This window comes from Triturus cristatus, chromosome 6 (assembly GCF_964204655.1).
Source record: "Triturus cristatus chromosome 6, aTriCri1.1, whole genome shotgun sequence".
Classification (NCBI taxonomy): domain Eukaryota; kingdom Metazoa; phylum Chordata; class Amphibia; order Caudata; family Salamandridae; genus Triturus; species Triturus cristatus.
In genome coordinates, this window is record NC_140589.1 from 1,921,803,938 (window position 1) to 1,921,876,026 (window position 72,089).

A 72,089-nucleotide genomic window follows, 5' to 3' on the forward strand; every position below is an offset into this window, starting at 1 on the left:
GCCTTGGGAATCGCTGGGGCTTCACTGCTGTAGTGTTTTCAGGTAAGTAACTAGCCCACAGGAGGCGCGTGCAGTGTCTAAACACGCACGCGAGTTTCTCATAGACTTCAATGCAAAAATGTCGCGATTTGTATTTTAAAGTTCTAGGGCACTTCTGAGTAGACAACAAGCACACAACATACAGGGTAAGTATTTCGATAGCCAATGCACACTTGGGCACCGTAATGCCAGAGTTACCTCACCCAGGGAGTCCGAGTGCACAGGTGTCCTTTGGTGTCGGGTCGCGATGCTGATTTCAATGGGAATCGAGGTGTTCTTGCTGCATGTGTCGTCGAGAGAGGTGTCCGTTCGGTTCCAACGATGGATTGGAGTTACAGGCGACCTGGAAATTGAGGGGACAGAGTTCAGAGTCACTTGCCAGTGACCGGTGGCCTTCAGGATAGATGACCACAACTGTCGCGTCGCTTTCGTCGCTGATGGTGTTTTGTCTCTTCGCCCACGCCGTCCAGGAGGGATCGATGACGACCAGCAGCTGGAGTTGGAGGGTCCCACGACGTCTGCAGCTGTTGGCGGTGTCGGCACTCGGATTGGAGCAAACAAACCTTGGCAACTGCAAGTCTCGGGGAGAGTGAAGATGGTGGATGGCTCAGACCAGCAAGGTCCGAGGGACTTACCCAGCAAGGGTAAGTGAGGGTAGGCCCAGAGCAACCAGGCCAGCCCTTGGAATAGTCGAGGATGTCTTCAGGAGGGCTACTAGCCAACGGGCAAGCAACCGCGAAGACGCCTTTGCAGGAAAACTTCAGCAACAGCCCACGGTCACTCGGGACGGGGTAGGCCGCTGATCTTTGGTTCAGTACCTGCTCAGGACTTGGATATTAAGTGGTCCAAAGCACAGGTTTGTAGTTCGTCGTTCAGGGCTTGCACTTGAAATCAGTGCACGGTTCCCTGGTATTGTCGTTCCTCGTCACTCGTGGAGTCCAGACGCCACAGCTTCGCTGGGGACTCAAAATGGCCGTAGAGAGGTCAGGAAATCGACTTCAGGGGATGCAGGGACTCCGGGCTCCGGCGGGAGCGGGAAAGTTTGCAACCGTTGTTCAGTCCTTAAGGTGCCTGTAAAGCAGGGGAGCCACTCCTTGGCTCCAAGGGAGATCCTTCGGTCTTCTAAAGGTAGTAGAACGTTGAAGGGACCGGATTCTTCTTCGTAGAGCGTCGTCCAGGTGTAATCTGAATTGCATTGGCAATATGTGGTATCTTATACTGTAAAGATGGGAGGGACTAGCTCTATGGCCACTCCTCTAGGAGGGCCAGGGTAGGGGTGGTTACACCCACTTCCCTTTGTCCAGTTTCTCGCCAGGACAGGGGCAGAGGCCCCTGAACCGGTTTGAGCTGGCATATGCACAGAGGAGCCTACTGCTCCCCCAGTGCAGGACTTCAAAGGCACTCTAAGAGTGCACCCACCCAGCTCCAATACACTAAATCCTGTCTGGAAGGTTGTGACACCTCCCTGTGACAGGAAACCCTTTGTTGAGCTCCCTCCACTGCGAGTTTCGGTCAGCAGCAGGAGGGCAGCCCGGTGTCTGTGCTGGTGGCATCCATTTTGTGATGCCAGGGCTCTAGAAGATTTCTACCGTTTGGTACAGTGGGTACATGTCGTCCCCTCTAGTAGGGTGGGATCATACTCCCACACCAGTTACTGGTGTGGGGGTATGATTCCAAAACGTTTGACACCAAACACGACATGTTTTGATGCAGTCATTCCAAAGTTAGCATTAACCGGGAGGTTATAATGCACTTAAGAGTATATGGTTTAACCGCATCCACAAACAGCAGCAGAGAATAGACTCTGCCAGCTGCAGAGGGGTCCTGCTCAGGCAGAAGCACCCCCTCACATAGTAAACCACGCACCCTGCCCTTGGGATTGATAGGGCCTACCATAGGGGTGACTGATAGGTTCATATGTGTGTGTATGGTGAGATATAGGAACCTATACCTCAGTGAGGAGTGCTAACACTACCTCACACAGGCTGCAGTAGCAGGCCTGTGGTGTCAGATTGAGAATGCTTCCCAGGGGTGGCATAATACATGCTGCAGCCCCTGGTAGGCCTGTGAAGTACCAATGCCCTAGGTACCTAAGGTACCATATACTAGGGGCTCACAAGGTACCACAGTATCCAATCACTAGTGCATCTAGTATGCACATCAAGTTGTTTAGAGAGATCAGGTAGACTGGGGCCCTGATTAGCAGGGACCCAGCCAGACTATAGCCAGAAACCAGTGTATACATCAGAAAAAAAGTGGGGGCAACACAAGTGCAGATCCTACTCTCGTACAATTACTGGCCATCTTTGCAAAGGCACACGGCGGGGACATTGCCTACGGTACCTCCGCCCTGGACAGTCAAGTTTCTTTTGTGGCAGGATGCTGGTGCTGCAGCTCAGCATACTGCGCGCCCCTCTAGGAAGTGCATCCAGCTAGGCCTGGAGCCTTGAGCGTGGCGCTTCTGGGGGCAGAGTGGGTGCAACATTAGTAAGGAGGCCAGGGGATGGCCATCATCAGTTCTGGTTCAATTAACAGGCGCGGGGGGGTCTGTGCTAATGCTTGCTGGTTTTCCCTTCCACACTTATTGGTGACTGGATAGACGACGACGCCCAGACACCAAGCCTGCGCAAGGCCAAAGATCAGGTACATGGTTAAGGGGCACACAGTGCACTCCGGACAGGGAAGCTGGGTCCCAGGAGACAGGAATGCCTGGAAGGAGTTCAACGTGTTTTTCAATACAGGACACACAGGAGCAAGAATTGCGCACTACACAAGGAGGGCATTACAGGAAACAGGAGCAGGTATGGACAGGGCACACATTAGGGGGAGGCGTGCAGGCATACCAAAAGATTATGTGGGTTTTTAAATGGTACGCAGGGTGCAGGCCACCTGGGGGAGAGAACTCGGGTCCGCCCAGGGGCAGCCTAGTGGAATCGCGATAGTGAGGGGAAAGCTGTCGCATTCGGGACGGTGTTATATGACCCAACAATGGGTCGGGCGCAGGTTTAGGCGTGTGGACTACGGAAATTGAATTCATGCACATTGACATGCTAACGGGCACCGGCACTTAGGACAGCTGCTCATTTAAAATGAGCAGAAAATTAGTTGTTTATAATCCAACACATGTTCTAAACAACTAATACCTGCCAGCCGAACAATTCTTAAAGCTTGGGGGGCTCGACCTGTCTTAATTGTCACACAGGCATACAGACCTGGTGTCGGTTGACTTAGGGGACAACGCAGTAGAAGTAGGGTTTGTATTTAGTGCATTGAGTGGATCTCCGCGGCTCTGCCATCAAGACCCTTGGGCCACCGGGAGTGATTCTTGCTGCCCCCTCTCGGTATTGGACACTGCTGCTACGTCTGGCAGATGAAAACGGGTCGGCTAGGGCGGGGCCCGGCGAGTATGGGGTCATCTTTCTCACCTTTGGGTAGACATGGTGGTTAGGACATGTCTATTATGAGTAAGACCTTTATTCATCGAGTGGGGTGCAATACTGTTGATCAGTGCTATGCTATCCGTCGGGGACAGGGTGTTTGAACACTCCCATGTTATGTTTGGCATAGCAGATGCCAACCCTGTGGGCAAGCTTACCTCACCATGTGGCAAGGAGAGGAAAGACTTGGTAAGATAGGAGCTGGTCTTGGTGCAAGGTTTAGGGGGCTGTACCTTGTTTAAGCTAGGAATAAGCTGGCAGGTGAGTTCGCTCCAAAGGCATTTGGAGAGTGCATTGATCTTCGGTGTCACTATTAAGTTTCTTACGTGTGATCGGCCTGTGATTTCTGGGAGTTGATCCGTGCTACAAGGTGGCAGGGCACTGACAGACTTGGCGCGCCACAAATGATTATTCCCCAGGGGTACTGGACTACGCCACAACATGGTTTCGATACAGAGGTATCAACAACTGGGGGAGGGGCAAACCTAGAGGCCAGGTAACGGGAAGGTCCCTCAGCACACCAGGGGTCCCATGGGACGCTTCACTCTTGTTATGAGACTGATTGCCCATAGCTGCTCCTGCCAGGGGGTCTAAGAGTGTTGGCCCTTATAGGGGGACAGGGCCTCAAGGTGTGAGGTACACTGGGGGGAGGACTCCTGCTGACAAGGTGTAGGGCAGCTACCCCTTTTCCTCTCCGGCACTCCAGCAATTCTTCTAAGGTGGGTGCTTGGTAATCCCACCAGGATGGGTGCACCGGTCATAGTCCGGAGTTAGACTGGGATGGGATTCTGTTCAGACTGTCTGCCTGTTCTCACCGCCCACTGACTGAGCCCTGGTATACATTATGACAGGCCCGAGGCCAGGGTACAAGTGGCTTCAGTTACTATCATCCCGTCCCACATAGCCAGCCCAGCTTGGCCGGTTAGGAAGCAGACATCTAATATGATGGGGCTGTACCATGTGGGAACATATTGCAACGGTCTCCCGTCTGTATGCCACCCAGGGGAGTGGCCGGAGGATAGGCTCAGTGAGTTAAGTACAGGGTGAAAATTCAAGGAACAGCGCTTTACATGTCTAGCATCTGACAGGGGAAAGTGTTTGGGTGCAGTGTGAGAGGATACTGCCCTTCGGGGGTTGTCTGCTACCACAAATGGATCTTGCATGGGGCAGGCCAGGAGGTGAGCCAGAGGGCATGATAGATCTTCAGTAGAGCGTGGTAGGTGTCGGGCAGTATTTGGTACCAACAAGTAATTGGAAAGACAACAGACCACACTCAAGGCGGCAACTAAGTTATTGACTGTCAAATAATTGGTCCCCTATAAACTTACAGGAAGTAAGGTCAAGGTCCTATCTAGGGGCGCAGGCGCAGTAGGGGCTTGCGGCGCATAGAATTAGACTCGGCCAGCAGTGGGTACCACAGGACGCTTCCGCTTACTCCTGGTTATAGACTGCCTGCCCCATTGCTGGCCCAGCCAGATGGGTAGGAGTGGTTACCCGTAGAGGACGGTAGGGACCTCGGGTGTGGGGTACATTTGTTGGAGGACTCTGGTGGAGAAAGTGTATTAGAGCTCCTACATATCCTCTCCTGCTGCCAGCAACATCCAAATCCGGGGGCTGGGTATTCCACTCCAGGGTGGCTACACCGGGACGGCTACACAACTCCATAAAAGTCTGCAGTCATACGAGGGGGGGGGGGGGGGATTTGTCGCTAACTGTCCTCCCGTTCTCACCATCCTCATGTCTGCTTCCGAGTTACAATAGGAGACATTTGGCACTGGGTCACTCGCGCCAGGGTGGGGACAATAGCAGGGTGACTCAACATCTTTGATCGCTTGCAGACGGTTGGACGTGCGGGCAATAGGAAAAGAAAGGGCAGGCACGTTATGCATATGACTTTCCACAGGGCTCCACTAGCCAAGAACGCTTGCCCTGTGTACTCACTTGTCTCTCTTGGGGACGAGGGATCTATTGCAAGTGATGAAGTCCTCCAGGTGTAAGTTAGGCAACAAGTGGGGGCATGTGCGTTAGGCATTTGCTTGCCTAGGCAACAGGGTGTTTTGAAGAAGATGGGGCTTCACCTGCTAAAAGTGGCCTTGGATTTGTTTGCTGGGCCGGGGAGAGGCCTGTGTATCAGCTGAATGAAGGTGTGCAGTGCTCAATTAATGGTGTTAAGCAACCCAGCATTGTTTTATTTTGCCAGGATCAAGGGGTGGGCATATGGCCTTTTGTGCGTCTTCAGGGTGGCGCGAGGGGCGGAATGCAGGCATCTGAAACAGGTGTAGTTTCCACCACTGAGTTAATTCGGTTTGGGGGCCTAGGCTGGCGCTTGAACAGCTTGCTGAAGATAGCTGCGGCACAGACCCGGGGGGTGGGGGGTGTCTCCCCTCCTACAGTGGGACATACAGTTAAGAGGCAATGAGTTGCCTTCCCTGGGTAGGAAGGCACTGATGTAAGAAATTAAGTCCTCCATGCGTAAGATGGCAACTATTGAGGGACATGCGAGTTATAGGGGTCAAGGATAACCACTTGCTTAGTGAAGCAAGGAGCCCGGTCAAGGGAGGCCTGGAAGCCACGCGCAAAAGAGTTAACCGCGCCAAGCGTAAATTCACTGAACAGAGTAGACATTATTTGGCTAGGATACCCGGGCATGCGCTGGACCTGCTTGCTGAAATAGCTACAGCAGAGTCTTGGGGGGGATTCGTCCTCCTAATGTGCTGGTCATACACCTGGGAGGGAATAATCTGGCATCTCTGGGGGGAAGGGCACTGCTTCAAGCACTGACGGGCACCATGTGTAAGGAGCAACCAGCTGGGGACCTGTGAGATATGGTGGTCTGGGATAACGCCCCGGCGAGTGTGGCAGGGCGCACAATGAAGGGAAGCCATGGAGGCCTGTCGCAGGAAGGTTGACAGCGCTATGAGGAAATTCACTGAGCAAAGGGGGTTTGGCTTCATCCGTCATGGGTTACTGCACACTAAGGCCACAGGGTGTTTTGATAAAGATGGGGTACACCTGTCCAGAGTGGGTATGGACATGTTCTTACTTGATCTGGGGGAGGCCTTAGAGACAGCAGGGTGTAAGTAATGAAGGCGATCTTGGTGGGGGCTCTGGGGTGAAGGTGGCCACACCCAGAGCTGTGGCGGAGTTACAGGGCGATCCAGAGGCTGTAAGGTACAGAGGGGTACCCTCTGCAGGAGCACAACAAGGGTGCAAAGGCCAAATATCCCCAGGGAGGTCCTCGTGTTGGACCCTGGAGGAGCGACGGCGCCCCGTTAGTCCTACGGGCGGTTGTGGACCTGAGCAACCGGGGGTTGCCTGGCAGGTTCCGCCCCCTTATGGGGCGTGAGCAAAGGGGTGGGCAGTTGGCCCACCGGTGGGAGGGGTCTCCACTCCCCAAAAATATGGCAAACACTGTTGGGCAGGGCCACGGTGTAATTTGCCTCATCAGGTGGCAGGCGGCGAGGGGCTGCCTGCCTTGGGATCGCCCGTAAGATAACCCACCAATGTTGGCATATTTGTAATGCTAATAAACCTGCAGCAATTTTCTCCACAAAGAAGGTGTCTTGTCTGGTTATTGCTCTAGGAGAATGCTGTATGGGGGAGGGTGAGTGTTTGCCGATATTGGCACTAAGTGCTGCAGCCTGCAACCTCTGAGCGCTACAAAACCCCACCTTCTAGCACTACATTGAGCCTGTATCCACACACACACACTAAGAAAGGCGACAGAAGAAGGGGTGCAGGGGCTGGGAGGGGGCCCTTCCCACGGGGCCCGCGGATGGAGAGCCAGCCCCACAGGTGGGGTGACCAGGTGTCCCGGATTTGCCTGGACAGTCCCGGCTTTTAACCAGCTGTCCTGGCAGATTTTTGCAGTTTTGGCTCATGTTCCGCTTTTTAGAGGGGGTCGCCTGAAACCAGTGAGAAGTGAGATTGGGTGTTCTAAAGTTGTGCTAGTTAGCAGCTGTTAAAAGGAAGTCATTTAATGAACAGGTACGCTGCTGGTTTTAGAAATTACATTTTATTTATTTTCTTAGCGCTTCTTCTGGGTTTCAATGTTGATAAGAGTTGTCATTCTGCGCAGCATTGTTGATGTAAAATTGTAGTCCTATTTTTGCAAAATGTCCCAGTTTTTGGTTCTCAAGATCTGGTCACCCCACCCACAGGGCTTCCCTAGTGGGGGAGCACCAGTCCTCGAGCTGGCACAGTCCAGGTGCTGATGCATCGCTGCTTATGCGGGGGGCATAGAATCTCCTTTCATACCTCCCCCCCCGCACCTCCTCCATCCGTAGCCCTCCAACTCCCCCTCCCTCCCCTCTGTAGAAGAGGGGGGCTGGTCCAGACACATCCTCCTCCCTTGGGGAATGGGCACCGAACCAAGGGGCATAACAGACAGGGTGTTTTGGGACTGCCCCCCATCTGACCACTCCCCCTGGATGACGCACTTCTAACGTCACTGGCAATGGCAGGGCGACCACATAAGTCCTGCATGCCAGACTCCGGCAGGCGAGTTATTTTCATTCGTAGGTGCTGTGTGAGGTCAGCGCGCCGTGTGATCTGCTACAGGTGAGTTATGGGGGGGCAGACACACACCCTCGGATTATTTTCACTCGGCAGTGCTGTGTGAGGTGAGCGCGCCGTGTGATCTGCTGCAGGTGAGTTGTGGTGCTGTGTGAGGTGAGCGCGCCGTGTGATCTGCTGCAGGTGAGTTGTGGTGCTGTGTGAGTTGAGCGCGCCGTGTGATCTGCTGCAGGTGAGTTGTGGTGCTGTGTGAGGTGAGCGCGCCGTGTGATCTGATGCAGGTGAGTCGTGGTGCTGTGTGAGTTGATCGCGCCGTGTGATCTGCTGCAGGTGAGTTGTGGTACTGTGTGAGGTGAGCGCGCCGTGTGATCTGCTGCAGGTGAGTTGTGGGGTGGCAGACACACACCCTCGGATTATTTTCACCCTGTGCTGCACTGGTTGTGCTTCATGCAGTTTTCCGCTGTTTGTTCCAAGCCGAAGTGTAATGTTTTCATTTATGGATGTGGGCACTGGGTACACAACAACTGACCCCTTGAGATTGCCCCCCCTCTCACAGGCGTGCCAGGATCATTCCTCGCACTCTCTCTTGCATTCAATCTGACCGTGTGACCCCTTGTGCCAGTCCGCTTTCCTTCCAGTGAGCGGCATCACGCCCTATTCAACCCCCCCCTTTCATTGGTCTGGCATGAGAGCTGCTGAAAACCGGGGCCCCCACCGAAGCTATTTCTATGCTTTGAACCTCAAAACTATGCGCAAAATACATAAAGAAATATACAAAAAACAATGCAAAATTATGAAATGTTTGACTTGATAAACACGCCAAAAATATATTAAAAATCACATTTTAATGGGAAGGTTGGAACTTTTCAAAATCTGTATTTATTTCTAAAAGGCAAAGCTGTATGCTGGACTAGAAGACCACTCTGTTTCCTTGCTCCTAATTAGGGCTCCCGGTTTTATGGTATTTATTTTTTCGTCATTTCCGTCTGTATTTATCCATATTTATTTTGGATTATGTGGAAAAATGAAGCTGAAGTTAGTATTTTTCCACATTTATTTAACCTATAAATATGCGCTCTTGCTTGCACGTTTGCCAGGTGTCAGTGCTGTGAACACCCGCAGAAGATACATCCGTGCACCTATAGAAAAATATGCACATTTCAGTTTCAACCTTGTGCGTATCTACTGTTGTTAAAGCCTCTTTACTAAAAGTCCTTTTTTTTTTTAACCCCATTTCCTATCAATCCACACATTTATTGCCCAGGCAGTCATGGTAGACAGTATTTAGAATTACTCAAAAATCAACCAATTTCCGTTTTTATCCACACTTAAAAATAAATACAGACGCGAAAGTGAATGTTTTATGTCTATTTATCTGTAAAAATCTGTAAAAACAGAAAACAGGGAGACAGGGAGGCTTACTCATGCTGCATGTTGTCCTTTTGTTGACGCATACCAGTGCTTCACTTGAGACCACCCATACCAGCAGGGTTCTGCTTGCTGTCCTTGTGCTGCTCCCACTAATCAGGCTAAGGAGACAACTTACACTTTAGCCTCCCATTTCATGTTCCCTCACATTTGCACAGAGTTGTATGTTTTTCAATTTTACAATGTTTCTAATATTATTTCATTTCTCACCTGTCAAGGCTCCCATAAATTGTTGTTTAAGGCCCCAGATTAAGACCCATAGATCTATGCCTTTGTGTTAAAGGAATAGACTGTGCGTCTGTGTTTATATCACATCGCTTGTGTTCATTTGCTGTCTTGTTTTTCAGCCTGCATCGTCAGCACTGTGTCTTTGTTTGCTGATCCTTGCGCTCTTGTCGCGGTCTATTCCATATCTATGGTGGTGATGCACTGAGTGTCTCTTAATGTTGCTAGTTTAGCTGTGTCACTGCCCTTGTAGTTGTATGTCTATGTTGCACCGACCCTTTTCTGTGCCTCTGTTGCCTTTGGTGTTGTCCGTGTCCCTGACCCCCTGGTGCAGGCTTTGGCATTCTAAACATGTTCTCGAAAGTCGACCATGGTATGCTTCCCACCTCTCAATGCAGTTATTATGCTATGAGTCATTTCAATTTGAATTTGGAAGCTGTTTAATCCAACATGTTTCATTTTCAGACTATCACATGAATATAGAGTGATCCCTTCACTCTAGATTATTATGGACTCTGTCTCCAGTCCTGAACTTCTCATCTATAAATCATTCATTTTAGGTATGTTAGTCTAATTAGCACAATGGATGCAAAGTAAGACGACAACACCCAGACTCAATTAGGCAGTCACGCAAAATCCAGGACTGGAAAGTGTCCCTAGTGACATAGCGGCGGGTGGACGTTCTACAGGGATAATCTGGTGCGGCGCCCCTGGCTCAGAGTGCGGCGCCCCTGGCTCAGAGTGCGGCGCCCCTGGCTCAGAGTGCGGCGCCCCTGGCTCAGAGTGCGGTGCCCCTGGCTCAGAGTGCGGCGCCCCAGGCTCAGTTATAAGAATAGATGGTAGCAACTGGGAGCCAGAGAGAGGAAGCATTCGCATACCTTGGAAGAGATCAAACGACTGTGGCTGTGAAGTTCTGCAACATTCAAAGCCTGCGGACATTGAACTTCAAGGCACATGCTAATAAAGCATTCTTACCGTCTAATGTGGATCCAGCGACCCTCCTTGAAATGGTCACTCTGTCTTAAGACAGTCATTTGTGTAACTTATGTTAATGCGTTCAGTGCTGATTAGAAGTCTGAAAAGTATGATTCAGCCACGGGCTCAAACAAAAGAAATAACCCCTAAGCTCTACACTTTATTAGGTGTAGTTTGACAGCGTGGCTGTCACTGAATCATGTGTGATCAACAGAAAACAAGCTTCAGAGTACTCTTGAGAGATCGACCTTGGCTCCACCTGCTTTTCGATAAGGGAGTACAGCATCGAGTTGGGCAAATGTGTGGTTTCACTGAAAAAGAGCGCTTGTGTTGCCCTTTCTTGGACATGTAGTGAGTCTCAGTCACAATTCTGTACTGCTAACTCCTTGTCGCTGTTGTGACCATATGGGAATTTTGTACTGAGTTCAATAATGAAATGGAATTCAAGGAGTTGCAGTTGTTTCTCATGATCCCCCCCCCCCCCCATCTCAACTTTTTTACAACTCGGTCTAGTATTTTTTTGTAAACTGTTTTTATTATTTTCACAAACCAAAAGGCAAACATTACATCTTAATGAATTCTCAATGTACCCCATCACTTATCCTTGCCGGCTCAGTTGCCTCGGGTACCTTCCCATTGCAACAACACCTTTATACTTGTTCATACTATTAAAGCTATTCCCATCTGTACCGTATCCTTATATTATAACCGTGTTCCATGCTAGTCTGGTCCTGTTAACAAATACTGAGTAAAATTGCTATGAGACCATTGTACTATAACAAACAACATGCCATTCCCCCCCCCCCCATCCCACCTCCCTACCCCCTCGTTCCACCGGCGTGCGCTGTCTCCTAGGAGCTGAAAAACGAAGAGATAACTCTTTCTGGAATCTGTATCACTGTAGTTGCGGGACAATACAATCTCACCTTCATTTGTGTCATTTTCACTGGTGCATTACAGGGTTATGTCTAGGGATTTCAGGTTGTTCCAGAGGTTTGCGGTACTTCAGTCTGCACTTCTAGGATCAAACTAGTATCAGAGTCTGCCTCGTGCACTTGCAGTGCCGCTACTATGGCCTCCCATGCCCTAGCTGTCTCCAATGCCTTATCATTATTAGCCCGCTTAGCATGTTGTAGCCGGGCTATACTTTCACTCGTTGCCCACTTAATCAATTCTGCTTTCCAACGCTCAAAGTTAGGTCCCTGCCTCGACTTCCAATGTGCAGTAATATCCCTCTTGGCTAACAACAAACCTAGGTCCAAGAACTTACTTGTTACCTTCATTCTAGTTGTATGGGGAAACCAATGCAATAAGCAAGTGCCTATTTCACATTCCACTTGTCGGTCGGTTACTCCGCAAAGCAGGCCAACCACCTCTTCCCAGTACATTCCCACTTGCGGACATTCCCATAACATGTGGTGTAACTCCGCCCCTACCAGATTGCAAGGCGGGCTTTGGGCCGAGTCTGTCTTGAAGTATTGATTAATCTTAGCAGGGGTTAAATACGCGCTGTATAATATAAAGAAATGGACCAACTGGAATCTTACATTCCTGGTATAATTCCACGCCCTCCTAATCAACTGAGCCCATGTTTTCTCAGGTATCTCCGTACCTAGGTCCACTTCCCACTTTCTCTGTAGTTCTCTCAGCGGTTCCATTCCCTCGTTCACCATGCGCCAATAGAGACACTTAATGGCCTTAAAGGTCTCCGCCGCCATCACTACATACTGGCATGCCATGGTCGTTTGCGGTTCCATCAAACCTTCACTCCAGTAACGTTGGATTGCCGCCACCAGGGCAGTGTTCAGCAAATAGTCCCCCTGAGGGAGGCCATATCTGTCCTGAAGTGCCTGATATGGTAACAGGGCCCCATCTTCGTATAAATCTCCCAATACTTGTACACCCATCCTCTCCCACTCGGCCAACGCGTTCCAGTCCCCTCCATGCAGGAGGGCGGTACACATGCCCAAAGGTATCTCTGGGGCGTAAGGGCAGGCAATGCCAGCCCTGCGCTGGCTCCGATTCCAACACAGTCTCAGAGTCCGCTCCTCAATAGATAGTGTCCCGAGGTGCAGCCGCTGCTGAAGTACCACAAAGAACAATACATGGCATGGTATCCATTGGCCCTCAGGACCATCTGGACCCCTGAACTCCTGAGCCACCGCCTGAGTAAGCCATTGCAGTTGGGCTGCCAAATAGTATAATTCGAAATCGGGCACAGCCAAGCCCCCATCAGCTCTCGGGTGCATCAATGTAGCCAATGCTACCCGCCGTCGACCAGAGCCCCTCAAAAAATCCACTGATCATCATCCGGAGCGGTCTGAAAATTGATCCCGGTACCCAAATCAGCAACGTCCGAAAATAGTACAGCAATCGAGGGAGCGCCACCATCTTTAGTAGTGCCACCCGCCCAGCTAGCGAAAGTGGCAGATTACCCCAAAACGCTAGACTGCCCGAAGTCCCCGCACAGCTCTGCCTATATTACCCTCCAACAAATCATCAGATGTATGATAAATATTAGTTCCAAGATAAGGCAGACATCGAGGCTCCCACCTAATACCTGCCACCTGAGCCGGACCCACCTCCGATGGATTCACCGCACACAAACAAGTCTTCGTCCAGCTCACCCCGAGACCCTACCAAATGCGCAGAGCAATGTTGTTGCTCCGTCCAATGCTTCTGCCGTATTGGCCAAAAACATAAGTAAATCGTCCGCATATAATGATATATTTTGCATATCCCCTCGCAAATCTTAACCAAGGTAGTGTTGTCCCAATCTGGCATGTGCCGCCAAGGGCTCAATGGCCAATGCGAACAGTAACGGAGAAAGTGGGCATCCCTGTCACGTTCCCCATCCCACTAAGCAGGAGGAAGAGACCATCATCCCCGTCTGTACCCGAGCCGTTGCCGATCTATAAAGAATCTCTGTCCACCCCACGTATGCCTCCCCAAAACCAAAGGCACGCATAATTTGGAACAGGTAGGGCCATTCCAGGCTGTCAAATACCTTTTCAATATCTATCGAAAGGACTGCCGCGGCAGGGGTCACGCCGTGACCTACCCCCAGTATGCGGAGTAAACGTCTCACATTAGTGGATGTATTTCGAGTAGGGATGAATCCGGCCTGATCATAGTGGACCAGCTGCACCATGTGCGGGAGAAGCCGAGTTGTGAGGATCCTGCTCAATATTTTATAATCAATAGTCAACATGGATAATGGTCTGTAGGCCGACCTACCCATTGGGTCCTTCCGTGACTTCAATAGAGGGATAATAACTGCCTCTCTAGTGGAGGCTGGCAGCCTACCCATCTTCTGTGCTTCCCTAAAAACAGCCAACAGCTTAGGGGGCCAATAAATCAATATATTGCGCATAAAACTCGATAGGCAGCCCATCCGCACCCGGCGTTTTATTACGTGCCATGTGTTTAACCGCCGATCTTATTTCCCCCAAGGAGATCTCCTGTCCTAACACATCTGCCTGCTCCTCTTCTATTCGTGGCAACTCTATATCTTCCAAGAAATCCCCCATACCCTCTCCAGAGACCTGCAATTTGCTCCGGTATAAATCCGTATAGTACTCCATGAACAACCCGTTTATCCCTTGCTGGGTATACACAGATGTTCCCGTTGCTGTGGCCAACTCAAATATGGGTGTGCCCCTAGGGGCCGGGTTGGCCAACCATGCCAGCAGCGTACTCGCTTTATCCCATTCCGCATGTGCCCTCGCCAGGTATGATCTATGATCAAAGCCGCGCAACCACTCTATTTGCGCTGCCAGTGCCTCTCTAGCGTCGGAGGCTTCGCCTTGCACTCCAGGGTTCTCAGGGCGGGCCCTCTCTGCCCTTCACAAATGTTTCTCCACCATCTCTAGATCCTGTAATAATGTCTTCCGCACTCCCACCATTTTAGTAATGCACAATCCCCGCGCCACTACATTAAAAGCATCCCACTCCATTGCCAACGTCGATGCAGTACCCTCATTCTCGAGGAAGTAGTGAGTGATGCCCATCTCAACCTCGGCATGGAAGACCGGATCTTCCAGTGCCTCTGGCCTCAGCCACCAGATCGGGATCACAGGTCTCTCCTGGACCCAGTGCATTTTCAGCAATAACGGGTTATGATCTGAATGTGTTCTCGCAAGACATTCACTGTGCCCCTCTTTTACATGAATGTCTGGGGTGCACAATATCGCATCAAGCCGTACATGCAGGTCATGTAATGCCGAGAAGATAGAATAGTCGCGGTCCCCTGGGTACTTCGCACGCCACGTGTCTACCAGTCCCCATCTATCCTGCCAATCCCGTCTGACTTTAGAAAGTCTATGTATGGGTGCTTCTGGCAAAGGGGGATGGGACCTGTTCATATTGGTGTCTGCTATAGAGTTAAAGTCACCACCCATCATTACCGAACCGATCAAATAGAGCACCAACCTCACAGACAAGTGAGCAAAGAATGCCGCCTGGTCCACATTGGGGGCATATACACTGCACAACGTCACTTCCACCCCATTCAGACGTCCAACCACCACCACAAACCTCCCATCTGGATCCACTAACTGCTGTGTCATCTACTAATCCATATTAGCGTCCCTCTAGCAAAAGCTGAGTATGTTGTATAATAAAGCTGCCCGCTCCACCTACACTGCAACGCCAACCCTTCTGGGCAGTTAATGTGGGTTTCCTGGAGGAAAGCTATTTGTGCTCCCCTATGCACCAAAAAAGCATGTACCTTATGGCGCCTCATCGTATGTATCTCCCGTACATTCCATGTAATGCATTTCAAGTCCGATACCGTCCCCATGTTGTGTTCCAAGCTGCATAAATGTCTGTTAGCTCCTTGTAGACACACCGGTGGCCCTTACATCCCTGAACAAACTCCCACTTCAAAAAACCCCAACCTCCTCCCCTCCCCCCCCCAGAACAGGTCCTAAGATTCTAGCACCCATCCAAACTAACAAATTAATGGCCCCTCTGGTAGCTGCCAGGGAACCACCCGACTAACAAAAATGTGGGAGGCGACCAAGAGCTGAGAGGGTCTTGTCCACAATACGTCCAGTATCCAGTGCCATACCCAATTAGAAAAGAACCCCTAGCCTCTAAAGAGGTGGTCCGGTTTGAGGGAGCCACACTTTCCAAAAGCCCTCTAGTCCTTGTCATCACTACTGACCTCCACACCCATGGGTCAAGAGAGGACCAACCATGTATTGTTCCTCCCAAGAGATCTCTCTGAAAAGTCTTACAACTTTACGCATCGACTAGCCCATCCGCTGTCCCATGTGGCAATTGAACACTTCCCGTGTCCGTGTCATCTGAGTCAGACCCCGACAAGACCTTTTCTGATTCCGTTGCCATCATCGATTCTGCTCCTCTGTCCTGCGATATTTCTGTGACCGCCTGCAACACCACGGATCTTTCCCTCTCTGTTTGAGTCACCGCGGGCCTCTGCGCACCCTGATGGCATCGGCCATCATGCCGCGACCTGCGTGAACGTGGTGCCTCTGCCAGCGACTCTGTGCCGCACCCTGCAGCGCCCGATCCTGCTCTATAAGGCTCCAACCATGTCCAAGCTTCCTCAGGATTATCATGCAAAAATGCTTTACCGTCCATGGTCACCCTTAGGCATGCAGGGAACATCAGAGAGTACTGAATGCCTTCATCACGGAGTGCTTTCTTGACCTCCATAAACGAAGCCCGTCGGCGTGGCACGTCGTACGTATAATCCGGGAGCAGTGTCAAGTTATTATCTACGCTGTAGGGGCCCGAGGAGCAAGCCCTGTTCAGTAACAGGTCCTGTCCTTGTAGTGGAGCAGTCGCGCCACCACTGGTCTGGGCGGTTGACCGGGCGCTGACGGGTGAGCCAGTACTCTGTGTGCTCTTTCCAAGGTGTAGAATGGTGACAGACCCTCAGGGGCAACTTCAGTCCGCAACCAATTTTCCAGATATTCTAACATATTAGCCCCTTCCACTCCTTCCGGCAGCCCCTTCACCCTCACATTATTCCTTCTGTTCCACCCGTCAGCATCCTCGGCTCTCCGCTCCAGAACCTGTAACCGGTGATCGACGTCCCCCATCCGTGCCTCCAGCGCTTTTTGGGCAGGTTCCAGGACCTCCAATGTGGTTTCGGTCTGCTTCACATGGTCAGTCAGCTTTGCGTGGTCCGCTCTAAGGAGGTCCAACCCCTGTGCCACATGAGCTATGTCCTGCTGGAGGGCGTCCCTAGTGTTAGTGATGGCTTTGAGTATTTGATCGACCTGCTGCTGCATCATCCCTTCGGATTGCGGCTCCACACCGCCTTGCTTCCGTTGTTCCGCTGCCTCCTCCCCTAGCTCCTGGGGTGCTCCCCCCCCGCTTCCCTCCTGGTTTCACCATTGGTCACGGTGCTGCAGGTCTCCGACTGCTGCTCAGTCCTCTGAGGTTCCCGTCACTGCATAGGGGCTGGGCATAGGCACCTGTCAACACTTGCTGTAATAGTGGTCCCCACTCTCCAGCGACTTCCTGACCGCTCCCCCGCTCTCTTGTCTGTCCAGTAGCCCCCTGTTCTGCTTGGGTTTTCGGATCAGATAGAACCCGCTCATCAGGGCCTCACTAACCCAGCCAGAACGTTACCGCCTTCCTCTCCCTAGGGCCTATTTACAATAGGTAACCACATATATCTACCACCTAAGGACAGGGAATTCCTACTCATACATACCAAGACCTCTTATAATCGGCGGCCTCGCGATCCCATACGGATCCAGACCTCTCTGCCCATACAACAGTCTCAGCACAAGTGGCGGCCTCGCGATCCCATACGAATCCAGACCTCTCTACCCAGATGGCAGTCTCAGCACAAGTGGCGGCCTCGCGATCCCATACGAATCCAGACCTCTCTACCCAGACGGCAGTCTCAGCACAAGTGGCGGCCTCGCGATCCCATACGAATCCAGACCTCTCTACCCAGACGGCAGTCTCAGCACAAGTGGCGGCCTCGCGATCCCATACGAATCCAGACCTCTCTACCCAGACGGCAGTCTCAGCACAAGTGGCGGCCTCGCGATCCCATACGAATCCAGACCTCTCTACCCAGGCGGCAGTCTCAGCACAAGTGGCGGCCTCGCGATCCCATACAGATCCAGACCTCTCTGCCCATACGACAGTCTCAGCACAAGTGGCGGCCTCGCGATCCCATACGAATCCAGACCTCTCTACCCAGACGGCAGTCTCAGCACAAGTGGCGGCCTCGCGATCCCATACGAATCCAGACCTCTCTACCCAGACGGCAGTCTCAGCACAAGTGGCGGCCTCGTGATCCCATACGAATCCAGACCTCTCTACCCAGACGGCAGTCTCAGCACAAGTGGCGGCCTCGCGATCCCATACGAATCCAGACCTCTCTACCCAGACGGCAGTTCATCCTATGATCATCATAACATACAAGAAGGGAATCAGTCTCACTATTCATCAGACCACACAAGGACTGCCAGTTCGAGCACAGCCTGTTCTTCGGTTCGAGGGGCTCCTCTCTCCCTTATTCAGTTACCACTTACCTGATCAGGGTTAACATCTGTTCATATAGCCGCAGCTGACTAGAAGAATAGGCTACCCTCTCATACAAGAACACGCAGCACATGTTGGTTCACTACAAACTGGGTACTTTATTACTCATTACATACGCAATCACATAACATTACAATATAACACATAACCTGCAAAGAAAAGTGAAAGATTAAGTTGTGCACTCTAATAAGAAAGGGTCGACATCACCTTAGTAGTGTGTAGCCTGCACTCAGTGGTCATCAAGGTTCCCTTCTCGTCTGTGCCTCGGCTCGCCTGGAAGTCACACCTCCGCAGTCACGGATACACGTCTGCACCGCTATGCGCTGTTCCCTTCACCCTTCTTCGAGTCACTGGGACCTCTTCCTTATCGGCTCCTCTCTCCTCTCTGGCTATTCTGCTAGGAGAGTATCTGTCTCTCGGTTTTTCTCCGCCTTCAAGATGGCGTCTGTCTTCCCTGGAATAAGTAGTAGCTTTACTGCTAACGGCTAGATGCCGCCTACGGACTGAACTGAACTGAACTGAACATGTAACTGCCTCAGACTTTCACTAATATAGAGGTGCGTTTCCTCATGGAAAATTCCGGCCCGTAACCTGCCGCCCACCAAATTCTTGTACCTCCCCGTACCAAGGACACGTTCCCAGCCGGCCGGCCTGATGAAGTGTCTTCGGCATGAAGAAAAATACAATCCTTCGATAAGGGCCGGCATGAACCGGTTCTCTCCAAGCGAATAACACCTCATAACTAAAACATTACATTTGACCTAGAAGTATCCCAAGCTGCCGGAGCAGAAAGAAAGATGGAGTCTCTCCCGTTTGAGGCCTACCAGGCCTGAATTCAGCACGGCTCCATGAAATACCCTCACTACAGGACAGGTTATCCCTAATACTAACGAATCTATCCCCTAGGCTATGTGTGCAAGCCCTGATCTATGGGGAAGAGCACAGGATCATGTCGAAGTGCCTAGTAAATAGGCTCCATTCACTACTCTAACCCCTAGACTTGAATGGTAAGAGACTGAAGTCACATTCAATCACCTTTCAACACAAGAAGGCCGGGAAAATCGAGCAGAACATTTCACCCTTGACTTCAGTCTATTATACATTCATTAAACAGAACTAATATCTGTGGAAGAATAATATGAAACAAAACTAACTGATCTATGTCTAGTACCAGCTGTGCAGAATTGAAGAAGTGAAGGAATACACTGAATAAAGCAACAGATAGAAATCAAAATGCCGATAGTAACCAGAATACCTCCTAATATCCGACGTAACATATGCAAATCAGGTAACCAATTAAAGAGCCAGTCAAACCAGCCCTGGTCAATGTGTTTTCTAACTTCTTCTGTCAAGTCATGTAGTTTATCAATGTGAGCTTGAATGGATTTGGTATGATCAGACAAGTTAAAACAACAAAGACCCTCAAAATCAGAACAATCGTGTCCATGTTTAAGCAAAAGATAATCAATGGCCGCTCGATTTTGCAAGATAGCTCTACGTTCACCCTGGGCGTCTAATAGCATGTCCGACAGGACTGTAGAAGTATGATTAATGGATTTCACCATCCAGCAGGCCATTTTCCCAATAGATTTGGCATTATAAACTGCCAAAGCAGGAACACCAATAATTGAAATAGCCAGGCTAAGGTATTCAGACTTGGAATAGACATGCAAAGATGAGTCACAATCCTCCTGTAACCTCACTGTATCTCGAATCACACGAGAGTTGGCATTCGGATGTGATGAAAACATTAACAAGCTCAGTCTAGTAATGGCACAAGGGCCTCCAGAAATATTTGCGGGGATATATGGCCAGGAAGTATTACCACATGAGAAAAGCCATTCGGCAGGTAGTAACATCGTGCGATAATGACTGGGGGTAACTACCAAACTCTTGCAAGTCATGTTATTCTGAACAGAAGTACATGTTTTCGGTGTCCTTTGAAGGCACAAAGTTCGTTCATGAGCGGTGAATGAAGTGGCACCTTTCAATCTTAAACGCATACATTCTGAAATCGCACTAGGATCACAAGTAAGGAAAAAACACAAATCACCCTGTGTGATATTATAGGTAACTATTTGGGACTGGATGGGGGGTATCGGGTCTGACAGTACAGTACACAAGGGGCAATACTCATGGGTAGCAAAATCGCCCAGAAGAACATTGGGGCGAGCATTCGATATATTGAAAATATGAGTCAAAGTCTCCAATGAAGCTGGGACAGCAACTAAACAAGTCGCTAGAATGTCAGTCACCGATCTCATCGGTGTCAAGCAGAAATGAGGGGCTTTAGTCACTCGTTTTGCTAACGTAGTCCAAAAGTTCGACGACGAATCCCACGCAGCGAAGGAACGCGACACTCGGGTTCTCAACTCAGCCCGGGTTGATGGGATCCCTCCTCTCTCGTCGTACCAGCCCAAAAGGAGTCCAACGCCGACACATCCTGCAGCAACAGTCCAAAGAATGATCTGAAAGAGAATCAAATACAGGCATTATTCATTCTCGTAAGTAACATTTGTCAGCCGGGACTGCTTCCCAGCTATCTTTCCCTGGTCTCATAACTAAAATGGTGTTGTCTTGACCGGTTGCAATAACCTCTGCTTGTTCAGGGGGATTCTTAGGCGACTGCACCCAAACTCTGGCCCCAGGATTATCTGTGGAGCCAAAACCTTTCTGGCCTCGTACAGTTAGCAACGTTGGGGCAGTGCCTTTTGTGATCTCACCACTGAAAACAGGCATTATTAGCAATTGAGCCACTCGGTCAGTTTGATGTATCAGTAAGTCAACCTCACTGCTATTCAGCAGGAGCACCTTAATCTCTCCCTGATAATCACTGTCAATGATTCCTCCAAGCACCTGAACGCCTTTTACAGCCAGCCCCGACCTAGGGGCGATTAATCCGAAATTCCCAGTTGGTATATGAACACCAACACCAGTTTCAATGATGACTCGATCCTTGCTTTTTATAACGGTGTCATCCATGGCATGCAAGTCTAAACCTGCCGACCCTGGGGTCACTCCACATGGAGCCAAAGCTCCGGGAGTAATTTCCCAGTACATCACAGTCTCTCTGATTTCATTGGGCTTAGAATCAACATTCGGAGGAAACAAACGCATAAGTGGGGATTCAGCATTTAGAAAAGGACGGTTATTCAAAATCAATAGCGCTTGAGGCAAAAAGTCTCGCCAATTCTTATACTTGTCATCTGTTAATTTACGTAACTGATCTTTCAGCAAGCCATTCAACCTCTCCACAAGACCCGAGGCCTGTGGATAATATGGTATATGAAACACCCATTCAATATTATTTTCCACACAGAATTCCTGTACCAATCTTCCACGAAAATGTGATGCATTATCAGATTGAATTTGGAATGGCACACCATAATACATCATAATCAATTCCAATGTTTTAATAGTATTCAATTGGGTAGCTTGCTTACAGGGAAGGGCCACCAGTAGGCCACTGTATGCATCAACAATAGTGCAAACATATTGACAATTCTTACTCATAGGAAGTGGACCGATGTAATCAATCTGCCAAATTTGAGCGGGCAATTTCCCGCGATGTAAATGACCTTTAACAATTTGGGGCACTTTGCGCTGCCTGATATGCTGACAAATGGGACAATGTAGAATAACATTTTTAATTAAATCTAGGGGAATATAAATTCCTCGATCAGCAGCCCAGTGGCTTTCTCTCCAAAGTGTCCTGCTTTCTGGTGGGCCCATTTAGCCAATCCCGCAATATCAGAATCTTGCCTGTCCACCACTGCCTCTGCAATTTTAGATTTCTCATCTGCAATGTTATGAAAGAATTTGTCAAGAGAGTCTTTGGATACCATCTGCTCAAATTTCCCCATTTCAGTTGTGAGGCCATTGCCGGTCTCCTGGTCGGACCACTTTCCCATATTTTTCTCATGGGATATTAAGCGTTCTTCGTGACTGGCCAGCTGCCATACCCACCTCCCCCCCTCCGACCTCTAGGAAAATGGACCCTGGGCAGCTTAGTAGCTTTCTGGCAGCCTCGCGGCCGTCCCTTCAAGGGGACCTGGAGGAAAATGTGTCTAGGTTTGCAGATTGGATCTCTGACTCGGTTTGTGCTCCAAGCCTTGGTTTACCCCTGAGTTGAAGACTCTGAAACATGCTTGTAAAGTATTGGAGAGAGCATGGTGCTCCAGTGGTTATTGTTCCATTGCCAAACACGCTCTTAGAGCCAAACAAAAACTCTACTATGCAGCTATTGCAGTGGCCAAAGGCCAGCATTACTCCACACGCATTGACCGGGCCAATAACAATTTGAAAGAAAATTTTGCAATCGTGCAGAGTTTCTTGGCCCTCAGCGTCCAGGCTAATGTGGCGCCAGCCTCGGAGACCTGGTGTAACACCGTGGCGAAATTTTTCAGGGACAAAATAATTAGTATACAAAGTACTTTTTCGACTATTTCCAGGAAGCTTATAGTCGCCCCGTTAGGAAAGCTGATGTCAGAATCTGCCTCCATTTCTTTCCACGTTTAGGCCTGTCGATCTGCCCAGCTCTCTCAGAATCCTTAAGGCACTAAAGTCGGGCTCATCTAGTGACCCGTGTGCGGCCAGGCTTCTGTCCGAAGTGGCGGAAACTATTAATCCAGAGGTGAATCTAATGGTTAACACGTCGCTTCCGAGGCGTTCGTTCCAATGTCGTTCGCAGGCGCTGATTCTTCCCCTTCTCAAGAATCAGCAGCTTGACCCTCTGTTACCTGATACCGCCCTATCTTTCTTTTGCCAAGCTTGGCTAAGGTCTGCGAGAAGGTGGTCATGTCTCAACTTACCATCTATGTAGAGGCTTCAGGCCTGCTTCATACGGCGCAATCCGGTTTTCGTGCCTCGGATAGTACGGAGTCAGCATTGTTAGAGGTGACAGAGGCGATCCGGGAGTGTCTCGATGCCGGCGGGAGAGCAGCCTTGGTTATGCTAGACCTCTCGGCGGCATTCGACACTGTGCCCCACCTCCTGCTCCTTGATAGTCTATCAGAAATAGGTATTTCTGGATCGGCTCTGCAGTGGATCAGGTCCTTCTTGGAAGGCCGGTCGCAGCAGGTCTGGCTCCCCCCGTGTGCCTCCGTGCCTATGCAGGTGACAACCGGCGTTCCGCAGGGGTCATCACTTAGCCCCCTTCTTTTTAACATCTATGTGACTCTGCTGGTCTATCTCGCGGAGTCATTAGTGGCCAAAGTGATGGCATACGCTGATGATACTCTTTTGTTATCCTGGAGTAAGGAGGATGACTCTGTCGTGGCTGCGCAACACTGTCTGTCTTCTGTCTTTCACTGGATTGCGAATGCACAGCTGCAGTGTAACGAAGGAAAATCTGAGCTGCTCTTGTATGGCTCTTTATCTGCTGATTTCAGAGAGAGGCTTTGGCCTCTCGGTTTTCCCCGGCCCATTGCGGGAAAAAGTGCCGTAAAAAATCTCGCGTCTGTTTCGATGACAAATTTGAACTTTTAGACACAAGTGAAGAAGTTGGCAGGGACCTGCTTTGGCACTTTGAAAATCCTGAGGAAGTTTCTTCCCCTTCTGCCTAGAAGTGCCAAAGAAACTGTGGTCCGTGCCCTGATCTTGTCCCGCTTGGACTATGCCAATGCCCTTCTGGTTGGTAGTCGGGGTTTTCTTGCCAAGAAATTGCAAGTACTCCAAAACTCGGCAGCCAGACTGCTATTGGGTCTGTCCTCTAGGCATAGTGTACGCACCCACCTGCGCACCTTGCATTGGCTCCCAGTTGAATCTAGTCTAAAATTCAAAATGCTGTCCATCGCTCATCAGGCCCTCTACGGCTTAGGCCCTATTTATCTTCAGAAGAGATTTGTGTTCTATAAACCAGGGAAACAGTTGCGCTCGTTCGCTCAGCTGCAGATTCAGACCCCCAGGTTCAATCTCCAAAGGCTCGGTGGGAGCTCCTTTGTTCAGAAAGCTGGTCTGGCCTGGAACATGTTGCCCCTGGCCCTCCAGGGCACCCAGGATCCATTGCTTTTTAAGACAAAACTAAAAACGCTGCTCTTTAGCTTTTTATCTGTGTGCCGGGACACTCTTTGAGTAGTCGTGCGCTGTAGAAATTAAATATAACATAACAAAATAAGATTTACAGTCCCTCTTTCACATAAAATAGATGTCTGCTACAGCTTCATTTTCTTTTTCTTGTGTGAGTTTGCTTGAAGGGAGGGTGGGTGTAGTTTCTCTTGCCTGTCAGTTGCATGAATTCAGAGGAGGTCGCATGCAGTCACTGCTGGCTCGGCCTTGCATGTAAAGATGGAATTAATCTCCGCGGTGCTTCCTTTTTTGGTTTATAGCTATAATGGAGGATAATTAACTAAGTATCTCAGGTCTCCAGGGTTCATCTCTGCAGTTTATTTTTCTGCTTTTATTTTCTGCGCTATTACTTGGCCCGAGGCAACAATTGTCTCATTTTTTTGTATTAACCTAATTGTAGCAGGGAGACTTATAGTGTGCACTCTGTAAACATGTGGACAGGCTACTCTCTGTGTTGCTTCTCGTTTAAATGTTATGTTTGGCTTGGTGTACGTGTGGGAAACATGGCACGCATCTGACGCTTAGGGCAGTATTTTATTAAAAATCAAGTATTAAAAGAACTGGGGTGGGGATATCTTATTGGAGGTTGAGCGTCTGCTGTGGCGCATTCCTGCAGCGTCACTCAGATCTGTGTTTACGCGGAGCTTCCAGTAATGGGTTGTCTGTCTGTCTCATGTTGCGCTGCTGGTACCCTCACCTCACATTCATATGTGGGTCAGAGGGGCATCTGTTCGTTGTCATGAGACTCGTGCGTCCATGGCAGGAATTCCAAGGCACGTCACTCATTCTTCCAGACTAAGATGCTGCTTGTTGACATCATTCTCCAGCATTTCACTCCCTCGAGGGCCTTCACTGACCTTCCACATGACACATTCTAAACATGCGCAGAAATGCAAACCTGCACTGGGTCATTTTCGGATTCCTTTTCTTTGCATAAACCAGTATATTTCAAAATCTAAGTATTTTTAGTGTGTGTGTTTTATTTTTCACTTACACTGGTAGCTCCTCCCAGTGGTAGTAAACACTGACAAAACAAGACACACACCACTGTGAGGACTGAGTTTTTAGGTCGAGCTTGGGCAGTGCATGTGCTGGTCTGTGAGGCATGCTGTATTCGAGAATAGACACGAAACCCTGCCCACTGTCTACCCATATTTGTCATTGGCTTGTGTCAATGTTCTTCGTACATGCTGACTTCTGATTTGTTAACAGGCTTGTTTGTCTCTCCTTAGTACCGCCTTGTCTTCGTTTGTAACCTCCCATGTGGACTTACTTTTACTTCTGTTGTTACATTGTATGTCTTATTTAGTCTGTAAACACTACTTTAATGAGTTGCTCATACTACAGGCACGACATGCTTTCCTGCAACATTCGCTGCACCATGCGCTCTTTCACTTTCCAAGCAGCCCGGGATAATGGTGGCCTCTTCTTTGAAATGAAATAGGTCTCACATTTACAAGAATTTGAGCTATTGGCATTTTAAATGACAGTGCCTTTTATTTATGTGTTAATTATCAAAACAGATAAATAAAAGGCACTGTCATTTACAATGCTAATAGCTTAAACTCTCGCAAATGTGTTACCTATTGCATAGGGTTGTACAACGGTACAATGCTGATAAATATATTGCCTGCATTTTTTTTACTGCGATTATGCATTTTCATCGCATTCCAATACCCCGCATTGTTTTTATATTTAGACCGCCCACTCCCCTAACTTACCTTAAATTTGTGGTATTGGTATGCGATGTAAATGTATAATCGTGGTAAAAAATGTGCGCTAAAAAAGTGCGAGGCAAATGCATGAGATTTATTTACCTCATTGTAAAGGCGTTTTCCCATTGCATTGTAAATGCTTATTTAATTTGAGCAGCACCGCCGCTTCAGCTGGGATAACGGCAGAGTTGTGCAAACCCAGTGAGAGCTACGTGTGCAGCTTCAAGGAGGAGCGTGAGTAAACATTGAATGAGTCTCGGCCAGAGAGTTAAAGCAGGGAAGGAACCTTGTGAGTAAACATTGAATGAGTCTTTTCCAGAGAGCTACAGCAGGGCAGGAATCTTGTGAGTAAACATTGAATGATGCTTGCCAGAGAGCTACGGCAGGGATAAACCTTGCTCCAACTCACCAGTGAGCCGGCGGCAGGTTGAAAAGATGTCTAGACATCAGCTGCTCCTGCAGGTCCGATGGACAGCAGATGAGTATACTGTGTGCGCTCGGTCTGCCTGCACTGACTTCCCACTGGGCTCGTCTGGCTGCAGTTTGGGGGCCAGGGCTCCAGGCACATGGTCCCCTCTCCATTCCAAGCCCATCAAAGGGTGGGATGTGCTCGCATCCCGCTCCCCTGAGCCGTGCAGTTATCTGGAGGCTGTGAACGGCTGTTAAAAGCCTGACTGGCTTGGGCAGTCAAGTGTGAAAATACCAAGCGCTGTTCCCAAAAAATGTAATTTCCCTCGTCATAAAATGCACGGGAGAAATGGCGAGATTGAACCGCAAATAAATGCAGGGTGGCATCGAAACACGATCCATGTTTTTTTGTGCTTAATTTGAAAAACCTTGGGGACTTTGTAAAAATGGTCCCCTTTTGAATGCACGCGCAGATGTGACTTTTTCTATTGCAGAAAAAAAACTCAGCACAACATATGTTTGAATTTACAGACTGTTTTCCGCATGTTCTTACACTTTAAAAAATGTTCCATTACCTCTCGTTGTGTGATTACGCCCTTACTCATTCCTTAATCTGTCCCTCCGAGAATAAAAAACAACCATGACGTCTTTAATTCTCAGTCATGTGATGAAAGTACATTCTCCCACAAGCATAAAAATTCTCATAATCTTTATTTTACGGCACGGACATCTGTAGATTTGGCTAATGTGAATTTTGGTTAGCTAAAAGAAAACAGATGCTGAGTTTAATCACATATTTATTTTGTATAATGTGCATAGAATGTAATTATCTTTTGTAAAATAAGTGTTATTCTCAAACAGTTGAATTCCTATTTTAGACTTTGAATTGACACGTTGCCCGCGCTCCGAGACTGAGGAATTCAGAATTGTGGTAAACGTGTGCTATTTATAAGTTATCCCGTTCATACATCCAAATATCACTCTAATGTTGTAATACTACATCCAATAAATATTGCACCCTGCGGTATCACATTTTTTGGGGTACGAAGGAAGCATTTCTCCTCTGCTTTTAATATTTTTAGGAGTTCCCCATAGGGTTGTTGGAGAGAGGCGTTGGCTGCACTCTTGTGACGCAGACGCTAGCTTCCTGTGCGGTTTCCCCATTACTGAATGTTGATACAGGAATGAATAGAACCAGTGGTATCACCAAGCCCAGGGGATAGTACTCAACTTGATGTGACTAAGACATTTAAAGGGGGATTAGTTTTTCTCCCCTATAAGTTCCTGACGAAAGCCATCCAACCGGCAAGGGTGTATGCAGGCTGAAACATGTTGAGAAAGTGATGTGAAGGACACCTTGCACATCCCATATTTCACATCCACCTTTTTTAATCTTACCCTATAATTTCTGTGAATAAATTGCACCACATGACAAAGAGGCAATTTAATATTTTCTATTCTGCACAAACTAGATCCTAACCAGTTTTAGAGGGTCTCCTCCTGGTGGAGGCCAACAAAAGACCAGATGATGATGCTATCAGCCAAGATTACGCCAATGGCAACAGACATACCAATGGCGGATAATGGCTGTTGAGGGTCTTCTACATATTTGTGCCAGATCCTTTGAGGCCTCTTGGCTCCACTCCTTTTTGATTTAGTGATATATATCCGGAAGCTGAGTGGGGCCCCCAGAACGCTTCTACTCCCCCCCCTCCCCTTTTGATATATAAGCACTACTATCACAGCCAAATTTGCACGACCTTTGAAACAATGGTCTTAGTCAGCCCCACTGGTGTTCGAACCTTTTGACCTCTGAAGTATGCTCCATTCTCTGAAGTGGGCTCTTAAACCTACCTGGTTTGTTAAAAACTCAACTTTGTAAAATGAACCCTCTGTAGAGTTGTCATACGCTAAATCCCTTCCAGTTCCAGTAGTCGGATACTTTTCTATTTGTGGCTATAATCTAGTCATTCAATACATCAATAACACATGCCTTCCTAGCTAGAGCATTTTTTAATTTTTTTTATAAAAGTGAGTTTAATTTTGGATATGATAATTAGCATCAAAAAGATGCCTCCTCTTCTTGTGGAAGCATAGTGTTAGAATTGGGGATCTCTGGTTGGCACAGGTAGGTACTTGTGTCAAGCAGGGACCCTCTCCTCTAGTCCGGGTAAGGGGGTACACTCCTAGAATAACCCCTGCTCACCCTCTCTGTAGCTTGGCGTGAGCAGACAAGGCCTATCTCCGAGCGTTATAGGTTAAGCATTTGTGACCACATACAGTAACTCAGTGACAACCCCACAAATGGACTCCACACTGGGATTATCAAAAAATAAGTATTTTTATATCAGGTTTAGCACAAGTCCAAATAATGAAAAAAAGGCCCACAATACTATTAGCAATAAGCAGTTCTTGGATACAGCGTACTTTAAAAGGTCTGTGCGCTTCGTTCTTCTTACTTCGGCCCGTACGGGGATGAATTGGCCTACAGAATGAGTCTATAAGCGTTACGGATGCTTCGGTGCGAAGCGTACACCCAACAGTGTGAACGTACACAGTACCTTAACTTTGAAGAGTTCGTCACGGACGCTGCGGTGAAAGCAAAGCATGGTACGCTGAGATGTCATCCTTTCGCGGTGCGAGCTTACGGCTCGTTGGGGGCCTGAGTTGCGCTGCTTGAGGGGAGGGGACGGGACGTTGTACGGTGCTTCTGTTCATTGTGGCGTACGAGCCGTACTGCGGGAGCGGCTCTCAGTCTTTGGCTGCAATGCGGAGCGTGCGTACGGTGCGTACTCCCTCCTTCGATACGAACGGCAGCCTTGACTTCAGCGCAGGGTGCGGGTCGTACCCACCAAGATGGTTCGATGAAGCGCAGCGTTGTACGCGGCGAAGTCAGCTAGTCACTGTGCGATCTATGGATCGTAGTACGCGTTGTTCAAAGCGGACCGGCGGGGTACGGTGCGTTGCTAGATGCGATTTGGCGGTACGAAGCGTACCCAGCTCCCGGCCTCGGCAAATGTTGAAAACAACGTTTCCAGCAGCGGATTGCGAGGCGGATGAAGTCCACTGGTCCTGGGACTTCGTTCAGGGGGCAAGCTCACTAACAAGCCCTTGGAGATCTTTCAGCACAAGTTGAAGCAAAGTTTCTTTGTAGTCTTTCTCCTCTCCAGCAGCAAGGCAATCACTGCAGGCCAGTCCCCCAGCTCAGGGACAGTACTCCTCCTACAGCTTTCCCAGTTCCTTCTCCTCAGGCAGAGGTTCTTCTTGTCAAGCAGGATCTAATTTCTTGGGAGCAGGGTCCCAATACTTATACCCCTAATTCCTTTGTTCTTCTGGGGTAGAGGGGCCTTTGCCCAGCCAGAACCAGTTCATGAGCACTTTGTTGACATGTCTCTGACTTTCCATTCAAGGTGCATGGCAGAGACATCAGCCGCTCCACAGGAGGTGGAGCCGGCATTGTGGTGGCAGAGCACAGTCCTATTCAGAGTCCAGGTGCACTCCTCCCACCCATCTGGATGTCAATCTCTCTATTCACCACCAGGCTACCTAGCCCTGCCCCTCTGGAATTCCCCAGTCCTGTCACTCACAGAAACCAGACAGGCAGTGTGAGAAAGTGCCATCTTTCTTGCATGGTATGCCCCCACTTTTTGCTGAATGTACTTTGACTGAGTGTGCCCTGGACTCCTGCCAATCATGTGCCCAGGGCCTATGTTCCTTCCCTAAAAACACAAAACCAAAATTGGCAAACCCTGGTCACATGTCAGCCCCTGGTAAATGGTACCCTAGGTACCCAGGGCCTTGTGACCAGGGAAGGCCTCTAAGGGCTGCAGCACTCATTGTGCCACCCTTAGAGGCCCTGTACCCTTACACACACACACACTGCCCTTGCAGGCTGGGTGTCTGGGTGCAGGACAAAACAAAGAGTCGACATGGCACACATCCCTGTGTGCCCTGCCCATCACCTACACTGCCATGGCATACATCAGCCACCCCTCTAGCTGGGTGCCCTATGCCAATGGTGTGGGCACAGGAGCAGGAGCCCTGTGCCCCTACAGTACCCAGGTCCATTCCTGGGCACTGTAAGTGTAGTGCTGCCCTTTAAGAGTACATGGTGCTGAGAGCTCGTCAAACACGAACTCCACAGCACCATAAAGGCAGCACTGAAGACTGAGAAGTTTGGTATCAAACTTCTCAGCACATTAAACCCACACTGATTCCAGTGTGGGATTTAATGTACCAAGCACCCCAGAGATGCCCCCTAAAACCTAACCTACAATCCACGTCTGTTCTGAGGCTGCCTAGGCTGCGACACAGCAGACATGTTGCTGGACCCCTGGGTAGGAGAGCCCCTGCTCTCCTGGGCCTGCAACAATGCACATTCTGGGCGAGGTGCTAAATCTCCTCCCCCAGGATGGGCAGGGGGAAGCTTAAAAGGCATGCCACCTCTGTGAGCTTCCCCAGGCCACTGCAACCCCCCACTCTGGCGGGAAGCTTGGCCGGAAACCCCAAATAAGGACAGGGGATGTGCCAGCCTGCCAACCCCACCCCTCTCGCCATCTTGAAGATGGGCAGCCCTACCCAATCAGGATTAGGCTACTGCCCCCCTCCTACAGGCGAGGGGCAGGATAGGGGGTGTACCCACCCCAGGACAGGGACCCATTCATAGCAGGCACCCAACGGAGTGTTAAAAAAGAGGTAAAATTAGCACCATCATACTGCTTAACGTTATCAAATACCCACAAATAAAATAATCTGGTGACTCTTATTCTCTTAGGTTAAATATGTCCATACCCGGCATTTGCCTTTATGTAATAAAGCATTCTCGTTGTGTCCTTAATAACTGCATAGTATTCATTTTCTAAAACAAATCCAGGATTGCTTTAAACTGTATCCCAGTAAGCCCCATACACCAGAAACACAATCAATACGCTTGCCTATAAATTAATTGTAAAACACACAATTGCCATCACATCCATCCACCACTAAATGCATAAGTAAAAAATATTTATATTTACACTAATAGCTCCAACTCTAAAAAATGCGAGACCTACTGCATTGCAAATGCTTGTTCTTTCTTGATGTTGTGCAGCATTGGGAAAGCCTATATGGCTAAAAGGTGAGACTTCTTGATTTTGCCAATGTGGGTTTATTGTGGTTGTAAACCTCCTGTACCTTGTGTAGATCTGGTCAGAGCCTCTGATCTCTGGAGTTACACTATGTGAAAGATGCTCAGATTATTGTCCGGGTCCTATCACGTGCTCTCTGATAGTATAAAGGACTCCCTTGCAGCAATTGAATATATTTCCCGCCGTTATTGTGATGCTCTTTGTTGTGTTATATAGGAAAAACAGTGGTTCCTTTGGAATGATATAGAATGAGGTTATGATACATAAGCACAATCGTAATATAGAGGGTTAGATAATGGCAGAGCGCGAAGGCACCACTAACACACCGATGCCAGTGTTGTATATTTTATAGACTTTTTAAACAATACAGTTAGGAGTAAACATTATACATCAAAACTAAATTTGTGCATAGTGTCCCAAGTGACAAAGGGAACCTAAACCTGTGAATATTATATACAAGGTTTACACAGTTTGTACAAGTCGACCATTAGCAAAATAATTCCATGTGAACAGCTGCTATGTACAGTGATATGTACTGGGAAAATGGTTTGCTTCTGTTTGTCAACGACGTTTCGACCCTCAAAACAATGTGGGGTCTCTTCAGGACTACTGACGAAGGGAGATCTAAATGGGAATGAAATAAAAAGAGCATAAGGCTCATAGACCGACACAAATGCGAAAAAAGGAAAATAAAGGCAGTTGGATAAAAGGTACCTGAATTTATGATTGCGCAGCCTTGTGAAAATGATGTGCCACACGTGAAGAATAGAGGAAAAGGGTTTACTCACTTGAGGACCTGTCTGGGTACTATGATTGTGAGAAAAGAAGCAAAGAAGAATGTTGCAATTACTGATAATTGGACAATGCGCTGTGTATAATCAAATACGAGTTTCACCGAGGTTCTTACCTCAATGTGAGGACAGGCTGTTAATCCAATAGGGTATGTAGATAGGCCAGAGGGGCTCAATTAATGTTACGCCACAGCCGTAGCGTTGTAGAATCCCTTTGTGGATTAACAGTGACAATGCACTGGGAGTTTCTCTGGAAATTCAAATAATAATGATCTAGAGGTCAGTATGCTAAAAGAAGGGCTGAGCGCAAGGGCTAAGCGGCCTGGATGTGCCATTTCTTACCTCAGTAGAAGATTAGAAAATCGGGACAGCGCTCTGCGTGTAGATTCAGAACAAGCATTGAAAATGCAATAGGTCTCGCCTTTGATTAAGATAAAGCCATTTGCTTTGCTAATCGTATTGTATAGCGAAGCAAGTGGTTTTAACTTAAAAGGCGAGACCTATTGCATTTTCAATGCTTGTTTTTTGTTAGCCTTGAGGGGGAGAAGAGGGCAGGCAGAAAATGGCTTCCGGCCCTTCCGCTGTATACATAAAAGTGCTTTTGCGCTACTTCGTTTTCCCTTAAAACATCCCTCACCGTCAGCAAGCTTTCCACATACACCACACACACACACCCTAATTACCAATTCATAACAACCCTCAGACCAGGATTTTCACCGCACTGTCATTTGTAAACACCAAATGCTCTGGCTATACAAATGCGAGACTTGCTGCATTGCAAATGCTTGTTAGATTATAAGATTTTGTCGAGTTGACCACATCATAGGATTATTCATAAAATAACACCATGTATTTTGCTTTTTTTTGTAGATTTATATAGCCCGAATTCGACCCGAAGGTATTGGACCGCTTTACACAAGCACCGTATTTACATTAAACTGATTTACTTACACTGCCGACTTTGGTGCAGGAAACTAGAGTTCGAGCCTCGAGGTCGCGCCCACATCCTGGGATTCTGGGCAAATCACTTAATCTCCCCGTGCCTGAATGTGTAATGTAAATACGGTGCTCATGTAAAGCGCTCCAATACCTTCGGGTTGGGTTTGCGCTATATAAATATGCAAATCAACATTACACATTCAGGCACGGGGAGATTAAGTGATTTGCCCAGAATCACAGGGTGTGGACGTGACCCTGAGGCTCGAACCCTGGTTTCCAGCACCAAAGTCGGCAGTCTAGCCGACGGACCATATCCCCTCCCCAATTGAAATTGCTTTAAGTACGTTTGTCTTGGTGTGAAAAACGTAAACAACTACGATGTATTTAAAACAATAAAATGAATGGAAATGGGACATTTGGAATTTCTGGTCACCGGTAAAAGGGGCAGTTCGCCCCAGTCAAATTACTCCCACATTCTTACTGGACCATGAGACCCTAGTAATAACAACTTCCTTACCACGTGTTCGGCCTCGAGCTCTCGCTGCAGTTTTTCTCTCAATTTCTCCACAGAAAGGATCCCGGTAACCGCCACCTTTCTGCGGCAAAACCAAATGACTTTACTCACAGTCCTCACACTGTGTTAGCTCATGCGAGTCAAGCTTCGACCTCACATATGGGATGTACTTCCATTACGACTGGTTCGCACAAGCAAAGTGATAGTGGGGGACATTTTACATTGGGAGGATTCAACAATTTAAAGGCCGAGACCATGGGCTCTCGCTAGGGAGAAGTTATTTACCCCTATAGAGTAGAGAAGAGATGGGCAGGGGTATTCCGGTAATTGTAGAATGGGTTGTTCACATACCTTCACTGAATTGAAACACCCGTATCAATAATCTTTTAAGCAAATTTGTAGGATAAAATTCAGTACCTCTTTTAAAAGTCCCGTACTTGCAAGCGGCGGCCATTTATTTACAGTTTCATTTGTGGTTTTACTTTTACGAAGAGCAACAAGGGCGGCCATCGTAGAGCGTGAGTATGGTTACATTTGGCTAACATGTTCGATTTAGACAGGAGACTATATTTTTAAAGCCAGATATGGCTTTTTTGTAACTGTCTCCTGCCTAATAGTGCCCTTATTCCAATGTTAGGTAATGGGTAAAGAAAATACATTCCCCCGATTATTTTTTTTTTCCCCATTACCTCCTTTTTTGTGAACTCGACCCGGACCAGACCGTTACATTACAGAAAAGGGGAGGGACAGAAGATGTGCACACGGCGGCGGAAAAAACAGGCCTCGCCTGTAAAAAGGTTTCTTATCTTTATGGGGCCATGTGTTTGGCCAATGGAGTGTAAGTTAGCGCACACGAAGTGTAAACAGATAAGTCACATTTCATACAAATAGACAAATGAGGCGTGCTACCCAGAGACGAGGAAGCCCACCTCGCAACCAAAACAGCAAACTGCTGGTGAACAGACACCAGTATACTGAGTGCACTGCTTATGAGAGAAACTTGTTACAATATTATTTGGCATTTAGGCAAAATCAACATGGATTTAAACTTGTTAAAACAGCAATCTAGTGAACAATCGACACTGAGTTTGTGGCAAAATGACTGTATTAATGAGATGAAAACACAGCAACAGTTCAATTAAACATAGCATCAATCTGCGAATAGTAAAGAAAATGAAACATAATGATACAGTCAATGACAAACTGCACAAAGGCAGTGAACTTCATCGTCAGTTCTAAAAAGCTAACAAGCCCAATGCATTTCGGGATGATTCACATCCCTTCTTCAGGGGCAGCTGTAGGAAATAAAAGAAATGACGTTGAGAGCCAATGCTATACAAGTAGATTGGAAATTCTTATGTGAAAGCAATAACAAGATGCATCGTATCAAGGCACAAAAAATTGGAAACTGGTCTAGATCAGACAACAGCAATTCACTAGAGATATCGTGAAAAGATTAAAAGTGCTGACAAGCTTAAAGTAAAAACAAACCAGTCCAAAGTATTTAGCAAACTAAACAATGTATGCAAAGTGCCCCAAGGTTGCCAAAGTGAAATTGTTACGAAAGATGTTGGTCTTTTCACTTAGTTCTACTTCACGGGTGACTTCTTTATTATTTTTTCGTAACAATTTCACTTTGGCAACCTTGGGGCACTTTGCATACATTGTTTAGTTTGCTAAATACTTTGGACTGGTTTGTTTTTACTTTAAGCTTGTCAGCACTTTTAATCTTTTCACGATATCTCTAGTGAATTGCTGTTGTCTGATCTAGACCAGTTTCCAATTTTTTGTGCCTTGATACGATGCATCTTGTTATTGCTTTAACATAAGAATTTCCAATCTACTTGTATAGCATTGGCTCTCAACGTCATTTCTTTTATTTCCTACAGCTGCCCCTGAAGAAGGGATGTGAATCATCCCGAAATGCATTGGGCTTGTTAGCTTTTTAGAACTGACGATGAAGTTCACTGCCTTTGTGCAGTTTGTCATTGACTGTATCATTATGTTTCATTTTCTTTACTATTCGCAGATTGATGCTATGTTTAATTGAACTGTTGCTGTGTTTTCATCTCATTAATACAGTCATTTTGCCACAAACTCAGTGTCGATTGTTCACTAGATTGCTGTTTTAACAAGTTTAAATCCATGTTGATTTTGCCTAAATGCCAAATAATATTGTAACAAGTTTCTCTCATAAGCAGTGCACTAAGTATACTGGTGTCTGTTCACCAGCAGTTTGCTGCCATGTGTTTGGCCCCATAAAGATAAGAAACCTTTTACCACAAACGTAAGGAAAGCGAGCCAGTCCAACTGGGACGGCTCTAAAAGAGAAAAGTGTACGTCAGTGGAAGCTCTTTTCTAATGGCTGGCCACCATTTAGCATAAACGGTGACACCAGCCAATGGAGAAGAGGGGCGGGGCTTAAACCCCGCTAGTGAAATCTACCCTAAATCATTAAATCTCGCCAGCGAGACTGCGCATGTCTGCGCAGCCTACGCCAGGCGAGACCTAAAAAGCAGCGTCAGTCAGCTTGATCGGGTACAATGACAGAGATCCTAATCCAGAGAAGATTGTTATATACAAGGTTTCCTGCTCTTTTTGCCAAGGGAAACAGGCAGACCTAGTTAAGGAAAACCGCAGCACTGAGCAACCCGGTGCTACGGTTCCGTGATCGGTAAAGAGTGAAAAAAGACCTCAGTGGGAGGTAAAGAACTAGAAGGTGTGGCACAATGGTGGTGTTGCTGCGCTAATGACAGTGGTGAATTCTCTGTTAATAGGTGGAAATTAAGGCACAATATCGGTGATGGTTACTAAATAGGGAAGAACAGGTACAATCACATATATACTTTATATATTTACAAAAATCAAATATTACCGGTATTTCAACATATGCATTCACGCATGCTGAGCACTTCATGGAGTTTGAACATTGTATGCGTGCAGACATTTCACAGTTGTAATTCTTAGTGAACACGTATTTCATGAAAATAGATCTAATATATACAGTTCAAATGTCACAGCAAAAATGAATTAAATAAAGCTGTTGGAGCAAGCATAGTCGGGTGTCAGATGACATACAGGTGTATTTAGGCCACAATTGTTATATCACAGACAGTTGATGACATCTTTCTGATTTGGACGAGAAGTGAGACAGACTTTGGCAATTTTCTCACGTACCTCAACACCATCCAGACCCATCTCACATTTACATACTCAGTACATAAATCCACCATCGCATTCCTTGATTTAAACATCAATCATGACAAAGGGAGACTATACACTTCCCTCCATAGGAAACCCACTGAAAAGAACACCCTCCTTTCATACCAAAGTCAACATCCACCTGCACTAAGGGATGGACTGCCCTTCGGCCAATTTCTTAGGATACGCCGCAATTGTACCCTTAAAACAGACTACATGCGAGAGGCGGAGATACTAAGGACCAAACTAGTCACAAGAGGGTACCCCAATAGACTTGTATATAAGTCTCTCAAACGCGCCTGGCACTGCCCCAGGGAAGATCTTCTTAAGACAAATGAGAAACCCAATCTTAACACGATTGTATGTGTCACCACCTTTGGCACACACACCAATCAAGTCTGCAACCTGATCACCAAAAATTGGAATATTAACCAGAGTATTGATCTTACAATAGACACACCTCTGTTTGCCTACAAACGAGGAAAAAATCTAAAAGATCATCTGGTCAGGTCATCAACAGACTTAATCACCAAGAGGACAAACACACTGACTACTGCATGGGGCCTACCCAAAAGGAAAGGACACCACAAATGTGGCAACTGTGTATCCTGCAATTTCATGTTCAAAACCAACACATTTGAACATGGTAGTGTAAAACACGATTTACAATCATTCTCTAACTGCAATACAAAGAATGTTGTTTATTGCATATGGTGTCCATGTGGCCTCCCCCATATTGGACAAACACAGCAACCGGTCAAGGCTCGCATTGGCCAACATCGCAGCCGTATACGCAGATCAGTGGAAAACGCACCACTTGTGTCTCATTACAATGTAAAAGGTCGTACTGCTGATGAAATAAAGTGGCAAGTAATTGAGATCGCCACTCTTCCAGAAAGAGGAGGTGACATCCTTCAGATACTCCAACGGAATGAATGCCGCTGGATAGACAAGGTGAATTCAATAAATGAAGGGCTTAACTCTGCCGAGGAATGGAGAGGATATGTCACTACCCTTTGCTAAACAACTGTCTGTGATATAACAATTGTGGCCTGAATACAGCTGTATGTCATCTGACACCCGACTATGCTTGCTCCAACAGCTTTATTTAATTCATTTTTGCTGTGACATTTGAACTGTATATATTAGATCTACTCTCATGAATTATGTGTTCACTAACTAATAATTACAACTGTGAAATGTGGGCACGCATACAATGTTCACACTCCATGAAGTGCTCAGCATGCGTGATTACATATTACAAATACCGTCGAAATTTGGATTTCTGTAAATATATAAAGTATATATGTGATTTTACCTGTTCTTCCCTATTTAGTACCTGTAGGACCTGGGGTCACCGGGCCCTAAAGGGGTAGCGTGACTCAACCGTTGGGCACCCGAAGGCTTACGTGTGAAGCAACCATACAGCACACACAACCCCTGAAGCAGGAAGCGCACGCAATAACTGGCACCACACAGTATGTTAACTGAAAATCAATTAGTTTATCTAAATCAGTTTAGAATCAAAAGCAGTTCATTAGGTTTCAACGGGCAATACCTGAATACATTTAAATATCCAGTCCAAAAGCATTTCATTACTCTTCAATGGGCAATACCTGAATACATTAAACCAGCTATGGAACCCAAGCGCTTCACCTGGTGATCCTGCGGAGCGTCAAACACAGGGGTTAACCACAGCGCTGCGCGTAACAACTAAACAGCGCTTAAAATCAGGCATAGGAACATAACGCTACCCATAGCAATTGAATAATGCTTTAAATCAGACCTAGGACCATAGCGCTGCACATAGCCAATTTGTAGCGCGTTAAAACATGGCCTAGCGGCATTGCGTTGCACATAGCATGCAAATAGCGCGTTAAAGCAGGCCTCAGAACATAGCGCTGCACCCAGCATTTGACTAGCGCTTGAAATCAGGCTACATGTACATAGCGCTGCGGGCAGTCTCCTAGCACGTCACATGAGGCATTGGCCACCTCGTGGAGAATCTCAGCATCCCCCCATCGGGCCCTCAAATAGGTCTTAGCACTCTGTGTCCCCTTCGCGCTTCATATGTCAGGTCCACAATGAGGCCCACAGTATCTTCGGGGGGCCCTACCAAGGGGGAGAGGTGCTGGTGACCCGGGTCCGGGGGAGGGCCGTGGCTCACTGGGCCTCGTGAGGAACCTCCCCAGGGGAGGGGCGAACTCGGGGCCTCCTTACGGCCTTCAGCCCGCCTCCCCCAGGGGTTACCTTGGTCTTCGGCCTTCTCTCGGACCTGGCGACGGGTTCGCTGGTGGGAGGGGATCCCTCCTCCTTACGTGTCTCGCGCCGATCAGCGCTCCGACCGGCAGGGACCTCACGACGGGATTCCAGGCCGCCCGGCGATGTCCGGGCCGAGGGCCTCCCTCACGAGCTTCTTCCGCCGAGTAGAGTGGTGCGAAGAGCGGGGGACAACGCGCGGAGCTCCCGGTCGGGTCAGACGTGACCGGGGAGCTCCGCTGGCCTCACCGGGGGTTCTGGGGATCTTCTTGTGGCTGCAGGGGTCCGCGCCCGCAGCCGCCAATAGCAGTGCGGTCTGCGGGGGCGCGGCCCAATCCACCAATGGCGCTACGGCGGGGGCGGCGTTTGGCAGTCCGCCCCCGTCAGGTGATGCGAGGGCTCGGCTTCAGGCCTACGCGGCCGCGGCCAGCCGCCTGGGCCCAACGAGGCCTTCTCGGCGCTGGGGGTCGCGATTCTTCGGCTGCGACGGCAGCGGCGGGGCCCCGGGCTTCTCCGCGGGCCCCGGTGACGACAGGGGGCAGTTTCCCGGCCCTGGGCCGTAGCGGTGAGTGCGCCTTGAATCCCCACACCCGGGGGGGGCAGAAATTAAGGGGTGACTTCGGCGACCAGCGCCTGGTACAGGACGGACTAGGGGGATCCCAGGCAAGGTCAGGGAGCGCAGGGGTCACAGCGCTAGTACCTGGTTGATCCCCCCGCAGTCCAGCAGGGAGTTTTGAGGAGAAAGTTCCAATATTAAGTTTCAGCAGGAATTTCAGCAGGAAGTCTCAGCAGTAACTTCTAGCAGTAGTTTCAGCAGTCCTGGTGGCGCAGTTGTCTCTGGCGCCCTTAGGGGTTCTGTTCCTGGGGGTTAGGGATTGAGTTGGTGACTAGTTCCTTTCTAGTCCAGCTTGGCAGATGGCCCCTGGGTTTCCCTATCGCCGGGCTAGATCAGTGGGTAGTACAGGATCCCTCACTCACTTAAAGGGCAGTGCCTAAACCTTGTCACCTTCAGAGGCATAAGTCCCTGCCTAGGCCCTACCGCCTAAAACTCCTGCGTGGGTTCCCCAGGTCTGCTTTACCCCAACTAACTAGAAAAAGTTCCCTCCCTCTGTTAAGTAGCCCTAGGTCAGGTGACCACCTCCTAAGGCGGCAAAAGTAAAACCCCACCCTTCTTCTAGAAGGTTCCAGCACATTCCAGGAGCTTCCCCACTCTAGGGATAGGACAAAAAAAGGCGGGCTGGTGTCGCAACATTGTTGTGGGGTCCCAGCCAGCTCCTGGCAGCTAGGGTGCTACTAGAAAGGCCACTCCGCAGTAGCAGGGGCCTGTGGCAGCCATCTTAGGGGAAGGGAGCACCTGCACCTTAACACCGCAAAAACGAAAAAACTCAGGGAAAAAGGGCCAAGTCCAACAGTACCCATCACCGATATTGTGCCTTAATTTCTACCTATTAACAGAGAATTCACCACTGTCATTAGCGCAGCAACACCACCATTGTGCCAAACCTTCTAGTTCTTCACCTCTCACTGAGGTCTTTTTTCACTCTTTACCGATCACGGAACCGGAGCACCGGATTGCTTGGTGCAGCGGTTTTTTATTGCTAGGTCTGCCGGTTTCCCTTGGCAAAAAGAACGGGAAACCTTGAATATAACAATTCTTTCTCGATGAGGATCTCTGTGATTGTACCTGATCAAGCTGACTGACGCTGCTTTTTCTGAATCGTTTTTGCTGGCTTTAGGACTCTGCACCTGTTACCTCTGCTAGTCAGTGCTAACATGTTTGTGCTCTCTCCCCTAAACATGGTAACATGGGCTCCTACTCAGTTGGTATATTTAATTTGCTTATGTCCCTAGTAAAGTGTACTACATGTGCCCAGGGCCTGCTAATTATTTGCTACTAGTGTAGGGTGACCAGACGTCCCGGTTTTCCCCGGACGGTCCCCGTTTTTGGAGAAGTGTCCCCGTGTCCCGACACTTTTCTCCAATTCAATGAAATGTCCGGGTTTTTAAACAGTGTCCGGGTTAAACATACAAATGTCCCGGTTTTTCATTTGTTTCGGTTGTTTGAGCATGCGCGTGCATGCTCTCTTTGCACTGATTAAAGCGTGACGTTTAGGTGAGCGTTGTAGCAGGAAGGGAAATCGGGCTTTGAATGGGATGGGGGGTGGGGAGAGGTGCTCCTTTCATTCCACAGCGTGAGGTTCAGCGCTTTGAATGCGACCTCTGTCTCCAGGTCGAGAAGTCAAAGGATGCAATCTGCATACATTCACACCTGAATGCCGGTCACTTAGGGTGCTTCCAGAGATACCTTTGTTTTGTTAATGCAGCGCTCCTGCTCCAACAGCTACTGATGGCAGTGCGTCTTTGAATGTCTTTATTTTGTAAAAGCCTACTTGCAGGACCTGCTTATATCCTTGTTTAGAAACAGTAACCTGTTTGTACTTCGTGTCCAGGGCCGGCTTTAGGGCGGTGCGAGCGGTGCCACCGCACCGGGTGCTGGCTTCCTGGGGGCGCCGTGTTTTAAAGTTTATTATGCTTTTGAAACACCTGCTGCAGCGTTTCTTTCCCCCAGCAATTACCAGGCCTCACATAAATGTCAAGATAACTCGTGTGATTAATAATCTTCCTGGAGAGAGATCAGCATTTTGTATAGTTGAGGTTTTGACTTCGGTGAAGTTAGTGTAGAGGGTTAACATGCCTGCTGCAAAGAACCTGTACCAAGTAGATTACAGAGTGCGTATGATGTAAACAGATCAGCAGATTACTGCTTTCAAACGAGATATCCTTTTGTTACTTGCAATTTATAACTTAAAGTCCTGATATAGAATAGTGAGCTATTAACTTTCATCCTAGAACTGCATACACACTGCAAAGTATACATTATTAGAGCATTGATTAATGTTGCAAAAAGGGATAATTTGGCTAGAAATTGATTCGTATTATTAAAGAAAACTCCCAACTATGCTGTTTCTTTTTCAACTCTGCGTTTGTGCTTCTCCACACAAAGCACTCTTAAACTATACTGCCTACCAGTATGGATGACATGTGACTCCCTACACTTTTAGTCCTTTGGCTTATGTAACATTTCCTATACACTGATTACACATGCATGATTGATTGTCTCTGTGTAATGTGTGTGTGATGTGAAGTGCTCGGACACCCTACACTGGTATGAGTGGCGCTATATAACTAATTCAATGCATCTGAGAGAGTGTGGTTATGGAGACTTGGTCACTGTTAAAGGGTGCTAGTGAGAGAATCCGTGGTGGAGGTGGTCTTGGGGGGGCACCAACAAACACTGTCGCACAGGGCGCCACCAGCACTAAAGCCGTGGTCACCAACTATAGCAAATGTTGAGGCAAAGTCTGTTTAAATGGAATTAATGGTTACAGCCAATAAAAGACCTCTGATTTGTCGTCTGTAATGCTTCATCTCGGTCTGTGGAGGGAGCTGTCTTTATAGTCCTTTTTCTATGTCCATGGCAGCTGTCAAATAGTCCTACCTTTATGTCGATGGTTACTGCAAACCGTAGTCCTACTTCTATGTCTATGACCTGTCCCCGTTTTTTGTTTTGAGAATCTGGTCACCCTATACTAGTGGGATGTAGCACTGACCGTGCCACCCACATATGCAGCCTGAAATCATGTCTCAGGCCTGCCACTGCAGTGCCTGTGTGTGAAGTTTACTGCCACATCGACTTGGCATTTAAAGCTACTTGCCAAGCCTAAAACTCCCCTTTTATTACATATAAGTCACCCCTTGGTAACCCAAAGGGCAGGACGCTATACTTCTATGTTTTACATGTCCTGGTAGTGACAAACAGCTAAAGTACTTTTTTACTGCTGTAAGGCCTTCTCCTGTCATTGGCTAGAACTGGGCATTCCTTAGAATACCTTTAAGCTGTAATTCCTGATTGGAAAGGAGTAGCCTTTTCATGTTTTATATCTTTGCAATGGTAATGAGAAATCCTCTTTACTGGTAAAGTCGGATTTAACATTACTATTTTAGAAAGGCTACTTTCAGAAAGTGGACTTTTTTCTGCTTGTACTGCTCTTTGTGTCTCTAGTACACGTCTGGGCTAGGTGACCGACCCCTTTTTGTATTCCTTCTGGAGAGTCACAGACACTGCAAGGGTTGGGTGTGATTTAGCACTTATCTGCATCCATCTGCATCCCGATGGGTCTTTCTGGGCAGGTGGGAGGAAGGGGGCCCACTCTTACCCATCACAGGGTAGTAGACTGACCACATACAAAGGAATGATAACTCTCTTTGGTAGTCTGGAGTGAGTGCTGGGATTGAAAGAGATACTGGTGCACTTCAAAACCACTCTTTGAAGTTCCCCTCATATCAAAGGCCAATTTGGACGTAAGTGCTGAGTCTCTAGCCCCATCAAATCCGACTCTTATGGATCTACACAGAACCGCTGTCAGAAGAACTGTGGTGCTACACAAAATACTCAACTGGAGTCTTGGTTAATCCTTGAGTCCACACTCCGCGATAGGAGGGCATCAAGGAAGGATCGTATGCCCTTGCTCTGCCTCTTGCATCTTTACATTGAAAGTGTAATCTAGAATTTCTTCAGCACACTTGTCTATGTGGTCAATTAAATGTCTCATTAAATGCCAATAGATTTTCGTGATGGACCCACCATTTAAGCTTATCCAGTGTTTTTTTATTTTCCAACAGGTGAAATAAATACAGTAATGAACAAAAAAGGAGAAGGCATTAAACATCTCTTGTGTAGGAAGTGATGTAAAAACAGTACACCTCGCAATTTCTTCCCTTGAAGGCTAATGCCTCGCCAAAGTCTTTTTCTGCAGCAGAAAATCCAAACTGCCCAGTGTGGTCTGTACTTGGCTCTTAGAGATCACCTGATATACATTGACAAAATAACACACTGACATACTGAAACAAGTCTGATAAGGTTCTCACTACGAAGAAAGAACTAACCTGGATCAGAAAGAACACACAGAAGAGAAACCGTATGAATATCTAGAAAATGACAACACATTTATTAGGGAGAGAAATCAAGTGCAACATCAGAATATCATACTGGAGAAGAACCATATTGATGGACTGACTGTGGAAAAGTTTCTTTGCAATGAAAGACCTAATGCAGTATCAGAGTGTCCACGTAGAGGAGAAACCATATACATGCACAGAATGTGGCAAAGCATTTATAACAAATCGACAGTTGAAGCGACATCAAATGGTCCAAACTGGGGAGAAACCATATAAATGTACAGAATGTGACAAAGCATTTGTAACAAATGGAGACCTAAAGCAACATCAGAAATTCCACACTGGGGAGAAACCATATAAATGTACAGAATGTGACAAATCATTTATAACAATTGGACACCTAAAACAACATCTGAAATTCCACACTGGGGAGAAACCATATCAATGTACTGAATGTGACAAAGCATTTAAAACAAATGGAGCATTGAAGCAACATCAAAATAGCCACTCTGGGGAGAAACCATATCCATGTACAGAATGTGACAAAGCATTTAAAACAAATGGAGCACTGAAGCAACATCAAAATAGCCACTCCGGGGAGAAACCATATCAATGTACAGAATGTGACAAAGCATTTATAACTAATGGAGACCTAAAAAAACATCAGAAAATCCACACTGGGGAGAAACCATATAAATGTACAGAATGTGACAAAGCATTTATAACTAATAGAGACCTACAACGACATCAGAAAATCCACACTGGGGAGAAACCATATATATGTACAGAATGTGACAAATCATTCAAAACAAGTAAAGGTCTTAAACGACACCACCAAATCCACACAGGGGAGAAACCATATAAATGTACAGAATGTGATAAGACATTTATAACACTTGGAGAGCTAAAGCGACATCAGAAAATCTACACTGGGGAGAAACCATATCAATGTTCAGAATGTGACAAATCATTTAAAACAAATGGAGGGCTAAAGCGACATGAGAAAATCCACACTGGGGAGAAACCATATAAATGTACAGAATGTGACAAATCATTTAAAACAAATGGAGAGCTAAAGCAACATGAGAAAATCCACACTGGGGAGAAAGCATATCAATGTACAGAATGTAAAAAAGCATTTATAACAAATGGAGGGCTAAAGCTACATCAGAAAATCCACACTGGGGAGAAAGCATATCAATGTACAGAATGTGAAAAAGCATTTATAACAAATGGAGGGCTAAAGCTACATCAGAAAATCCACACTGGGGAGAAAGCATATCAATGTACAGAATGTGAAAAAGCATTTATAACAATTTTACATCTAAAGCGACATCACACAATCCACACTGGGGAGAAACCATATAAATGTACTGAATGTGACAAATCATTTAAAACAAATGGAGAGTTAAAGGGACATAAAAAAATCCACACTGGGGAGAAACCATATCAATGTACAGAGTGTGACAAATCATTCAAAACAAGTAAAGGTCTTAAACGACACCACAAAATCCACACGGGGGAGAGACCATATAAATGTACAGAATGTGACAAAGCATTTATATATAATACAAACCTACAACAACATCTGAAATTGCACACTGGGGAGAAACCATATAAATGTACAGAATGTGACAAAGCATTTATAACAATTGGACTGCTAAAACAACATCTGAAATTCCACACTGGGGAGAAACCATATAAATGTACAGAATGTGACAAAGCATTTATAACAATTGGACACCTAAAACAACATCTGAAATTCCACACTGGGGAGAAACCATACCAATGTACAGAATGTGACAAAGCATTTGTAACAAATGGAGCGCTAAGGCGACATCAGAAAATCCACACTGGGGAGAAACCATATAAATGTACAAAATGTGACAAAGCATTTATGACTAATGGAGAGCTACAACAACATCAGAAAATCCACACTGGGGAGAAACCATATATATGTACAGAATGTGACAAAGCATTTATAACAATTCGATACCTAAAGCGTCATCAGAAAATCCACACTGGGGAGAAACCATATAAATGTACAGATTGTGACAAAGCATTTATAACAATTGGACAGCTACAACAACATCAGAAAATCCACACTGGGGAGAAACCATATATATGTACAGAATGTGACAAAGCATTTATAACAATTGGACACCTAAAACAACATCTGAAATTCCACACTGGGGAGAAACCATACCAATGCACAGAATGTGGCGAAGCATTTATAACAAATCAACAGTTGAAGCGACATCAAAAGGTCCAAACTGGGGAGAAACCATATCAATGTACAGAATGTGACTGATCCTTTTTAATCAATGGAGAGCTGAAGCAACAATAGAAGATCTCCACCGGAGAGAGACCATTCAACTGGACTGAATGTGAGAAGGCATTTATTAGAAAGTAGCATCTTATGCAACATCAGATAGTCCACGTAGGAGAGAAACCCTAGGAATGTACATAATGCAAAAATACATTTATTACTAGGCAAAGATAAATACTACATCAGAAATTCCACACTGGTGAGAAACGATATGGCTGGACTGAATGTGACTTAGCAGTTATTACAAAGCAAAGTTTAAAAATGCATCAGAATGTTCACACATAAAAGAAGCCATATAATTGTACAAAATGTGACATAGCATGTTTATTCCAAATGGAGGGTGACCATTCAACTGCACCACACGTGACAAGGTACTTATTATAAAGGGAGAATTAAAGGAATATCAGCGCCCACACTGGGGAGAAACCACATGAATGTATAGAATGTAACAAGGGATCTATTACAAAACAAAATGTAATACAAGATCCGGAAGTTCACACAGGGGAGAAAACATATGTATGTTCTGAATACCACAACGCATTCATAATAAATGGAAAACTGAAGCGAAATCTGAGAATCTACATGCAGGAAATCCAATGTATGTACAGAGTTTATTCTTCCTGTGGAAGACTTTATTAAGTTAATGCAGCATAAACAAATCCACACTAGGGAGAAACCTTATCAATGAATGGAATGTGACAAGGGATTGATTACAAAATGTAGTATATCAGAATGTTCACACAGGAGAGAAACTCTATAAATGTGTTGAATGTGACCATGCATTCATAAATGGAGAGCTAACTCGGCATCAAAAGTCAACCCTGAAGCCCTCACTGAATTTAGCAAGGCATTTATTGACAAGGGAGAGTTAAATCCGCATCAGAAAGTCCCCACTGAGAAAAATCTATATGAATCTACAGACTCAATCAATCAATGGGTATTAAGCGCGGCAAATCATCAGTGAGGTTCTCAAGGCGCTGGGTGAGGAGTTGTTGTCTGGAGGGGCCGATCAGTTGAACAGCCACGTCTTGAGTCCTTTCCAGATTCGGTGATGAGGCAGATCTCTGGTGCAGTGGGAGTTCATTCCAGGTCTTTGCAGCCAGGTGAGAGTAAGAGCGACCTCCGTTCCTTGTGCCTTAGACTCTAGGAGTTTAAGCTAGGAAGAGGAAGGCGGAATGCATGTATCTGGCGGTGAGCCATCTAAAGATCTTGTGGCGCATGCGCATTGTGAGGAAACAGATGGCAGAGATCATGTTGATTTGCTTCTTCATCGAGAGCTTGTTGTCCAGGACAATGCTGGAGTCACGGGCATGGTCGGTTGGGAAGGGGAAGAAGCCAGGTTCTGTTGACCACCATGCGTTGCTTCAAGGAGATACGTGGTTACTGAAGATGAGGACTTCTGTCTTGCCCATGTTCAATTTTAGGCAGTTGTGCTTCATCCAGTCGGTGATGTTGGCCGTGCACCTATGAAAGTTGTCTCTGGGTTTAGTGAGGTGGGTCTAGTCGGTGTAGATGACCTTCAGCCCGTGTGAACTGACAATGTTGGCTCGGGGTGTCATGTAAGTGTAGGAGAAGGGGGGCTAATGGAGGATCCTTGTGAGGTGCTGCAGATGATGTCCTTGGGTTCAGGAGTAGGGCGGGAGTCTGATTGAGTAACAAGGATAACAAACATAATACTACTGAACTGTATGGGCCCATTTGGTGACCGAAGAGCCACAGTGGGAAGTATACAAAAATAAATCCTCAGTCCTTGAATGGACAGAAGGAACAATTGATAGGTCAGTGTTTCACCATCCTGAAGACATCGATACTTGGATAGAGGCTATAAAAAAACTGGTTGCTTCGCTTTACTTGTTTATGAAAGGCTAACTGTTAATTCCACAGTGATCAAGGCTTCAGTCGAGCAGGATTTATAAAGCACGGCTAATCGCCCAATAGGTTATCCAGGCGCTTGCAGGTCCTGTAGGTAGGCTTATTCGAACAGCCAGGTCTTGAGGGCTGTTGGTCGTGGGCCTTTTTGCAGGGTTATCCCCAAACATTTTGCTTCTTCCTCCTATTTTTTCCTGACCTGTTGTTGTTTTTAGGACTCTGGGCACTTTACCACTGCTTATCAGTGCAAAAGTGTATATGCTCTCTTTGTAAACTATTATGATTGGTTCTCCCTGATTGGCATATTTTGATTTACTGGTCAGTCCCTAGTAAAGTGCTCTGGGTGTGCCGGGGCTGGTAAATCAAATACTAGTGGGCATGCAGCACTGATTGTAGCACCCACATGAGTTGCCCTAAAAAGATGTCTCAGGCCTGCCACTGCATGGCTTGTGGGCAGTTTGCTAACTGCCATGTCGACTTGGCAAGTGCACCCACTTGCCAGGCCCTAACCTTCCCATTTCTTACATATAGGACACTCTTATGGTAGGCCCAAGGTACCCCCCTGCGCAGGATGCAGTGTATGTGAAAGGTAGGACATGTACTGATGTGTACAACATGTCCTGATAGTGAAATACTGCCAATTTCGTTTTTCACTATTGATAGGCTATCTTGCCCCATAGGACAGAATGGGGAATGCTCTGTAACATTTTACAAGCATATCTTCCCATAGTATAAGATCGAAAAATAAAGTTTAGGCTCTCTGAACTTAGAATTTAATAACCCATCTCTTACTAAAGATGGTATTTAGGTCGATCCTGTAACAGCGCGCATGCGCTGTTCTGGTGAAGACTTCATGTAGGGGCTTTCGAAAACTAACCTAAGAATCGCACACGCTCATGCGTGTTGTTGGAAGTGCGTTCTCCGAGAGGCTTCGGAATACGTTCCTGACCACCCTTTGACCCACCTCTTCCAGAGTTAGGCCGAGCACTGGCGGGGAGGCCCTTCTTGGAAGGGGCTCGTTCCTAGGATCGTACACGCTGCTTACACTATTCGATAGAGGGACACCACACAGTAGTTCTTAGTAAGACAGTATACTTTATCTATAAGTTCTGGAGATCTTTATGATCCGTGATACAGCTGTTGGATCAGTATCACAATGTCGGTGGGTTCGTTTGGGGGTATGGGGGTAGCCGGACAGTCTTAAGTTTAGTGTCTCTGCAGAGTATCCTTCGCACGGCTCTTAGTCCTTGAGCTGGAGGATATGGGGTTTGCTCGGCAACTTCGTCGGTCTTCCAGGATAGGAGCGCCGCGAGTCTCTCAGCAGGCGCAGGTGGTTTCAGGTTCTCGGGAGCCGCGACCGCGTCAGCAGGGCTCAGATGGTTCAGAGTTCGGGAGCCGCGACAGCGTCAGCAGGGCTCAGATGGTTCAGAGTTCGGGGAGCTGCGACAGCATCAGCAGGGCTCAGATGGATCAGAGTTCGGGGAGCCGCGACAGCGTCAGCAGGGCTCAGATGGTTCAGAGTTTGGGGAGCCGCGACAGCATCAGCGGCGCTCAGATGGTTCAGAGTTCGGGGAGCCGCGACAGCGTCAGCAGGGCTCAGATGGTTCTGTGGGACAGGTAGCGTTCTTGGTTTCAGGGATAGGTCGATCCTCGACCAGGTCAGCAGGGCTCATTGGTCCAGGTCTTCTCTCCCGCCTGTCCCTTCAGCACCCCTTGTTATACTCCCCCTCCTCTTTGAAGTACGGAGTCCTCGCAGAGAGGGGTCTTGGTGCCTGGGGGCGGTGTGTTGGGATTTCCTGCCGCTCGGCCCTTTGATCTGTTCAGGTTGGTCTGGGAGGGACTCCAGACACCCAGCATGCGAGGCGCCCGCTCACCGGTGGTTTGGTGGCCGATCAAAACCCTCCACGGGGAGGAGATCAGAGGTGTGACAGAGACTGCGCCTCCTGGTCTTGCTTGGGGGGTTCCTCTCTCTCTTGGCTGGGCATGCGCGGTAGTGTCTAGGTTGTGCTGGGGCCCCGGCCGGCCATCGGGTTTATTGGGCCAGGGTGGTCGGAGTCTGTGATACCGGGGATCAGATGTGATGGCAGGGGTTGCTTACTGGTCGGGAGGGTCCACGCAACGAGGCCGGTCTCACACGTGCCCCCCCCCAGCTGAAAGGCGGGGAGAACTACCCATCCACTTGGGGGTTCTCCTCGCTGAAGCGGAAGAATCGGGACAGGCCGTCAGCTTTGGCGTGGTCAGTCCCGGGGCTATGTTCCACAGTGAAGTCCATCCCCTGGAGGGAGATTGACCATCGTAGCAGCTTGGGGTTTTCTCCCCTCATTTGCATCAGCCACCGTAAGTGTCGATGGTCCGTTTGAACCCGGAACTGGGTTCCGAACAAGTAGGGCCGTAGCTTCTTGAGGGCCCAGACTACGGCAAAGGTTTCTCTTTCAATGGTGCTCCACCGTTGCTCTCGAGGTGGTAACCTTCGGCTGATGAAGGCTATGGGGTGATCTATGTCTTTGTCATTGAACTGTGAGAGGACTGCCCCGATGCCGTGCTCCGAAGCGTCTGTCTGGACCACAAATTCCTGCGAGTAGTCGGGGGCTTTGAGTACCGGAGCAGTACATATAGCGGTTTTCAAGGCGTCGAACGCTTCTTGGCACGGGGGAGTCCACTGTACTTTCTTCGGGTGCTTTTTGGAGGTCAATTCTATGAGGGGGCCTGCGATGCTGCCATAGTTTTTAATAAACCTCCGGTAGTAGCCGGTGAGGCCTAGGAAGGCCCAGACTTCTGTTTCGGTCGTAGGGGGTTCCCAGGACAAGATGGCGTCGATTTTCGGCTGGAGGGGGGTGACCTGCCTGCTTCCCACCTGGTGTCCCAGATAGATCACTGAGCCCTGTCCAATTTGACACTTGCTGGCTTTGATGGTTAGGCCGGCCTGGCGCAGGGCCACCAGTACTTGCCGGAGGTGTTCGGTCCATTGGGAGCTGAATACTGCGATGTCGTCTAGGTACGCTGCGCTGAACCCCTCTAGCCCGGCCAGGACCCGGTTCACCAGCCGCTGGAAGGTGGCCGGGGCATTTTTCATTCCAAAAGGCATGACTCTGAAGCGGTAGTGCCCATCCGGGGTGGAGAAGGCGGACCGTTCCTTGGCTCCCTCGGTGAGCGCAATTTGCCAGCACCCGCAGGTCAGGTCGAAGGTGCTGAGGTAGCGAGCAGCCCCGAGGCGGTCGATGAGCTCGTCTGTGCGGGGGATAGGGTGAGCGTCAGCTCGGGTGACCGCATTGAGTCCCCGGTAGTCTACACAGAATCTTAGATCGGGGGCGACACCAGGGGCGGCTGCTTTCGGGACCAGTACTACAGGGCTGGCCCATGGGCTGTCGGAGGGTTCAATCACCCCTAGGGCTAACATCTTGGCTACTTCGGTCTGGATGCAGGTCTGGACCCGGTCAGGGACTCGGTAGGCTCGGTGTCTTACCGGCGGGCTGTCTCCGGTGTCTACGTCGTGGACACACCAGTCGGTGACCCTCGGGGTGAGGGAGAAGAGGTCTGTGAATTGTCTTAATAGCTGGCGGCAGTCGTCGGACTGTTGGGGGGTGAGGGTGGACGACAGGCTCACTCCCTCTACGGAGCCATCCTTCCCCTTAGCACATAGGGGGTCCGGAAGGGGCTCTGTGTCTTCTTCTGACCCATCGTCGGTGGCCAGGAGCAAACTCAACTCCGTCCTCACTGTTGTAAGGAGACCTCAGCTAGGCCTACCAGTGCAAGGGGTTCGCCCTTCTCTGCACAGAGTCCTCAGACAAGTAGAAGAAGTTGGCACAGAAACTGGAATAGAAAATACAAAGTTTAATAAACCTTCATGAAGTGGAACCACATTCAAACAGCACCCTGTGGTGCTGAATGAATGTAGCACACAGAGTAGAAGAACCATGGGTCTTTTATACCCACACAGGGGCTCAAAAAGAGGGCGGTACAAGTATACATGAGAAGAGTTACATACATAGATGGTCATACAGAAATGCACAGTCAACAGTAAAGGAGGAGCTAGCAGTTGCTGACTCTGGTAGAAACAACCTGATAGTTACAGACTAAAAACAGATGTATGGACAGTTAGATTCTTCTGCGCAGGCGCAGAGTAGCAGAGTCTAAGTATAACCAGTCCTTTAAACAGAGCACAAGGGTAAACAACAGTGAAGAAGGAAACAGCTCTTGGTAAGCACATGGCAGACAAAATGGCTGCCGGAAATACAAAATGGATTCCACAAAATGTACAGGATAGCCTCTAAATACCAGATGGATTCCGCTAACGCTAATTTAATCGCAGCTAATTTACGACTGACGACCCTTTTAGCGTTAGCTGAAGACATCTCCCATAATCCAGTAGGAAAACAAAAAAATATGCACATTAATTTGTAAAAAAAAAAAAATGTCTTCATTTTTCATAAATTTATCAATATCCTAATTCATTGCTAGGTGGGCATTTCTCATTCTAAATATTGTTAAGCGGGTATGTATAAGGTATAAGCAGGAGTACAAAGGGAACAGAGAATTGGGTCATACAGATAGCAGGAGAGAGTAATTACTATTATCAGAAACAGAACTATTAGCTTTCTAGTCCTAAGCAAATCCTAGAACCATCCAGTAAAAACATGTTCAAGGCTCCTATGCATTTCAGTTATCATCAATCTCAACTTCAAATTGGCCAACAGTACATATCTAATAAAAACATTTTCGCTAGACTTTTCCAGTGTTTCCTTTATGAGGGCTAGAGTATCTATTATTATTAAGGAAATGCACCATCTCTCTACTGCTCAGATGAACTTTTCTCTCATAGAATAAACATTATTCCTAATACAATTATGAAAGCAGTCAGACATATTATTACAAAAATGATCCTGGATCCAGAGGACCAGGAGGACTACACAGGACCATGAGAATTAAGATGAAGAGCTGCAAAGGGCTGCTCCTCCTCAAAAATGGGACGATCAATGGGGTACATTTCTAACAAAAAAGAAAAAGAAGTCCTTGGGAAATTAAAGCCGCTGTACAACCAACCAGAGGGGAGTCTTCTCCCTGTGTACGTTTGAGCCTCATAGGCAGGCTCTTGTTGTTCCCACGGTGGAGCTGCACAACTCGCAACTCAGGAATCATGGCCCAGTTTCAAGGGAAAAGTTTCTTCTTTCAGGATAGGGCAATCACCTACCATGGGAAATGCGCTCAGCGATCCTGTCCAGTGTCTCAGGCAGTGCACCAGTTTTCTTCATTTCAATCTAACAGGCACCAGAGACACAGCACCTGTACCCTGAACTCAAGTCCTTCCCTAACTCCGGTATTGCTCTGCTGGCACACTGCTCTTTCGTTGGGGCCATAGATTGCATTCAGTGTGCCCAGGTATCTCTTGACCAACAAAGGTGCATACTTGCAGCCACTTTGGGACCAGGATTCAGAGGCCTGATGCTAGGATCTCTGAAGCAACCTCTGTTTCAAAGGGGGTTACCTCAAGCAAAAACTGTCTCGCCTTCCTGGTCGGTCTGTGACTCTCGGCTAGACATCAAAAACTTGATCCACGATTTCTCCTTTCTGATTTGTGACCCCCTCTTTCGCCCAAGACAGTGGCAGGGGTACACACTTCACATCCCAGTGCTTCCGGCCTTCTACCTTCACTGAGGTCCTGGTTGCCAGCAATATATAGGCGAAAGGTTTCCCCTAAGTGCTTTTAGGTCCAAGAGGAGGGGAGAACGACAAACGAAGAAAGGGAACCTCTTATCTGACCTGTCTTATTCTTGTAGAATTAATCTCTTGTATACTACAAAAACCCCCAAGGTGCAAAGTTACTCAGAAAACATTTTCATTTTTTTATATAAGATATTTATTATTTACTTTTTTTAAAAGAGAAAAAGATATACATAACAGAGTATTCATGATTGTTGGGTTGGCATCTAATTCATATATAGAGCATGCACTGTATTTCCTCATAAATTTAATTTTCATAAGTGCTTGTGAACATGAAACAAAACTATATAAAAAGACTTTTGTTTAGAGACCCCAAAAAGAAAATCAAGGAAACCGTCACATCAACATTCTCACCTATCATTCACTCCTGCATACTAACAAACATTCTCCATAGATACATTTTCATTAAAAACCAACAAACCATCTCTAGAAAGAGATCCTACTTCAATTCTAATGCAAACAAAATTAGTGTGTATCCATAGATTTATGACAGTTCTTATTATGTCCTAGAATTCTGAAGTCATGACGTTTTAAGTCGAATTCTTCTGAGGATCTCCCAGAGTGTGGTTGGTGCTTCTGGTCGACGTACGTTTCGGAGACTGACTATAAGTACCACGTCTCCTTCTTCAGGACCAGTGTGTTGTTACAGATATCTTTTAACATCTGAACGGCGAAAAAGTAGGGGTTCTCTGTGTATTTGTTGGCTTGGCCTCTGATATCCAAACACCTGTTCCGTGCTCCTCATCGCCTAACTCGGCGATGAGGAAAACGACAAGCGACGCTAGCTAGGAGATTGTACCCCTGAACACAACGAGTTAAATTGCGCAAGCCAACAGGATTGACATGCAGCGTATCTGTTTAAGGACTTATGCACCTAAATAACTTGGATGAAATTGAAACAATTATCAGACACAGTGGGACCAATCGCTTTCGTTGAGTTTTTGAATAAACAGCATGTAAGAATGAGCAATGGCCTTACATGCCAAGATATACACATAAAACTCATAAAGGACCTCTAGAATACCATCGTACCCACTATATCAGTGGGAGCACGGAACAGGTGTTTGGATATCAGAGGCCAAGCCAACAAATACACAGAGAACCCCTACTTTTTCGCCGTTCAGATGTTAAAAGATATCTGTAACAACACACTGGTCCTGAAGAAGGAGACGTGGTACTTATAGTCAGTCTCTGAAACGTACGTCGACCAGAAGCACCAACCACACTCTGGGAGATCTTCAGAAGAATTCGACTTAAAACGTCATGACTTCAGAATTCTAGGACATAATAAGAACTGTCATAAATCTATGGATACACACTAATTTTGTTTGCATTAGAATTGAAGTAGGATCTCTTTCTAGAGATGGTTTGTTGGTTTTTAATGAAAATTTATCTATGGAGAATGTTTGTTAGTATGCAGGAGTGAATGATAGGTGAGAATGTTGATGTGACGGTTTCCTTGATTTTCTTTTTGGGGTCTCTAAACAAAAGTCTTTTTATATAGTTTTGTTTCATGTTCACAAGCACTTATGAAAATTAAATTTATGAGGAAATACAGTGCATGCTCTATATATGAATTAGATGCCAACCCAACAATCATGAATACTCTGTTATGTATATCTTTTTCTCTTTTAAAAAAAGTAAATAATAAATATCTTATATAAAAAAATGAAAATGTTTTCTGAGTAACTTTGCACCTTGGGGGTTTTTGTAGTATACAAGAGATTAATTCTACAAGAATAAGACAGGTCAGATAAGAGGTTCCCTTTCTTCACCTGGTTGCCAGCAATGCCTGTGCTGGTTACCTTCACTTTGACTTCAAGCTGGACTGGTGCTGACTCCTCAAGCTGGATCTGATGTCCGCGCCCCTCTGGCAATGGTTGTAAAGCAGCAAATATCTATTGGTGGACAGAACAAAAGGTCTTTAGACAAGGCACAGAAATAATCAATCAACAGAGAGGATAGTGTTCCTAGTCTAGGGACGCCCCATATATTAACAAGGCACCCTGGAACCACTTTCATCTATGTGAGAGTAAATAAAACAACAGCCTGGACCTATTGGCAAGTATATAAGGAACTCTTTGGTGAACTGACAAGAGTAATACGTCACCCAATCCCAAGCAGTCAAGGAAGTTTGTGTTCATTTATTAAATTCTGAGGAAAAGAGAAAAACAATACAGACATACTCCAAATCCTTACATCTGTATTTTCCTATCTTAATCATCTGAAGACCCTCAAGAAAAAGGAAATGTTATACACTTTTACTCATAGACTTTGCATTACTTGTACAGGACTGCAGACACTTCTAAAATGATTTTTCTTAATAAAAGCACCTACATTGTATACTTAGGACCATGCTCTCGTGTTATAGGAGCAACAGGAAAATCTAACACTGCTAATTTAACAAGGATTCCTATTACATAAAGAACTAAAAACTTCAACATAATGGGTACATGTTCTCCAGCGGAACATCTTGTGACTAACAGACTCCTATAAAACAATATTTTCCTCAAAAATGTTTGCTAAGGATCACATGGGCATCTTCCCTGCATTCTACTTTTTCACAATCCAAACTATGCAACATCAGTTCTAGTAAGGACTGTCAGTTTATTTACACAGACTAGCTAATAAAAAGTAGCAATGCCCTTGCAAAAACTGTAAGTAGCATGAGAATATCAAACAATAGTGGTGTTATCACCTGAGAATTTTAGAATAAAAACCACCCACAGCTAGTTCCCCTTAAAGATCAAATAAGGGAACAGCAATCTAGACTACTCATCCTCTCATAATTCCATCAGAGAGGATGGGTAGTAACATAGCAAAATACATTTATTCATTTTATTAATGTTAATAATGTTTAAAACCGTATTACTGAATAGCCAATTAAATGTCTCATGGCTATTTCACAGACAGTTTAGGGAAAAAGAGAGAGAACACATACATTTGCCTACCCTTTATTTGTAGAGGAGCTAGCCTCCTCCCCCACTTTTGACAGTAGGAAACCTATAATAGGTTTCATTATGTCAACACTGTCAACCCCAATGTATAGCAACTGGGCATAAACAAACTCTGAGGAGCTAAATAGCACATTGAGCTAGCTAAAGAACATATTCCCTTAGCAAATGTAGTAGTGTGACATGAGGCCGTATGAATTCAAACGAAATACCATTGCTTCCTGAATTCAGCCCTAAAAGCATCAGTGCTATATATATGGCTGAGACATTGTCTTTTAAAGAGAGGTCACATATACCATTATACTATAGTCATTGAGTGCACAAAAACTTGCTTTTGCCAAAAAAAAAAAGGTAAGCAAAACCTCTTTCTTTCCCTGCCCTGCCATTTCGTCTTTCAAAGGTCGAAATGTCAAAACACATATTGCTCTGAGCCCTGCCAGGCTTCTAAATGTAGGAGTTCGGCCTTTAACCTATGCAGCTGTTCCATCTTGTATACAAGGTTGTCATGCAGTCGTACAAATTCAAAGTGACCATGAAGACTGAAAGCACGACAGCAAACCCACTGTAATCCTGCCTATCAGCAATTCAGAGGTAAGCTTAATAACTTCTGCCAGTTTGTGTACATATGTATATTTGTAAGCAGTGTGCCGAGTGCTTGTCTAGCAGTATAGATGTCAGCTATTAAGTCTATGCTTAAATATGTGCATTTACTGGATCCTAAGGCAGTTTATGTCGCAGTCCAACGTCCTCAGGGTCGCACGATGCTGTAAGGGGTCCACCTCCTGATAACCCCTTGGTCTGGTATATGTATGACAGACACAGAAGGGTGATCAGGCGAGGGAAGGAAAGGAAGGGAACTGCGGGGAGGGAGATCTGAAAGAGAAAGCACAAGCGTTTTGGTTCGGACAACCCCTAAACCCCCATTACTCCAGGCGATCCCTATCTTTCCCCTGATGTACCTGTAAATTAAAGAGGGCACTCTTGCCTGGCGGACCCGGAGAGCCGAGGATCAGACTGTTCAAACCTAGAGAAAGGGACACGGTTTAGCCAGCGATTACCCCCTCTAGGCAACAGCCCTCTGGTCCTCTCCCAGAACAAACTGACATACCACAAATCTGGAACCTCGGGTATAACAGGGGGAGGGGATAGACGTATGCCAGAAGTCTCCTTTCCGCCCCTGTATATAAGACAAAGAAACAATTGAGTTGCAGCTAAGCGTCAGACCATAATGCTGCCTGCTGCTATTTCCACAGATTCTGCACGAACTCAGAGCGCTATTCCCATACTCCTGGGAGGGCGCTAGCCAAAGGCAAAATTCCCTCAGCGTCTCAGGGAGGCAATTCCTCCGATAATCCAGCGGGCGTGCCTTGCACTGTTCCCCTGGAAAGGTTCTCACTGTTGCATGAACAAGGAGCGACTCTGATCCTGTGAGTCGCTATGTACAACAGAACATGACCATGATCAATAGTTCACACCGCCACAGCGGTTCCGCAATGCCAAGGCAGGCGTCCAACGGAACCGCAGCGGTACAGTCTCAAACTTGCTCTTCGCAAGGACCGGAAACAATACTATTCGTTACTAGGTAACACAATCAGCGCAAATGCAAGGTTGGTGCCGAGCACCCCTACCAGTACGCCAATCGTCCTCTCTCGAACACGTCCTCTCGGGAACCTGGAACCAAAATAACCGGCACCCGCTCGATGCCGGATGTTCCCTTTTCTGCATCTTCGCTACGTGCGTGATGACTTTGGAGCGTCATCACGCAATGCGCACCGGGACTTGTAGTTCTTTCTCTCCCGTGTGCCTCGGGCTGTCAGTGCTCTCCTGTGAGCCACAACAGTTTAAAAGCTGCTCTGACTGGAGAAACCTCATTTTAATAGTGAATTTTACTCAATTTCGACTTTGATGTTTAGGGCACTTAAAAATGAATATCCTACAATGTTTTTGCATAATAGTCATCCCCAGAATGTCCTCTACATATCCCAGAGATGTGGCATCAGAAATATATAATGTATACCCTTATAAAAATAAGTTTTGTACGCCTGGGTAAAGTGACATTTCACATGTAAGTGACCCCCTATTGCTGTATAGCACGGCTTAAATTCAGTTTGGATGCTAGGAGGTCACAGCATCATGATTAGGCATTATGAATAGAAAAAAATGAATTTAATGCACCTATGTTAAATAACATTTTTAATATAATCAAAAATATTTTTTTTTAATAAATCTAATCATTTTGATGAGTCCACATATGAAAAGCAAGCTGCATCCCTTTGCCTATCATATTTAAATGCATTCATTCACAGCCCTAAGAACAGAAGCTTAATTTGAAAACATGACAACTTTTTGCGCCACCATTCACAAGAATGAGCTTATAAAAAGAAAACTTTAAGAAAAGGAAATCCTGTTAGATATTTTCTCATTACCCAAAATACTGAACCTCATTTGGTGAAACCCTTTACAGCATTCTAAAATGCAGAGTTTTCACTCTGAGGAAGTCTTAGCTAAGTAAACATTCCTGTTCCATTTGTGGCCTAAAAAAACAACAGCAACAACTGTTTTGCTCATCAGCAGTAAAGGCGCTTCTCAGGGTTGCAACATGATCATGGTGGCAGTCTTATTTAAAACAGACATTTCAAGTGTTAAGATGTGGGTGTAATACAGCAAAATCCAATGTATTCAGATGATGTGTTTACCCATTTCATTTCATTTCATTTCAAAACTTTATTCGATTCAGAACAAAAGAATCATAAAAGTCAAATTTCATTTACAAACATTATTTCAAAATCATTTTTAAAAGAGATTCTTACAATTATAACACTAAACTGTTAAAAATTCATTAGCTAAAATAATCACAAATGAGAACCCCATAGCTGTTACTTCCAATCAGATTAAATGATTTCATTGGTTCTTCGTGCCAAGGCATACATTGAGGTGCCAGTTAAAACAAATAAGAAAATCAGAAAATCACGCTGCAGTAATACACAATATACATGATCAAGGGTCAGCTTAATGGTGCCAGATTTAGCCGTACCGTTTTCTAATCAAAAGTGACACCCGTATAAAATTTAGCATTGCACAGCATACACCAGGTGAAGATAGGGATAATAAATATTCATAGCCCTCTTCATAATGGCATGGTTGCTTTTCCTTAAGGATCGGCTTGATAAACCTAATTCTCGGGTCCTTATATAGGGGACAGAAAAGAACAATATGCATCGTGCTTTGGCTATCTTTGTCATTGCAAGGACAGGGGGGCAGTCTCTCACACCAACCCCCCTGTTTAGGAAACGCAAAGAGAAAGTGCAGGGTGTGTAACCTAAACCTTGTCAAGTAGAATCGCCATTGCACATGGTTTGTGAAGGATAAATAAAACTGGTGCAGCAGTGTAGCCTTAGGAGCATAAGGGCCAACCAGGGAATTCACAAAAGGTGATTTCCAATAAGTTGTTTTAATTACAGCTTTGATATTTCCCTGTATATTTTCGGAGTTGTCAAAAATGTCACCCAGGCCTAATTTATAAAACATTTCATTTACATAAAATAGCCAGGGGATCTGTTTCATGTTTGCCAATTTTAAACAATCCCGGAGGATATCTCTAGTGAGCTGCAAATCCTCTGATTGCCATATTTTGCCCCATAACAATAAAGGTGAAAGGCGAATGGTGTCACTCACATAACTTAAACCTATTTCGTTGTGAGCAAATCTGTTTGAGGAACCTGATGGAATAGCCAATACACGCTTTAAAAATTTATTCTCCATGATCTGTAATGAGTCAGGGCTCTCAGTCCCCCAAACTCCTGCCCCATAAGTAGCAACCGACAAACATTTCGCTTTATACAGAGTTTTTAAATGTATGACAGGTTTTTGTCCTAGTTTGCCACAAAAACGAAACAGACTCTCTATAGAGCGGCTAGCACTTTGAACTCGAGTCTGCATTAACGGGGCCCAACTTAGTTTGTTGTTGAAGAGGTTGCCCAAATAATTAAAGTTTTCAACCTTTTCAATGGTAGAGTTATTAACTACAAACTTTCTAGTTTTGGTGCCCTTTGGGCCACAGACCATGGCAAAGGATTTGGCGAAGTTTACCTTAAGGTCTAGGTCCAACATGAATTTGTGGAAGGCATCAAGACAGTGCTGCATACTGTTTCCTGTGAGTGTCATAAGCACCGTGTCGTCGGCGTAAGAAAGCATTGGAATGCTCCTGCCGTTGACCTTTGGAAAATCATGACAGTTATCCAACAGGTATTTTTCCAAACCATTGGTGTACACAAGAAACAAAAAAGGAGCTAATATGCACCCTTGTCGAACGCCCTCAGTTGAGAGGATAGGCTTAGTTTTCTCTCCCCCAGGCCCAAACCTTATGGCTACAGTAGTTGATTCATGGAGTCTGCGGAGCAGGGTGACCAAGGGTTCCTCGAAACCCATGACCTCCATCATTTGCCATAGCTTGCTCCGACACACAGTGTCAAATGCACTTGAAAGGTCCATGAAGGCAAGGTGGATGGAGGATTTCCTTGCCTTCATGTATTTACCTATGATCAGGGCCAGGTTCAGGCACTGTTCAACAGTACCTTTACCTTTCCTAAACCCATATTGGGAATCGACAATAAGGCCCACCGAATCTGCCCAAGTTTCCAATCTAGCTAAAATGACCCTACCCAGTATCTTACACGAAGCATCAATTAATGAGATTGGGCGATAGCATCGGGGATCTGATCTATCGCTCTTCTTAAAAATTGGCACCACTACTGCCTCCTTCCATGATGCCGGAATACGGCTAATAACAACTGCTCTAAAAACATTTAATAACAGGGGGGCCCAAACCTTAACATTATATTTAAAAAAGTCCAAAGGCACAAGATCAGGGCCGGGAGCTTTTAATAGTATGCCTTTCGACAGAGCATCTTCCACTTCTTGTAAGGTCAACGATGCGCTCAAAGACAAAGAAGACTGAGAGACCACCAAATCCCTAACGTCTCCTAATGATGGATCATTGGATAAAGTACCATGTGGGTTAAAGATGTTCCCAAAATGTGATTCCCATGTTTCGCATGCAATCTGCATCACAATGTTGTCCTTGCCATTACTTGTAAAAAGGGGGCGATTGATAACTTCCCAGAAGAGCCTGCTGTCCTTCAATTCCGAAGCCTTCTCTAGATCTTCCCAGGCTTGGTTTTTTAGGTCCAACTTCCTTATTCTTATGGCTTCTTTATATGCCAGTCTAGATGCTCTAACCACTTCTATGTCCCTGGGTTTTTGTTTTAATGCCGCTTTCAAGGATCTGTGTGTTGCCGAACATGCGGCATCAAACCATCTAGGACCAAGCATTTTGCTTTTACCAATTGGTTTTGTGAGGCGTTCGGCTACATACCCACATAAAGATTCAAAATTCCCTATAACCTTTTCAGGTGTGGTTATAGGTGTTAAGCATGCCTCGTACTCAGAGCTATATCTATTTAGGATCTCAGCCTCAAGACCTGCTGCGTCTATTTTGCCCCATTTAAGTGTGATACCTTTGTTCCTACTATACTTTACTGGTTGCTCCCAGACAGAATGTTTGGGTTTAACGGGACAAAGCAAGGATAAATTTAGAGGATTGTGGTCGCTAGCAGCATTAGCGATCACTTCCAACTTGTCAACATGATGGAAGTGTCCACTAGAGACAATTACAAAGTCAATAAAGCTCATCATACCTCTACTTCCCTGAAACGTCGGTATTGGAGCAGAATTTGGACCAACCCAGGGTTCCACTATACATAGATCATTTAAGATAATGATGTTGTTTAGAGCGTCCCCCTGGGGTGTATGTTTAAAGTGTAACAAGGGTTGATCATGGGAGTCACTCAAACCACACGCCTTCGAGTCCCCATAGGTGCATAATGAGCAGTTAAAATCTCCCACCCAGATGACAAATAGTAGGGGTTGCTCGAGGCGTGCCCTGGCTATGGCCTCCTCCAATTTCAACATTACGCTTGTCTCTTTGTTGTCAAAGATGTTATAGTACCAGTTAATCAGCAGCAATGGTTCAGGAAACAAATTAACCAACATTAACACTTGAAACCATGGCGAGTCAACTATCTTAGAAGTTACGAGATTACATAGTTTTAAAGATGTTGCCATCATTAGGCCCCCTTTTGCCCTACCCGCTTGTGAGGGTATCGCAAGGGTGTTAAAAGCTTGAAAGCCCTCGATGTTCTGAGTGGATCGGCTCCAAGTTTCCTGAAGGCACATGATGTCATAGTCACCCACAAAATCTAACCATGCCTCGTCCTCCAATCTTGAAGCGAGCCCGGCAATATTCCAGGAAATAAGGCGCATCCTTACAGCACTTTGGTTTTTTCTGCCTAATTCAGGTAGTACTTCCGGATTGTGCCTTAAGATGATTGGACTTGGTTCACTTTCTTTAGTATGGCCAGCCTCAGGGACTTGGGGGTCGGATGTACAATCATCACCAACGAAAACATTTTCCCGTGAGTTATCGTCACAGCTTTCTCCCTTCTCCCTCTGGCTCAGCTCTCCTGATATCAGAGCGTTAGTATCACCGGGAGAACTTAGTGGTAGTCAGTCTATCTCTTCCATTCCCGCAAGTGCATCAAAGCGGTTTCTTAGGGGGATATTACTTGGAAACCGTCCTAGATAATCTTCCCCCTGGAATCGTGGTCTTAGTTCATTATACCGGGTTTGCAAGGAGTTGTTATTGTTATAGAGTGATCCCCTAAAGAAACCGTCATACTGTTGCCGAGGGCCCCAGTTGTTTTGGATTGGCCAATCGGCTCTATTTCTACGGGCCCACCCAGGATGTGTTTCACTGTTCAATGTCTGCCCAGTGTTTTTATAAAGCAAAGTCGCGGGAGGAAAATACAAATTTGGATACAAATATTCCAGACCTATACATTGAATATCCCCAGCTCTAGCAAATCTTGGTTTACCACAGATGATATTTTTTACCCAAGTATCACTGAAGTTGATCAGAATACAGTCCCCCTCTAGGTCCTTATCACTTGGGCCCACCCAGGGAACTCTGCGTACGCTAAGTATTTTTGTTTTAGATTCAGGAGGGAGTGGTCTGTTATTATTGAGCCAGTATATTACTTTATTGTATAATTCCTGGTTTGATTCCATTTTGTTAAACAAAACTGGGGGTACTCCTGTGAGTATTGCCATAAAAGGAGCTGAATCTGGGGGCAAGTTTGCAGGTGGTAGTTTCCTTTTATGTGCTCTCTCGTTGTCATTGTTTACTGCAGGCCCCTGCAAAGATGTTTGTTTTGACCCTTGGGTAGTTCCCTGTTTAGAAGTAAAAACTTCTGATGTTGGTACTGTGCTACCCATATTTTGGTTAGGGGGCCCCACAGTGCCCGCCACTACAGGTTTGGTACGAGCTAATGGAACAGGTTTTGTTCGTGCTAAGGGGACCGATGCTGCCTTAGGGTCAACAGGTATAAGTATTTCGGATGGTTTGCTGGCATTTTTATTCTCTCCCCCTTTCTTTGAATTACTATTATTGGCGATACTGTTTTTATTATTGTTATTAGTACCCCCCGCCTCGAGTGATTTGTTTTTGGTTACTAGAGTTTCAAGGGAGTTGGCGTTAAGAGAGATAAGGTGTTCCAGTTGGTCTAATTTTAGATTAACAATTTGAATTTTCTCTAAAACAGGCAGCAAAAGCATCTGAACCGATTTCTCAATCATTATTATTGGTGTTAAATGAGAAAATTTTCTGTCCTGAGTCAACTGGGTGAGTGCCCTTTTGTTTAGTTAGATTTGTCGGAACTTTAGATGGCGCTGGCTTCGCTGACTTAGTTCTAGTTCCTTTTCTATGGTTTCCCCCTCTTTTACGTTTATTCAGATTGTTTGGTTCCCGCTCACAGTCTACTACATGATCTTGTATATGGATGGGCCCATTTCTGCTCAAATTGCCGTCTAGGGCGTTATCCCCCGTAATACCTGATGAGATAGGTATAAGAGTAGGTGTGGATGCTTCAGCTTGGGAGTCCCCTGGGTCTGCTATCATGGTCATCTGGGAGTCAGAGAGTGCCACTAGATTTGGACTAGCCTCTAGGTTGCTATCTGCACTATCTGCACTTTTCTCGGGAGTGGGTGCCTTATTGGGTGTGATTTTAAAGGCAATATCTCCCAGGGATGAGCGTTTGCCTGTTATTAGATCTAAGGACAAGCGCTTTTCGGTAAGGGTTATTTCTTTTTCCAAGATAACAGTTGCCCGAGTTATAAAATCGTCTAAGGTTCCAGTGGCTTTCCCATTGTTCGTTTTTACAGTAACCTGTCTACCCTTCCCTGAGCGCAAAGACATCATGTGGGTTCTAGGAAACAACTAAATGAATAATAATACTAAAACTTACAATCAAACAATTTAAAATAAGAGATCTGGGATAGAGAGGGAGAGCAGCCCAGATGGAGCGGGCGCGAGTTCCTGGAACTCCTAGAAAATGGAGTCACAGCCCTCTTGCTCGCAGCCCTCAGCCCCTGTTTTACCCCAACAACAGCTTTAGTCCAGTGGGGAAAGCGCCCCTCTACAAAGCGGGACCCGAACTGCGGGTTCCGCGAGGCGTGGGCAAAATTGCGTTAAATGTCCTAAAGGAATCCAAGATGGCAGTGGCAGGTCTGCTAGATGGTCCCACGGAGTATGAGGTAAGCCGGTATATGATCACCCGGTCTTTGGGGGCGGGGGTGGAGAGGGAGGGAGAGCAGCCCAGATGGAGCGGGCACGGGTTCCTGGGCCTCTTGAAAATGGAGTCCCAGCCCTCTTGCTCGCAGCCCTCAACCCTCAACCCCTGTTTTTATCCCAGCAGCGGCTTCAACCGAAGAAGAGAAGCGCCCCTCTATGAGGTGATACCCACACAGCGTGGAGGAGGTTGGAATTAATGTCAACAAGCAAAGACAGGAGGGAAAAAAGGAGTGTAAAATGCTCCCACAAATGAGAGGCAACAGAAAATATCACAGTACCTTAGTCAATAGTCCGAATGGAAGGGCAGAATCCAGGAACATACAAGTTAAGGGGGGTGGCCCTGCCCTGGCTCCGACTGGCGATGACGGGCAAGGAAGGGCCCGCCCTTGGCCCGGGCTTCGCCCGGGCGCTGCCCGCGCGCGTCCCGCGCTGCGAGACTGCTGAGGGCCTTAAATGAGTCCCGGGCGCTGCGTGATGACGTTTGCAGCAAGCGCCGGGTGCTAGGAACTCTGGGGGAGGTAGTCTTTTCAGGGCCGTTCCCCTCACGGCGGCGATGTTGAAAGAAAAGTCAAAAATGCCCCCAACGCTGGCCGTTCCCTTCACGGCAGGTTCGTAGACAGCAAAGCAGAGCAACAGTGAAAGTATCAGCGTGTGTTTACCCATTAATATCTAATACAATGTATCTAAAGAAAATTCTTTATAATTATCTATTTTATTATAGAACACGCAATTTCGTTTTTTAAGGCCTGTTATCCCCATATAAAGAATATGAAAAAGGAAACCTGATTTCCTTAAAGTAATCAAAGGCATACTTATACACTTCCAAGGAAAAAGAACAGGATTTAGCTAGTGCGATATTTAGAAAAATTCAGGTCACCTTTTTGCAGGGGCTACAAATCATAATGGTTCCATAATATCCAATCTGGAAACATATGACCGACGGCTGCCTGTCTATAAGAGAAGGGCAGTCATGGCTAACCACAGGTGACACATATTTTAGTCTTGCATAACTTTTTTTTATTCATCTCCAATACCAATTAGACATACACTGATAACGTGTTGTCTGCCATTTTGACAGCATGATAATGATAATATCATATCTGTGGAATTTAGTAATTTTGAACAAGTTCCAGCCAACTGCTGCGCAAAGATAGACGTCGTCACGACCATCTCCTTACCTCATAGGAAAACTTGTACTAGTATTAAAATAGAATTGTCAATACGACACAAAAACAAAACATATATAAAGTAAAAATACGTATGCCAAGCCATCAGTAGACCAAACACAGAAAGCATAGACAAATTACAATAGCATATATAAATGAGCAGTGATGCGCAATTACTGAACGTACAGCTCAGAGTCGAACATTCTGGCCTGCTTAATTTGTCAGGCTTAAAATCAATAACTGATTTCATTGCTTTACTCACCCCCATCTGACAGTAGGTCATCTTTATGATGACCAGCTGTCAGCTGAACCGACTGTGTCGCTGCTGACGCATAGGTCATCTTAATTTTAAATTTCTAAAAGCAAAATTACTTCACTGATATTCCATGTTAGCTTTGGGCCACAATTTCCACTGTGAAAATTAATTCTTAATTGGAAAATCGTTTTTATATAGGCATATAGCCCTTAAAATTTCAAGCAAGAGCATCATTTTACTTTTTGTCTAGGATTAATGCAACATTTAAAAAAATAAAAACAGTCTTCCATGGAAATTATTTTCCAAGGGCACTGCACCTTTTCTTATTTCGTTTTCTAACTGGTCTTGCACAAAATAGAACCAAGGAAGGCTTCTTGTGTTTCGTTTCTCAGCTGCCCTGTCATATCAGAGAAGCTAAAAATAGCCCCTCAGCGCAGAACCAGCCACTGCAAGCACTCCTGGCCCCCACCTCTTTCCAAGGCTCTCCTGCTGCAAGCATTACACATTTTCATGTCAGAGAAGCTTTCTAAGCAGTGATTTCACCTCCTGGTTTACTCGCTCCTATTTCTAGCCCCCACCTTACAGGCTTCAAGGTCAAAATCTGCCTCGCACAGCCCTGAAGCTGTCAAAGACAAAAAGCCTTCCTAATTCTGCAATAATTTGCCCTATGGAAAAATTAATTTTGATATACAATTTCTTTTCAGGGGGTCATAATTTTTATTGTCTATTCTCAGATTAGCAGGTTCAGCTTAAATTAGAACCTACAACCATTTGGACCCAGCACATTGGCTCACTGAACCACCAAGAACACAAAGCTGCATAGGAACAATTTGAAAATTCGAAATACCCACAATTTTCTCAAGCTAAACTTTTAACCGGTCCCTAATTACTTTTCATTAATACTTTTGTACATTAAGGGTGTCATCAAATCACAGGGGTTGCTCTTTCTCTAGCTAAACCCCTCTCAATTTCCTTTCACGATGCATTGATGGTGATGAGACCAAATTAAACTTACTCCTTAACAATTTCACTTCTCAGAATTCTTTCACATATTCACAGTCATTCAATCACACGCTTTTTCCAGTGCTAGCAACATCTAAAACACAATTTACCACACCACGACATTTAAACACACATTTAACCCACAGATCAACACTTAAGACAGAAACAAAAGACAGCCCACAGACTGTACTTAAACCAAACCATTTGTAAATACTAGTTGCAAGTCATATTCACTAGATTTGGCTGGCAGAACACCAGGAAAAACGCTCTGCATCTCACCACTTATGAATGTTACTAAGTGCACAGACCAGGATCCTTTCTATGTACATATTTAGTTCCTCGGGGTACTAGTCAATAAAGAATAAATACTTTTATATACCTAAACCTAGTTAAGTATCCCCTCTAGGGGAGCCGGCTAATTATATACAAAAGAAATGGTACATCCAAGAAAGCAACACATTCATTCATTCACGCACTTTTTCTCCCACATTCGTACACAATCAAACATCTCTTGCCTAGTCTTTCGCTTAAACATACATTGTTCCACATACTCAATCTTTCGTAAATCAAATGACCCATACATAGGCCAACGCAACTCGGGATCCTTACGAGTGTATTTATTCCATAATGCGCTGTACATTATAGAAGAAAGACCATACTTAATATACATATCCCTATTAGGCGTCCCCTCCGGGGGGGGGGCGGTTGTGCTTCATCTTACTCTCAAATTGGTACCACTACAAAAGCAACATGTGCTAAAAACAGGCATGCCAAAAATAGTGCAGAATATGCAGTATTATAATCAAAGTAGCACTTAAGGTACCTTTAGTACGATGTGCCGTTCAAATCAATTCAGATAGAGAAAATTCTCCTCATTACCTGCCTATATAGGTTGCAACTTATATAAATCTGATAACAAACCAAGTTGGCCAACACCAATTCTCCAAATCAAAAAGCCACAGTAAGCGTTACTAAACTACCTTACCAATCCCAGGCATCAAAACCAACAGCAAGCGCCGCAGACACTTACCAATCACTTGGTGTCCAGGTTCCAACTGCCAAGTTCTAAAATCAACCAAATGGTCACTGCACGGCGAATCAACAGAAGAGGACCGGCACCACCTGGATGGTCAAATCAGAAGGAAAGGAAAAACGCCGTGGTTGCCAAGACTCGGGTCTTATCGGGCAGCGATCGCGTCCAGAGCGAGATTCCAATCCTTCGTCGCGACCAATCATTTGGGCATCCGAGTCACCGATGAGCCCCACGTTGGGCCGCCAATTTGTTGTAAGGAGACCTCAGCTAGGCCTACCAGTGCAAGGGGTTCGCCCTTCTCTGCACAGAGTCCTCAGACAAGTAGAAGAAGTTGGCACAGAAACTGGAATAGAAAATACAAAGTTTAATAAACCTTCATGAAGTGGAACCATATTCAAACAGCACCCTGTGGTGCTGAATGAATGTAGCACACAGAGTAGAAGAACCATGGGTCTTTTATACCCACACAGGGGCTCAAAAAGAGGGAGGTACAAGTATACATGAGAAGAGTTACATACATAGATGGTCATACAGAAATGCACAGTCAACAGTAAAGGAGGAGCTAGCAGTTGCTGACTCTGGTAGAAACAACCTGATAGTTACGGACTAAAAACAGATGTATGGACAGTTAGATTCTTCTGCGCAGGCGCAGAGTAGCAGAGTCTAAGTATAACCAGTCCTTTAAACAGAGCACAAGGGTAAACAACAGTGAAGAAGGAAACAGCTCTTGGTAAGCACATGGCAGACAAAATGGCTGCCGGAAATACAAAATGGATTTCACAAAATGTACAGGATAGCCTCTAAATACCAGATGGATTCCGCTAACGCTAATTTAATCGCAGCCAATTTACGACATCACGAAGTGGGGTTTGAGGCGGTTCACGTGGAGGACCCGGAGGGGGTTCCAAGGAGACTGAACGTCAACTAGATACGTGACTTGACTCTTCCGCTCGACCACTTTGAAGGGTCCAGTCCATTTGTCTTGGAGGGCGCAGGGTTTCACCGGGGCCATTACCCAGACCTGTTGGCCCGGCTGAAACTCGACCAGCGTGGCATTCTGGTCATACCAGCGCTTCATCTCTTCTTGGCTAGCCTCGAGGTTCGCCTCGGCGAGCTCCCGGAACTTCCGCGTCTGGTTGCGGAGCGCCAGGATATAGCGGAATACATCGGAAGGGGCTCCTCGGGGAACCGTCTCCCAGCCCTCTTTGACTAGGCTCAGGGGTCCCCGGACGGGTTGTCCGTAGAGTAATTCGAATGGGCTGAACCCCAGGGTTTTTGGGGGACTTCCCGGTAGGCGAACAGGAGGCAAGGGAGGAGGACGTCCCATTTTCGGCGAAGGGGTTCTTCGAGGCCCATGATCATTCCCTTTAGAGTCCGGTTAAATCGTTCGACTAGTCCATTGCCTTGGGGGTGGTATGGGGTGGTGAATTTGTAGGACACCCCACATTGTTGCCATAAGGACCTCATGTATCTTGAGATAAAGTTCGTGCCACGATCACTCACGACTTCGCGAGGGAACCCTACTCGGGAGAAGATTCCCATCAAGGCCCGGCCCACGACGGGGGCCGTCACGGTGTGGAGAGGAATGGCCTCTGGGTAGCGGGTGGCATGGTCCACCAGGACGAGGATGAACCCGTGGCCCTGGGCGGTCCTGGGGTCCAGGGGTCCCATGATGTCTATCCCCACCCGCTCAAAGGGGGTACTAACAACGGGGAAGGGTTGTAATGGAGCCTTGCGCTTCCCACCACTTTTTCCGCTGGCTTGGCACGTGAGACAGGACTTGCAGTGGGCCTCGACATTAGCCCGCATTTTGGGCCAATAGAAGTGGGTAACCAGGCGATGATAGGTTTTGTCTTGGCCTAAGTGTCCTGCCAGGGGTACATCATGGGCTAGGCCTAGGAGGAAACCTCGGAAGTGCAGGGGTACCACCAGTACCCGGGCCGATCCCAGCTCGGCTGACTTCTGTTCGCTGTACAGGAGGCCGTTTTCCCAATATACCCAGTGGGTTCCGGACTGGTCACCTGCGGCCTGGGCTTCGGCCTGCTGTCGGGGTCCAATGAGGGAAGGGCAGGTGGCTTGTTCCTTGCAGAATTCTTCTCGGGAGGGACCCCCTTCGCAGTGCCAATGGGCCATCTCGGGTAGGTCCCCTAGCTCGGTCAGTTGTTCTGGGTCTGGATGCACTGATCTGTCATTGGTAACGGGTTCTCCTTCCGGGAGAGGGTCGTCTGGCTCGGGAAGCGCGTCCCGGTCCTCGGGGACGGCGACTGGGTTCAGGGATAAGGCCTCAACTCCCTCGAGGGAAGGCGATCGGGCAGACATGGAGCGCGTGGTGGCGCATACCCATTCGGGTAGGCCCATCATCTCCAGATGGACTCTTCGTTCCACTTGTCCCCACAGGGAGCTCTTGAGGTCGTTGCCCAGGAGGCAGTCTACTGGTTGGGAGGTTCGGATGGCCACTCTCAATTTACCGGTGACTCCCCCCCCATTCGAAGGGTACCAGGGCCATCCGGCAGAGGCTCTCGGAGTTGTCCGAGAATATGACTGGACAGAAGGCGTCGGGCAGGATCTGGTCATCGGAGACAAGGTGGCAGTGGACCGCCGTGACACTCACCCCGGTGTCGCGGAGAGCCTCGACTCGGTGACCGTTGACCGTCACCTGTTGTCGGTATTTTTTTGTGTTGGCGGGTAGGGGGGTTCCGGGAACCATCTCTCGGTCCCCCAGGGAAACCAGGGCCATGGCTGCTAGTTCCCACTCCTCGGAGTCTTCCATCTCCTCTCCTAGGGCCACGGAAGCCATTTGACGGGCTGGAGGGGCTGTCGCTGCGGGTCGTTGGTACATGGGACACTGGGGGTCACTGGCATAGTGTCCGGTCTGTTGGCAGCGGAAACAGGTGATCTTGACTCGGGGTCCCGGCCTGGCTGGAGGTGGGGCTGGAAAGTGCC

General features: G+C 46.8%; 1 protein-coding gene across 1 annotated transcript; it reads left to right on the forward strand.

The window, feature by feature from the left end:
• Nucleotides 1–7,905: 7,905 nt before the first annotated feature.
• On the forward strand, nucleotides 7,906–47,031 carry LOC146822477 (uncharacterized). The gene is made up of 2 exons (XM_085613590.1): nucleotides 7,906–8,036; nucleotides 43,858–47,031. Exon 2 carries the CDS (start codon nucleotides 44,273–44,275, stop codon nucleotides 46,442–46,444), a length of 2,172 nt encoding a protein of 723 aa, XP_085469716.1. The 5' UTR covers nucleotides 7,906–8,036; nucleotides 43,858–44,272; the 3' UTR covers nucleotides 46,445–47,031.
• The last annotated feature ends 25,058 nt before the right edge of the window (nucleotides 47,032–72,089 follow it).

Bases quoted from the DNA above. Each gene is read 5' to 3' on its own strand.
- LOC146822477 (XM_085613590.1), top strand. From the start codon at position 44,273: ATGAAAGACCTAATGCAGTATCAGAGTGTCCACGTAGAGGAGAAACCA.